Source organism: Lolium perenne, chromosome 6 (assembly GCF_019359855.2).
Source record: "Lolium perenne isolate Kyuss_39 chromosome 6, Kyuss_2.0, whole genome shotgun sequence".
In the NCBI taxonomy this organism is placed as follows: Eukaryota; Viridiplantae; Streptophyta; class Magnoliopsida; order Poales; family Poaceae; genus Lolium; species Lolium perenne.
In genome coordinates, this window is record NC_067249.2 from 126,992,074 (window position 1) to 127,064,162 (window position 72,089).

Genomic DNA, 72,089 nt, shown 5'->3' on the forward strand with positions numbered 1-72,089 from the left:
CATCTAGACCCTCGAAGAGTTTATCCATCTCACTCTTAAGGCGGTGAAGCCCTTAATAAGAGTCCAGGCCCGTATACCAATTGAAAGTACAGAGATGGTAAACCTAGAGGGGGGGTGAATAGGTTTCTACAAATTTTAATTCTTTCTTTGCAATATTAGGCTTTGCGGAATATAAAGATGAGCCTAATGCAAACTAGGTGAAGCAACCTATATGAGGATACAACTAACTCGAGCACGAAGGCTCTCACAGGCAGTTAAATCACAAGTAAGGAGTTCGGTTAGAGATAACCGATAGCACGCGGAGACGAGGATGTATTCCCGTGTTCCCTTGCTTTGCAACAAGGTACGTCACGTTTGGAGGAGTGGAGGTCCCACGAAGGATTCCCCGCGCCACGAAGGCTCACCCTATTCTCCGGAGCCTATCCCACGAAGGAATAGCTCACTCACTTGTGGTAGACTTTGAGGTAGCCTCCAAACCTTCACGGTCTTGCCGGAGCAAATCCACAGCCGGATGCTTCCGGACTCCTCTTGCCTACCTAGGGTTTCCAAGGAACCCTAGGAAGCAAGCTTCTCAATGAATACAAGGGGGAATGAGATTTGGCTTGGTAGAACGGTAGATCGGGTCCTCCTCTAATGATTCCCCGGAGGGATTTGAGTTTGGGTGGAGGAGGAGGGAGATCTGAGGCTTTTGGTATTTCTAGCAATGGAGTAAGAGAGAGAGAGCTCAAGAACAGCTTGTAGTGTAGTGCCTAACTGTCTAGAGGTAGGAGAAGGGCTATTTATAGTGTTCTTCGAAATATGGCCGTTGCCACTTGCCACCTCAGCTTTTCCTCGACAAACCCGGTCTGACCGGGCCACAGACCGGACAGCCCGGTGGTGAGGCCGGTCTGACCGGGCTAGTGACCGGACGCCTTTTGCTGGTCCTGGAGCTCCTCCGGTTGGCGGCCGGTTGGCGCCCGGTTGCCGCCCGGTGGACCGGACGGAGCACCGGACCCGCCGGCCGAGAGCCCGGTTGACCGGGCGCAAACCGGATCTGCTGGCTCCTCCTTTGGAGCCCGGTTGCCGCCCGGTTGACCGGCCACCACGCCGGACAGGCCGGTTGCTGGCCCGGTTGGACCGGGCAGGTGACCGGATTTCTCCTGTAACCCCTTTTTGATTGTTGTTGAAATGGGGGGTCACCTTTAGCCTTCTTGTTCCTTTGATACACCATTTACGCCTCATTGCCTAATACCTGAGATTGTACTTATAAACATATTAGGCCAAATACTTTAGCACGGTGTCATCGTTACCAAAATAATGGATAAGGGTGAAATACCCTTACAAACACAACGAAAAGCGAGGCGGGCTCCCACATGTCGGTGACTATTTGCATAAACCGTTGGTTCGCGCCTCTTTTCTCGTCGCTCCTTCCTTCCCGCGCCTCCCACCCCACCGCCGCCGCTGGATTTCCCGGCCGTTTGGGCCTCTGATCTCTGCTGAGAGTCGGCACCGTTGTCGCGGCTGGGGCTCCCGCCGGTCGTGGCGCCGCCGCCGCGTCGCCAGCGCGTCCCAGAACGCGCCGTCAAATCCGCCCCACCTCCGCGCACAGAAGGTGCTCGACGACTTGCCAGGTAGGCGCGATTGGCCGCTGTTTGTTCCGTCGTCTGCCTCGGCGCAATTTTAACCATTGATTTTGCTTTAGCCATGGACAGCGACGATGAGATGGTTGCCCTACTGCTGGAGGACGAGCAAGCCTTCGACGACGACGTGCGGGAGCATTTGCTGATCACCGCGTCCCTCCAGGACATGCTTGACGCTGAGGCGGAGAAGAGGAAGAGGCCGCGCCGCGGAGGATCAAGGCCGGGAAGAAGGAAGTCGAAGCCCCGGCAGAGGATGGAGGGGCATGCCATGCTGCACAACGACTACTTCGCCGACGACGCAACACAGGCCGACAATTTTCGGAGCCGGTACAGGATGAGCAAGGGGCTGTTCATGAATATACTCCACGGCGTTCGAGAGTTCCACCCCTACTTCAAGCTCAAGCTCGACGCTGTAGGCGTCCTCGGGTTCTCGTCGATTCAGAAGTGCACCGCCGCCATGAGGATGCTTGCATACGGAGCACCTGCCGATACACAGGACGACTACCTTCGCATGAGTGAGTCTACAGCCATTGAGTGCATGTACAAGTTTTGTCGAGCTGTGGTGGGAAAGTTTGGCAAATACTACTTGAGAGGGCCAAGTGAGGAAGAGACTGCAAGGATCATGGCACAAAATGCTGCCAGAGGATTTCCTGGAATGCTTGGAAGCATCGATTGCATGCACTGGGCATGGAAGAACTGCCCGTTTGCTTGGCAAGGTATATACAAAGGCCGTCATGGATATTGCAGTGTGGTGCTTGAAGCTGTGGCAGATTATGACCTGTGGATTTGGCATTCTTTCTTTGGCATGGCGGGATCACACAATGACATCAACGTGTTGCAGCGTTCTCCGGTGTTCAGCAGACTAGTGGAAGGGCATGCTCCACCATGCAACTATGAGATCAATGGCCACCAATATACCAAAGGCTATTATCTAGCCGATGGTATATATCCAAAATGGGCCACTTTTGTCAAAACAATCTCGAATCCTTCAGGTCTGAAGAATTCCCACTTTGCTACACGACAGGAGGCTTGCAGGAAGGATGTCGAGCGTGCATTTAGTGTGCTTCAAGCACAATTTGCCATTGTCCGGTACCCTGCTCTAAGCTGGTCTCACGACCAAATGTGGGAGGTGATGCAGGCTTGTGTGATCATGCACAACATGATCATCGAGGATGACCGCAAGAATCATGTTAGGTCACATGTTGGACCCTATGAGTGTCAAGGCCCTCTTGCGGAGGTTGATCATGAGTTGCCTGCAGATTTTGCTGATTTTCTCGCCATGCACGCAGAGATCCGTGACAGCAATGTGCATGAGCAACTTCAAGCTGATCTCGTTGAGCATTTGTGGAGGATCAAAGAAAATACTGTGCCACCTTGATGTAGCATCTAGCCCTATTTATTATATTTGATTACTTGTTTTATTGTTTGTTGTAATTTAATTTGAAAATAATCCTCGCAAACATTTTTATTCATATGCTACATTTGATAAATGGTTTATGTGTTAAAAAGTAATTTAAATGTTTGGGGGACGCGGCTGGGGAGCGACGTCCCCCAAAGGCGGCACGAACAAAACACGTCCCCCAAACGCTCAATCCGGCGCGGTTTGGAGGACGCTTTGGGGGACGCGACTGAAGATGCTCTAAGTTTCCTCGAACAAATGGGAGGCGGAGAAGACGTTAAAAAGAGCAGCGTGAGCGAGAACTATTGTACAGTAGAAGTTAAAAGAGTAGCTGATGCTGGAGCCGAGGGCTTCTGCAACTACTTCGTTCCCGTTGGGACCCATTCAATCGGATTGGATGTTAGGGCATCTTCTGAACCGAATCTATTTCGAACACCAAAATTGTTTGTTTTGATACATTTTGGTTTAGCCGCGGACAAAAAAATTAATCCTATCGAATGACCCCTTTCTCGAAAAGTGTTTTTGCCACATGAGCATCAGTGCTTGTTCTTTTTAAAAATCATTTTTTTAATTTTTTGAAATTTAATATCCATATACATATAAACATTTGGAAGATATGGTATGAATTTTGGAGAAAAATATGTTGTATTTTTTTTTAGAAACACATTCTTTGAAATTGACGAAGTTACCACAGGCGCCTCGTTATCGACGGGAACGTCGCCTCCCACTGAATGAATATTCCACCTTTATGAGCACAACCTGGGGTTTGAACTCTAGTGGGCTGGGGGTACAACCACCCTCCTAACCACCCAACCTCAGGTTGGTTCTCAAAATATGTTATATAAAAAACATAAATTTCTGACAAATTTCTGCTCCTATATGTAGCCATAAATTTTTTTTCCTGTAGCTTAAAATATAATGCAATTTCTACCAAAACTTTGCACGAGTATTCAAGACATATGTATGCATTAATAAAATAAATGTGACAATTTTTTGAAATGCAGCTATATAATTTTTAAATATTTTTGAAAACCAGAAGCACTGGTTTGCACCAAATCTGCGTCCCCCTTTCTTCGCTTTTTTTTGTATGTGTCCAGGAGCTACATCGCGACCGTTGATGGTTGTTCAGTGTTGTAGCGATCAGAAAGAAGGAAACTCGATCTCCATCGTTTTGATTCGTCGCTGTCGCGTACAGATTGGACGCCATCCGTGCAGAGCCCCCGCTCGTCGGCGTCGGCAACACGATAGCTTCGCAACGTTGCTAGCCTGCAATGCGTGCTGCCGCACACGATGCTCGGTCGGGAGGCTGCGCCTGCACCTACATAGGAGTATTTCGGTGGAGTCACGTCTGAGTGCCACGTACCAGGACTTGCAGTACGGATCACACGATGGGAACAGTGTGTCTGTGCATAGAAGCAGTGCTGTGTCACGGTCCGTGTCTGGTACGTGGCGCGAGGGGCCCTGGCCTACTGGCCTGTGGTAGTGCCAAATCAGTCCATCAGAAACGTACGGTGTGAGTGTGACCACTTTTTTCTTGAGTTCATATGGCGTGGCCACCTCGGTGGCAAAGCTTTATCACGGTTAGGGCATCTCCAGCGGCGCGACTCAAATGGTCGCTGAGCGATCGTTTGAGTCCGCCGTGACCGGAAATGCGTCTGGGCCTCTTCCAGCGACGGAAAGTGACCGGACCGTCCGTGGAGACGCAAACCTGGCCCAAATATGCGTCAGGTTTGCGTCTCCGCGGACGCTTGGCGGTCGCGCCGAGTGTCCGCCGAAAAAGACGTAGGACCCGCGCGTCAGTGGCTGCAGGGCGATATTATTCCCGCCACTGGCCATTCCCCCACGCGAAATTGGAAACTAGACCGGCGCGAGCAGTCTAGAAGCAATGGACGTCCTCGCCGTCGCAGCTACTGCCATGGATGCGGAGCAAACCCTCGCAGCCGCCGCCGCCCCACACTCCCCCGTAGCTACTGCCATGGCTGCTAGGAACGAGAAGAGGCGTCTGGAAAAAGAGGCCGCAGCTGCCATCTACCAGAACCTCGCCAAGGAGGTCCTCGATGTCCAAAGGCTGGACATCGAGGCCAAAAAGGCAGACGCCGAGACCAAATTGCGTGCAGAAGACACAAGGATCATGCTTGCCGACTTGAGCGGCGTCGACGACGACACCAGGGCATGGTTCATGAAGAGGCGCGCCGAAATACGCGCGCGAGACGCCTGATCGCCGGCGCCATGCGCCCAGCACCTTGGCCTCCTTTTGGACTTTGTTTATTGATGTTCAGGCCTTGCTGTGCCCCTTTTGCTCCACTTTCCGCCGTACGAGCTGCAAAGTGTGATGAACTTGTTTCAGCCCTCAATTTGCGGATGTATTTTCGTGCAAAGTCGACACTATTTATCTCTTTTGAATTCTGGCCTACGCCGAAAATGCGTCGCCCCGCTGGAGCCAACCCTAGACGCAAACGGACGCACGACCATTTCCGCGTCCGCCAGGCGATGCAAACGGACGCCCGCGGACATTTCGGACTTCCGAAATGCGTCGCGCCGCTCGAGATGCCCTTAATCCAACGGGGCGCCCCGCGTCGACCGCACGATGGAATAGTACGTCTGCACCTAGGTCCAACAGTCCGACGCCATGATCAGGGCCGGTCCTAACATTTTAGGGGTCCACGGCCGAAATTATAATCCAGGGCCCTTTAAACCTAGAGAAAAAATTATATATGCCCCAACTAAAAATAAAGAAAGGTGGATGATCCTTCACCTCTCAGCCATCTAAAGGTATAATTGATGTCCCCCATAGGAAGTCTCACAAAGTTTAGAGCTTCTGGACCGTTAGATCTTCATATCTGGTAATCTCATCCATTTATTTTGGGCAGAAAATGAGTGGTCGATTGGCCCTCCCGCTAGCTAACCTCATGCAACAACCCGCCAGTGGCTGCACGTGCGTCCCACCCACATGTTGACCACCGCGGGTAGATTTCGTGGGTGGTGGAAAATATCTCCACCCGCAGGGGTAGAATGGGTAATTCCTCGTGTGATGGTCAGATGACCCAAAACTACAGCCCGTGGTCACAACCCTAGCCATTCCCCATCTCCCGCTTCCCGGCATCGTCGGGCTCCTCCCCGTCGCCGCCGCTCGCGCCACCTCCCCTTCCTACTTCTTCCTCTCTCTACCGCCGCCCTTCGCGCCGCCGGCCGACAGGAGACCGAGTTCATTGTGTCGCCATCGCTGGAGGAAGTGCAGGTCGTCGCTGGCCTCCTTCCGCGCGGTAGGAGGACAGGAAGGCGATGACTTCGAGTGAACTGACCAGCCCGGCCGCGATTTCGTCCATCGGTGACTGCCCGTGTGCGGTTGGGACACCAGGACGCGGACGCGGCTATGGCTGGACGCGACAACGGGCGGACGTGACGGCTATACCGGCAGCGGAGATGGCGCATCCCCGGCTCCGATTCGCCCACCACCTGCGAAGCGGGAGCTAAACTAAGCGGCTGGACGCGGCAGAACGACGACAAGGATACGCGGTCAGGCGCAGTACGGGTGTCAACACCCGGATATTTAAGTCCGGATGCCTATTATGTCATACATCACAATCCCAGGAATATTGTTGTTGCGAGGCATAATAGTTAAGTATCACAGTCATCATTCATTACAAACCATATTGTCTTACAATTGGAATCACATCATCCATATTACACAAATAGTTGATCTATGGATCAACGAACAAACACAAGTTCATAGCGGAAGCGTAAGATACAAGGACTCTCTAGTCCACAGGCCAACGCTTGACATCGGAAGACTCCTAGTTGTCGTAGGCGTCCTGCTGATCATCTAAGTACTCGCAAACTAATACTAGTGTAAGTGCTAGACATTTCTAGTAAGGTTTGCTAAGCTCTAGTTTATTTGCATAAAGCCAACTTTAGTTCACAAGTATTTGAGTAAAGTCTTATTCATGTGCTAACTAAATCAAGTGGGAACATTAGTGTCATTCCCACCATTCAAGTGGTGATTTCAATTCAATTCACCACTTCACAATTCATTTCACCATCATTTTCAAGAATTTGATATCGGAAACTGTATGGCCTTTCCAACCGTCCGTAACCGTGGACGCGGCTATTCGAATAGATTATCACTCTGCAGAGGTTGCACACTTGTGCCACAACATTTGATTTCATCCGTCGGGATTACCCCGAATCATCGTAACACAGTACGCGGATCATCAACCATAACCTTTCACTTACAAATCCTAGTATGAGCACCTCTCCCCATGAGCTTGGCCTCCCAGTGAAGACCAACTGTCAACCTGGGAACTGCACAGGGCTTGGCCGTACAATTCACCTCAATTCACATCATTTCTCAACAACGGAGGCAGCCTCGGCATAACCCCTATGACGTGTGTTCAGAGGGAACCCATACTAAGATGCATAAACTTCCAGTTAAGCCCTACCCATAATCAGGTATTGTGGGGGTACTCAATATTGGAAAGGTATCGCATTCAAACCAATATCAGTTTTATCAAAAATCACCATCTTCTCTTTGTCATATTCACCTTCAAAAATCATTCAATGGAATGCTTCATCATTCCAAGGTTTCAAAATTCAGTTCAAGTCACATTGTTCCCATCTAGAATAGTCAAGTTTTAAATAATTAGCACTAGCTCTAATCATGAGGGGTGCTATCTTGCCTTGCTAGTTTGATACTAATTTTACTACTCTAGTAACCATCTTTAACTTAGACCAAAGTTAACTATAAAAGTAACTTCTTGAGAAAACAAGTAAAAACTTGTAAGGTAGAAACTTGGGATAGACTTATGGTAAGAAAGGTAAGACTAATGGTGTCTTGCCCCAAAGGGCTTTGCACTTTGCAAGAATATTAGCTTGCCTTGGTAGTTCTCAAAGTTCTCCTCCTCCTCTTCTTGGTAGCAACCTTCTTCTTCCGGGTATTCTCCGGTGCTAGCGTCTAAATTTAAATACGAGTATAATCACTCAACTAATTCAATGGCTATTCCAAACATCACCATATTCACACAAACTATTCTAAGCACACAATTAATCTAATTAGGGTGCATTGGTGGTGTTGCTTGAGGAGGAATACTTTCCTTTTATTTCATATGTAAATGATAGTTTCCATAGGGTTCTTGAGAAATAATTTCCTCTCATTGAAATCTTCTTAAGATTTAATTTCTCAAACAATCATGCATGAATTTATGTTGACCTAAGTCAAACATTCATTATCATCATTTGAGAAAATGATTTAAATGAGGTAGACCACCTCATATCATTTAATAATTCTACAATGATTTAAATATCCAAGTATTTCATATAAGAGTGTTTGACCAGGGGTTCAAACATCACATGAATTCATTTGGGACAAGATTTAAATGAAGTAAAATACCTCATATGGTTTGCATAATAGTTTTGGACAATATCACTTACATAAACTAGCCCTATTGTCCATTAATTAAACTATGGCATGATCATGCAAAGTGACCACACCATTTTCTTGTAGAAACAATTAGTGTAAGTCAAATGTGAGCTATTGGAGTTGGAATTAACTTAATATCTATTTTGGTTGATTTTTAATAATTATTTGACAATGGAAAAGTCCCTGCCTTCATCTTTTGATCAGATTAATTCTACAACAGATCTTGAGGTGGGACTAGTGGCATATTGTAGAACTTTTTCATAGCTTTCCAACAATATCAAATTTGTTAAATTTGGCCAAGCCAAACAGATTCTATGAATTTTCAAAGTGGGGTTCAGTATTGAATTTGTTTGAATTGAATTAAATCTAATTTGAACTAAACGGGCTGGCGGGAAACAGAGTGGGCCGAAACCAATTCAAATGCAGCAAATCGGCCTAGTAACGCGTCCAGCGCGCGTGGGCTTGCTAACAGCATGGGGGCCACCCGTCAGCGAGTTATAAAACCCGAAACGGTACGTTTGATGGGGGGCGTTGGATTAGATCCAAATCGGACGGGCGAGGTTCATCGTCTTCTCCGACGAGAACCCGCGTGTCTGGCGGCGAGCCTAGGGGGGCGGAGCGCTAGCCGTGGGTCCGGCGAGCGGCAGCGGTGGTCGAGGCGAGGTTGTCGATGAAGGGGAAGCAGCCTGTAGCAGTGGCGTCGCTCGAGGAGGCTCCAGTCGACGGCGATTGCTCCAGGGCTTCCGCGGCTCCGATCGATCGATTGGCCTTGCTCCGGCGACGATTGGGGTATCTAATGGTGCGAGGAGAAGCAGGGATGGGAGGAGAATGGATTGGTGTGCTCAACGGTGTCCAGGGAACGCGCTATTTATAGAGGAGCTCGGGTGCTGCGGGGCAGTGGCAAGGTCGACATGCTCGCGGCGATTCCGGTGAGTGGTTGGGCTAGGCGAGGGTGCAGCAGTGGTCTACGAGTCCATGCGAAGCTAATGGCGGTGACGGCACGGTCGGGTGGCGTCTGTGGCGCTCGCATTGCTTCCGTGTCTGCGGGCAGCGTTCGCGGGATCTTGTCATCGTCTCCGGCGGCGGCGGTCCAGGGTCGTGGTTCCGAGCGTGTCTGGCGGGTCTGAGGTGGCGCTGCGATGCTCGACGAGTTGAGAGAGGGGCCAGAGCGAGAGTGAGGTGGTGGGGTGGCGCGTGGCCAGTGATGCCCACGGCATGCACACTCGCGACGCGAGCGGCATCCTGGCGCGATCTTGGCGCGCGATCTCCGGCGAGTGGTCGCTGCTTCCTCGACCATGGATGGTGTAGGCGTTGCTAGGGAGTGAGGTGGCGTCGTTTGGGCACGGTGGCCAGGGCAGGGGAGGAAGGGGAGAGGAGGTGGTGCGGCAAGGTGGTGACATGGCCGGCATGGCCATGCCCTAGCTTTCCATGCCTCTCTCTTTAGGATTTCTATGCAGCATTGAGTGGGAGAGGGGACAAGGGGACCAAGTAGAGAGGTTTAGGGCAGGTTAGGGTTAAGTAGAGCACTATTTGAAATAGTGTTAAATAGTTCCATATTTGTAATTTGTAATTTTTGTCCAAATTTGAGTGAGTTCAAAAGGTTGCTCAATTTGAAATGTGTGTGTTTAGTTAAGTTGTAAATGACCAGAGAAGATGAGAGGTGGTGGTGGATTTGTCAAATTCAAAGAAATGCAAAAATGGCTAAGTGTGAGAATGTTCCACTTAATAAAAAGTGCCAACTTTGGATGAGCATAGTATTTGATCTAAAAAGAATTTGGCATGGTGATCTTTACAAAAGGTGTTCACCTTGATGTGCTCTTGGATGAGGTGCAAAGAGTTGGCAAAGTTTAGTTTGAAAATTTTGAATGGCCACAGCTCAAAGTAGTGATCAGACTAAAAATGGCAGATTTGACCATTATCATATGTGATCCAAATTTGAGTTTGAAATTCATTTGATTTGTGTTTCTTTGATTCCAAAAGTTGTAATAAGTGTTTAGTAACATTATTCAATTAATGGTGAAGACCAAAATGGTCTAGGGTCAAAATTTATAAAAATGGCATAAGCCATATGTGAGGGTTTTAGGGTTTTTCTTTTATTTGATTTCTTTCTCTTTTTGATTTATTTGGTTGGTGATCTTCGCATGATCACATTTGGGTTTTAGGGTATAGCACATACACATAATAACAATCATCATGGCATATCACTCAAATGCACAAGTCCTATGCATGGCACTATATGCAATTTAAAAGTTTTTGTTGGTTTGAAATTTTGCTCTATGGAATTCTTCTAACTTTCTTTTTATTGAAATTTGGGATGTTACAAACCCTTCCCCCTTACAAAAGATATCGTCCCGAGATCTAAAAGAAAGTTAGGTACTAAAGAGATCTGGGTACTCCTTCTTCATGAAGTCTTCGCGTTCCCAGGTGGCTTCATCTTCGGTATGATTGCTCCACTGTATCTTCAGAAACTTGATGCTTCGGGTGCGGGTGGTTCGGTAAGCTTCCTCTAGGATGCGAATCGGCACTTCGCGGTATGTCAGGTCCTTGTTGAAATCCACCGATTGGTGATCGATGTTCTTGAACACCTCGGTCTTCTCAGGGACTTCAAGGCACTTCCGGAGGAGTGAGATGCGGAATACGTCGTGCACAGCCGACATTTCTTCGGGCAACTCCAGTTGATAAGATACTTCACCTCGGCGACTCAGAACTTTGAAGGGTCCGACATATCGGGGTGCGAGCTTTCCTTTCAGCTGAAACCTCTGCATTCCTTTCAAGGGGGATACCTTGAGATAGATGAAGTCTCCGATCTCGAAGGTCATCTCCCGACGTCTCTTGTCGGCGTAGCTCTTCTGTCTTGATTGCGCTGTCTTGAGGTACTCACGAATCTTGTGTACTTTCTCTTCGGCTTCACGAAGAACATCTGGGCCAAAAACTTGGCTTTCTCTGACTTCTGACCAGTTCAGGGGGGTACGACACTTCCTTCCGTACAAGGCTTCAAAGGGGGCCATCTGTAGGCTAGCTTGATAGCTGTTGTTGTAAGAGAATTCTGCGTAAGGTAGGCAGTCTTCCCACTTGGATCCATATTCCAGTACACATGCTCTCAGCATGTCCTGCAGTATCTGGTTGACTCTCTCAGTCTGTCCGTCGGTCTGAGGGTGATAGGCGGTGCTGAAATTCAGACGGGTTCCTAGTCCTTCGTGCACTTTCTGCCAGAATCTTGAGGTGAACTGTGATCCTCTATCTGACACTATCGACTTCGGGGTTCCGTGCAGGGCGACTATTCTAGAGATGTATAGTTCAACTAACTTTGGGCCTTGGTATGTGGTCTTGACGGCGATGAAATGGGCTACCTTGGTCAGTCTATCGACAACTACCCATATTGAATCATTGCCTTTGCTGGATTTGGGCAGACCGGTGATAAAGTCCATTCCTACGGAGTCCCACTTCCATTCTGGAATCTGCAGTGGTTGTAGCAGTCTGGCGGGTCGTTGATGTTCTGCCTTGACTCTCTGACAGATGTCACACTTGGCAATGTAGCTGCCGATTTCTCTCTTCATTCCATGCCACCAGAACTGCTCCTTCAGGTCTTGATACATCTTGGTACCTCCGGGGTGGATTGAGTAAAGGGTGTCATGGGCTTCTCGTAGGATGACTTGCTTCAAGTCTGAGTCCGATGGTACGTAGAGACGTTCTTTGTACCAAAGAACTCCGGCTTCATCTACAGTGAATCCAGGGGCTTTTCCTGCGGCTATCTGTTTCTTGATTCCGTCAATGCTAGCGTTGTCCTTCTGGGCTTCCTTGATCTGGCTAACCAAGGTGGGTTGCAGTTCTATGCTGGCTAGGAATCCTTCACTAACAAGTTCCAGTCTGAACTGTTCAAACTCTTGGTACAGGCTGGGCTGCTCGGTTGCGATCATGGAGTTCAACTGACACGACAGTCGACTCAAAGCATCCGCTACCACATTGGCCTTGCCGGGGTGGTAGTGAATCTCCATGTCGTAATCCTTGATCAATTCAATCCATCGGCGTTGTCTCATATTCAGCTCCTTCTGGGTGAAGATATATTTCAGGCTCTTGTGGTCGGAGTAGATCTCGCATCTATTACCCATGAGGTAATGACGCCAAACTTTCAAGGCTAGGACCACGGCTGCAAGCTCGAGGTCATGGGTTGGGTAGTTCTGTTCATGTTGCTTCAGTTGTCTTGAAAGGTAGGATACAACTTTGCCTTCTTGCATAAGCACACATCCAAGACCAGTCTTGGAGGCGTCGCAATATACGTCAAAGGGCTTGGTGATGTCTGGCATGATCAGGATTGGGGCTGTTGTCAGTCTACTCTTGAGCTGTTGAAAGCTCTCTTCACATTTGTCGGTCCATTCAAACTTCTTGTCCTTTTTCAACAGTTGGGTCATTGGTCGAGCGATGCTCGAAAAGCCTTCTACAAATCTGCGGTAATATCCGGCTAATCCAAGAAAAGCGCGGACCTCGGTTTGGGTGGTTGGGGCTTGCCATTCCATAACAGTTTTGATCTTGGCGGGATCTACGGCAATTCCTCCTGCAGACAAGATATGTCCCAGGAATCCTACTTCCTCCAACCAAAACTCACACTTGCTGTGTAGGATAACGTTGCATAGAAAACAAAAATTTTCCTACCGCGAACACGCAATCCAAGCCAAGAAGCAATCTAGAAGACGGTAGCAACGAGGGGTTTATCGAGTCTCACCCTTGAAGAGATTCCAAAGCCTACAAGAGGAGGCTCTTGTTGCTGCGGTAGACGTTCACTTGCCGCTTGCAAAAGCGCGTAGAAGATCTTGATCACGATCGGTTCCGGCGCCACGAACGGGCAGCACCTCCGTACTCGGTCACACGTTCGGTTGTTGATGAAGACGACGTCCACCTCCCCGTTCCAGCGGGCAGCGGAAGTAGTAGCTCCTCTTGAATCCGACAGCACGACGGCGTGGTGTCGGTGGTGGTGGAGAAGTCCGGCGGAGCTTCGCTAAGCGTGCGGGAAGTGGAGGAGCGGGGCGGCTAGGGTTTGGGGAAAGGGGGGCGCCGGCCACTATGGGGTGCGGCCACCTTGGTGGTGTTTGAAGTGGCCGGCCCCCTCCCCCTTGGCCCTCATTATATAGGTGGAACCCCAAGAGTTGGTCTCCAAGTCTTCGAATAAGACCCGAACCAAAAACCTTCCATATGGAGGGGAAACCTAGCCAAGCTAGGACTCCCACTAGAGGTGGGAGTTCCACCTCCCAGATGGGGGGGTGGCCGGCCCCCTAAGGGGGAGTCCACTTGGGACTCCTCCCCCACTAGGGTTGGCCGGCCATGGAGGTGGAGTCCCATGTGGACTCCACCTTCCTTGGTGGTTTCTTCCGGACTTTTCTAGAACCTTCTAGAACCTTCCATAGAACCTTCCGCGTCAATTTAATTCACATAAAATGACATCCTATATATGAATCTTATTCTCCGGACCATTCCGGAACTCCTCGTGATGTCCGGGATCTCATCCGGGACTCCGAACAAATATTCGAACTCCATTCCATATTCAAGTACTACCATTTCAACATCCAACTTTAAGTGTGTCACCCTACGGTTCGTGAACTATGCGGACATGGTTGAGTACTCACTCCGACCAATAACCAATAGCGGGATCTGGAGATCCATAATGGCTCCCACATATTCAACGATGACTTTAGTGATCGAATGAACCATTCACATACAATACCAATTCCCTTTGTCACGCGATATTTTACTTGTCCGAGGTTTGATCTTCGGTATCACTCTATACCTTGTTCAACCTCGTCTCCTGACAAGTACTCTTTACTCGTACCGTGGTATGTGGTCTCTTATGAACTCATTCATATGCTTGCAAGACATTAGATGACATTCCACCGAGAGGGCCCAGAGTATATCTATCCGTCACCGGGATGGACAAATCCCACTGTTGATCCATATGCCTCAACTCATACTTTCCGGATACTTAATCCCACCTTTATAGCCACCCATTTACGCAGTGGTGTTTGGTGTAATCAAAGTACCTTTCCGGTATAAGTGATTTACATGATCTCATGGTCATAAGGACTAGGTAACTATGTATCGAAAGCTTATAGCAAATAACTTAATGACGAGATCTTATGCTACGCTTAATTGGGTGTGTCCATTACATCATTCATACAATGACATAACCTTGTTATTAATAACATTCAATGTTCATGATTATGAAACTAATCATCCATTAATCAACAAGCTAGTTTAAGAGGCATACTAGGGACTTCTTGTTGTCTACATATCATACATGTACTAATGTTTCGGTTAATACAATTATAGCATGATATATAAACATTTATCATAAACATAAAGATATAAATAATAACCACTTTATTATTGCCTCTAGGGCATATCTCCTTCAGTCTCCCACTTGCACTAGAGTAAATAATCTAGATTACATTGTAATATACCTAACACCCATGGCATTCAGTGTTGGTCATGCTTTGCCCTAGGGAGAGCTTTAGTCAACGGATCTGCTACATTCAGATCAGTGTGTACTTTGCAAATCTTTACTTCTCCATCTTCGATGTACTCGCGAATCGAGTGGTAACGCAGCTTGATATGCTTCAGCCTCTTGTGTGACCTTGGCTCTTGTGCATTGGCGATGGCACCCATGTTATCACAGTAAATGATTAATGGGTCCAATGCACTAGGAACCACACCGAGCTCTACAATGAACCTCTTCATCCATACCGCTTCTGATGAAGCCTCTGAAGCCGCTATGTACTCTGATTCTGTTGAAGACTTCGCCACCGTGCACCGCTTCGAGCTTGCCCAGCCACTGCAGCACCATTCAATATAAACACGTACCTGCATTGTGACTTAGAGTCATCAGGATCAGTGTTCCAACTTGCATCGGTGTAGCCACTTACAACGAGCTCTTGGTCACCTCCATAACAAAGAAACATATCCTTAGTTCTTTTCAAGTACTTCAGGATATTCTTGACCGCTGTCCAGTGTTCCATTCCTGGATCACTTTGATATCTGCTAGTCAAACTAACAGCATGTGCTATATCCGGTCTAGTACATAGCATGGCATACATGATAGATCCCATCGCCGAGGCATAGGGGATTTTACTCATCCTTTCTCTTTCTTCTGCCGTAGCCGGTCCTTGAGTCTTACTCAAGACTTTGCCTGGTAACATAGGTAAGAATCCTTTCTTACTTTCGTCCATTCTAAACTTCTTTAGAATCTTGTCCAGATATGTACTCTGTAATAGCCCTATTAGGCGTCTTGATCTATCTCTATAAATCTTGATGCCTAATATATACGATGCTTCACCAAGGTCTTTCATTGAAAAACTATTATTCAAATAACCTTTAACACTGCTTAATAGTTCTATATCATTCCCGATCAACAATATGTCATCTACATATAATATCAGGAATGCTACAGAGCTCCCACTCACTTTCTTGTAAATACAGGCCTTTCCATGACACTGTATAAACCCGAAGTCTTTGATCACCTTATCAAAGCGTCGGTTCCAACTTCTTGATGCTTGCTCCAGTCCATAGATTGAACGCTGAAGTTTGCATACTTTGTCAACATTTTTAGGATCGACAAAACCTTTGGGTTGTACCATATACAACTCTTCCTCAATGTCTCCATTAAGGAATGCCGTTTTGACATCCATCTGCCAAATCTCATAATCGAAAAATGCAGCTATTGCTAACAAAATCCTCACAGATTTTAGCTTCGCTACAGGTGAGAAAGTCTCATCGTAGTCAACTTCTTGAATTTGTCGGAAACCCTTTGCGACAAGTCGAGCTTTATAGACAGTAATATTACCATCTGCATCTGTTTTTCTCTTGAAGATCCATTTATTCTCGACAGCCTTTCGGCTATCAGGTAAGTCTACCAAAGTCCATACTTTGTTATCATACATGGATCCCATTTCGGATTTCATGGCTTCTTGCCATTTGTTGGAATCTGGGCTCATCATCGCTTCTTCATACGTCGCAGGGTCCTCATCATTGTTATCCACAATCATGACATTTAGACAAGGATCATACCAATCAGGAGTGGTACGTTCCCTTGTCGATCTGCGAGGTTCAGTAGTTTCCTCGTTCGAAGTTTCATGATCATTATCATTAGCTTCCTCTGTTGCCGGTGTAGGCGGTACAGGTACAACTACCGGTACTGCGCTACTCTGATCAACGAGTATAGATTCATTAATCTCATTGAGTTCTACTTTTCTTCCAGTCACTTCTTTAGTGAGAAATTCTTTCTCAAGAAAGGTTCCGTTCTTAGCAACAAAGATTTTGCCTTCGGATTTGTGATAGAAAGTATACCCTATAGTTTCCTTAGGGTATCCTATGAAGACGCATTTCTCCGCTTTGGGTTCTAGCTTGTACGGTTGTAACTTCTTTACATAGGCTTCGCAACCCCTAACTTTCAGGAACGACAGCTTAACTTTCTTATTAAACCATAATTCATACGGTGTCGTTTCTACGGATTTTGATGGTGCTCTATTTAAAGTGAATGCGGCTATCTCTAATGCATAACTCCAAAATGATAACGGCAAATCAGTAAGAGACATCATAGAACGAACCATATCTAAGAGAGTTCGATTACGACGTTCGGACACACCGTTACGTTGAGGTGTTCCCGGCGATGTCAATTGTGAAAGTATTCCGCATTTCTTTAAATGCATGCCAAACTCATAACTCAGATATTCACCTCCACGATCAGATTGTAGAAATTTGATCTTCTTGTTACGTTGATTTTCTACTTCACATTGGAATTCCTTAAACTTCTCGAAAGTTTCGGATTTATGTTTCATGAAATAGATATACCCATATCTACTCAGATCATCTGTGAAGGTTAGAACATAACGATAACCACCGCGCGATGCTACGCTCATTGGTCCACATACATCGGTATGTATGATTTCTAATAAGTCAGTAGCTCGCTCCATCATACCAGAAAATGGAGTCTTTGTCATTTTTCCCATTAGACATGCTTCGCATCTATCAAGTGACTCAAAGTCAAGTGATTCAAGTAATCCATCAGTATGGAGTTTCTTTATGCGTTTCACTCCAATATGACCAAGACGACAGTGCCACATATAAGTAGAATTATCATTCAATTTAATTCGCTTAGCATCTATGTTATGTATATGCGTATCACTACTATCAAGATCTAACAGAAATAAGCCATTCTTTTGTGGTGCTCGACCATAAAAGATATTATTCATAAAAATAGAACAACCATTATTCTCAGACTTGAATGAATAACCGTCTTGCATTAAACAAGATCCAGATATAATGTTCATGCTCAACGCGGGTACAAAATAACAATTATTTAGGCTTAAAACTAATCCCGAAGGTAGATGTAGAGGAAGTGTGCCGACAGCGATCACATCGACTTTGGATCCATTTCCAACGCGCATCGTCACTTCATCTTTCAGTAGTCTTCGTTTATTCTTTAGTTCCTGTTTCGAGTTACAAATATGAGCAACCGAACCAGTATCAAATACCCAGGTACTAGAACGAGAACCAGTGAGATAAACATCTATAACATGTATATCAGATATACCTTCTTTCTTCTTCTTGACAAGGCCGCTCTTCAGATCAGCCAGATACTTGGAGCAATTACGCTTCCAGTGTCCCTTCTCCTTGCAGTAATAGCATTCAGCATCAGGCTTAGGGCCGTTCTTAGGTTTCACAGGAGGCGTGGCAGCTTTCTTGCCACCCTTCTTGAATTTTCCCTTAGACTTGCCCTGTTTCTTGAAACTGGTGGTCTTGTTGACCATCAACACTTGGTGCTCTTTCTTGAACTCAATCTCAGCAGCTTTTAGCATGCCAAAGAGTTCAGGTAACTCCTTTGTTCATGTTCTGCATATTGTAGTTCATCACAAAGTTCTTGTAACTTGGTGGCGGTGATTGAAGGACACGATTAATCCCCAGTCTGTTAGGAATCACTATTCCCAAGTCACTGAGTTTCTTCGCATGCCCGGTCATGGCGAGCATGTGCTCACTAACGGAGTTGCCTTCTTCCATCATGCAGCTGAAGAATTGTTTCGATGCTTCATAGCATTCCACGGCCGCATGAGTCTCAAAAATAGCTTTCAGCTCTTTCATCAACTCATGAGGATCGTGGTGCTCAAAACGTTTTTGAAGATCTGATTCCTGCATCGCACAGGATGGCACACCGAACTTGAGAGTACCGAATTTTCCGAGTCTCGTACACAGCATTTACTACATCGGTATCAGTAACTGCAGGAGGGTCTCCTAGCGGTTCACCAAGCACATATGGCAGATTTCCGCCAGAGAGGAAGATCCTCACATGACGGAACCAGTCGGTGAAGTTGCTACCGTTGCTCTTAAGTTTCTCTTTCTCTAGGAACTGATTAAAATTGATTGGGGACGCCATCTCTACAACATATATTTGCAAAAGTTTAGACTAAGTTTATGACAAATTGAGTTCAAATTTTAATTCAATATAATTAAAAATCTAGGTGAACTCCCACTCAAAACAATATCCCTCGCATTGTCTTAGTGATCACACGAACCAAATCCACCGCACCTATGTCCGATCATCACGAGACAAGGTGTGATTTCAATGGCGAACACTCAAAGTGTTCATCATATCAACCATATGATTCATGCTCTACCTTTCGGTATCACGTGTTCCGAGACCATGTCTGTACATGCTAGGCTCTTCAAGGCCACCTTAGTATCCGCATGTGCAAAACTGTCTTGCACCCGTTGTATGCACTTGTTGATTCTATCACACCCGATCATCACGAGATGCTTCGAAACGACAAGTCTTGGCAACGGTGCTACTAAGGATGAACACTTTATTATCTTGAGATTTTAGTGAGGGATCATCTTATAATGCTACCGTCGCGATCTAAGCAAAATAAGATGCATAAAAGGATTAACATCACATGCAGTTCATATGTGATATGATATGGCCCTTTTGTCTTTGCGCCTTTGATCTTCATCTCCAAAGCACGGACATGATCTCCATCATCTTCGGGCATGATCTCCATCATCGTCGGCGTAGCGTCAAGGTCAATGGCGCCGTCCTTCATGATTGTCCTCCATGTAGCAACTATTACAACTACTTTGAAATACTACTAAACATGAAATTTAAAGACAACCATAAGGCTCCTGCCGGTTGCCACAATACAATAATGATCATCTCATACATATTCATCATCACATTATGGCCATATCACATCACCAAACCCTGCAAAAACAAGTTAGACGTCTCTAATTTGGTTTGCATATTTTACGTGGTTTAGGGTTTTCGAGAGAGATCTAATCTACCTACGAACATGAACCACAACGTTGATACTAATGTTTTCAATAGAAGAGTAAATTGAATCTTCACTATAGTAGGAGAGACAGACACCCGCAAAGCCTCTTATGCAATACAAGTTGCATGTCGAACGAGGAACAAGTCTCATGAACGCGGTCATGTAAAGTTAGTCCGAGCCGCTTCATCCCACTATGCCACAAAGATGCAAAGTACTCAAACTAAAGATAACAAGAGCATCAACGCCCACAAAACCATTGTGTTCTACTCGTGCAACCATCTATGCATAGACACGGCTCTGATACCACTGTAGGATAATGTTGCATAGAAAACAAAAAATTTCCTACCGCGAACACGCAATCCAAGCCAAGAAGCAATCTAGAAGACGGTAGCAACGAGGGGTTTATCGAGTCTCACCCTTGAAGAGATTCCAAAGCCTACAAGAGGAGGCTCTTGTTGCTGCGGTAGATGTTCACTTGCCGCTTGCAAAAGCGCGTAGAAGATCTTGATCACGATCGGTTCCGGCGCCACGAACAGGCAGCACCTCCGTACTCGGTCACACGTTCGGTTGTTGATGAAGATGACGTCCACCTCCCCGTTCCAGCGGGCAGCGGAAGTAGTAGCTCCTCTTGAATCCGACAGCACGACGGCGTGGTGTCGGTGGTGGTGGAGAAGTCCGGCGGAGCTTCGCTAAGCGTGCGGGAAGTGGAGGAGCGGGGCGGCTAGGGTTTGGGGAAAGGGGGGCGCCGGCCACTATGGGGTGTGGCCACCTTGGTGGTGTTTGAAGTGGCCGGCTCCCTCCCCCTTGGCCCTCATTATATAGGTGGAACCCCAAGAGTTGGTCTCCAAGTCTTCGAATAAGACCCGAACCAAAAACCTTCCATATGGAGGGGAAACCTAGCCAAGCTAGGACTCCCACTAGAGGTGGGAGTTCCACCTCCCATATGGGGGGGTGGCCGGCCCCCTAAGGGGGAGTCCACTTGGGACTCCTCCCCCACTAGGGTTGGCCGGCCATGGAGGTGGAGTCCCATGTGGACTCCACCTTCCTTGGTGGTTTCTTCCGGACTTTTCTAGAACCTTCTAGAACCTTCCATAGAACCTTCCGCGTCAATTTAATTCACATAAAATGACATCCTATATATGAATCTTATTCTCCGGACCATTCCGGAACTCCTCGTGATGTCCGGGATCTCATCCGAGACTCCGAACAAATATTCAAACTCCATTCCATATTCAAGTACTACCATTTCAACATCCAACTTTAAGTGTGTCACCCTACGGTTCGTGAACTATGCGGACATGGTTGAGTACTCACTCCGACCAATAACCAATAGCGGGATCTGGAGATCCATAATGGCTCCCACATATTCAACGATGACTTTAGTGATCGAATGAACCATTCACATACAATACCAATTCCCTTTGTCACGCGATATTTTACTTGTCCGAGGTTTGATCTTCGGTATCACTCTATACCTTGTTCAACCTCGTCTCCTGACAAGTACTCTTTACTCGTACCGTGGTATGTGGTCTCTTATGAACTCATTCATATGCTTGCAAGACATTAGACGACATTCCACCGAGAGGGCCCAGAGTATATCTATCTGTCATCGGGATGGACAAATCCCACTGTTGATCCATATGCCTCAACTCATACTTTCCGGATACTTAATCCCACCTTTATAGCCACCCATTTACGCAGTGGTGTTTGGTGTAATCAAAGTACCTTTCCGGTATAAGTGATTTACATGATCTCATGGTCATAAGGACTAGGTAACTATGTATCGAAAGCTTATAGCAAATAACTTAATGACGAGATCTTATGCTACGCTTAATTGGGTGTGTCCATTACATCATTCATACAATGACATAACCTTGTTATTAATAACATCCAATGTTCATGATTATGAAACTAATCATCCATTAATCAACAAGCTAGTTTAAGAGGCATACTAGGGACTTCTTGTTGTCTACATATCACACATGTACTAATGTTTCGGTTAATACAATTATAGCATGATATATAAACATTTATCATAAACATAAAGATATAAATAATAACCACTTTATTATTGCCTCTAGGGCATATCTCCTTCATGCTGAACTTGGCATACAACTGGTGGTGCCTAAGGGTTTCTAGGACAGTCTCCAAATGCTGTTCATGTTCCTCTTCGGACTTGGAGTATACCAGAATGTCATCGATGAAGACAACGACAAACTTGTCCAAAAAGTCCATGAAGATCTTATTCATGAGATTCATGAAATAAGCGGGGGCATTGGTTAATCCAAACGACATGACGTTGTACTCATACAACCCGTATCTGGTGGTGAAGGCAGTCTTTGGAATGTCGGTGGCTCGGATCTTCAGCTGATGATATCCAGTTCTAAGGTCTATCTTGGAGAAAACTTTGGCTCCGGTTAGTTGATCAAACAAGTCTTCTATCTTGGGTAGGGGGTATTTGTTTTTGATGGTGACATCGTTAAGCTTACGATAGTCCGTACATAAACGATTGGCACCATCCTTCTTGTCCACAAACAAAACTGGGGATCTCCAGGGGGATGCACTAGGTCTAATGAGACCTTTGGCTAACATATCATCTATCTGTTTCTTCAGCTCCACAAGCTCTGCTGGGTTCATGCTGTAGGCTCTCTGGGCTATAGGTCCAGTTCCGGGGATTAACTCGATGATAAACTCGATATCCCGATCCGGGGGCATACCGGGTAGATCATCCAGAAACACATCAGGGTAGCGACAAACGACCCTGATTTGATCCAGAGTTGGCTTGGATACACTTTGGTTGCAGGTGAATTTTCTGGGTAGTCTTTCAGAGACATGTTCTACTAGGATATCGGTGCTGCTAGTCATGGTTATGGCTTTCTTTGCACAGTCAATCAAACCATGGTGTTTTGACATCCAGTCCATTCCTAGTACGACTTCCAAACCTTTGGTTCCCAGAATGATTAGATTGGCATAGAAATCTACATCATGAATTTTGATGGGTACATTTTTGCAAAATTTTCTGGCTTTGGTGGTTGATCCGGGGATTTGAACTATCATAACATGCTTCAAACTGATAGGTTGAATTTTACTTGTTGATGCAAAGTCTTCAGTGACAAAAGAATGAGATGCTCCGGAATCAAACAACACTCTGGCAGGGATGTGGTTGACAGAAAACATACCCAGTACAACATCTGGTGCTTCCTGGGCTTCTTCGGCGTTCATGTGGTAGAGACGGTCGTTGCGGTTATTGGGGTTGTTGGGGGCGAACTTCTTGCCGGTGGAGACACGGCGTTGCTTCTGAGCAGGTGCAGCGGTGTTGCCTGCGAGCTTGGCGAGCCTCTTAGGACACTCGCTGGAGTAGTGCCCCACTACACCACACTCATAAAAAGTGATGGTGGCCTTGTCCTTGGTCGCAACGGGGATGGCGTTGCTTCCGGTTCTGGGAGCGGTGTTGGTGTTGTTGTTGTTGTTGTTGTTGTTGTTGTTGTTGTTGTTGTTGTTGTTGTTGGGGGCTCTGGGCGGAGCGCGGTTGTAGTAGTAGTTGTTGTTGTAGTTGTTGTTGTAGCCTCCTGGCTTGGAGTTTCCTCCACTCCGGTTCTGATAACCGGGGCGCGAGTTCTGCATCGGGGGCTTGTTGTTGTTGTTTCTCGGAGTGAAACCTCCTCTTGAGCTGGGGCGATACTTCTGGGCATTGCTAGACCCACTCTGGTGCATCATACGACGCTTGCGGTTCTCATTGGCTTGGTTCATCTTGCCCTCCATCTGGATGGAGGAGTCAACAAGGGCTTCAAGGTCGGCGAAGGGGATGTTGACGAGGACAGTCTGCATCTCATCATGCAGTCCGTTCAGGAATCTCTCCTGCCTCTTCTCGGTGGTGTCGGTCTCATCGGGGGCGTACCTTGATAGGGTAAGGAACCTATCACGGTATTCTACCACCGTCAAGCGACCTTGCTTCAGTTCACGGAACTCATCCCTCATCTTTTTGATAAGACCCGGGGGTACATGGTACTTGCTGAACTTGAGCTTGAAATCCTCCCAAGTCATGAACTGACCTCCGTTCATGGCACGGGTGCTTGTCCACCAAGCGCGGGCTGGTCCGGCAAGATAATGGGTTGCAAACAAAACCTTCTCATTGGCTTCCACTCCGGCTACTTCCAAGTTGTTCTCCATAGTCTGGAGCCAGTCGTCGGCGTCGAGGGGTTCTTTAGTCTTGCTAAACACCGGAGGATTGGTGTTCTGAAAGTTCTTGAGCTTGGATCCGGGGTGGTCATGATTTCCATGGCCTTGATTGGCAAGGTTCTGCAAGGCGGCGATGTTGGCTTGGCGTTCAGCTCTTTCAGTCTCCCTGTCGGCAAGTAGGGTTTGCAGCAGTTGCATCATCGCATCGTTGGTGCGATTGGGAGGGGCCATCTGAAGATAGAGAAGATCATGAGATAAGAGGGAAATTTCTATGGTTTATTTTGAGTAAGTTTGAAAACATTTGAAACTTGTAATCTTTTCATGACAAACATAACATTCATTCATTCATTCATTCATTCATTCATTCATCACATAGTACAAACTAACACACACATACTACCATGGTTTTAAGAACCATTCTCATGCTACGATACAAAGGACGGGATACAACTCACACCTACATAAGTGAAACTAGTGCAACTACTCCTCATCCTCGACGTTGATCGGGACGTAGTCATCAGGTCCTACCTCCAGGAACTCGTAGTCCTCCTCCTCGGTGAACTCGTCCTCCTCAAAGTCGTCGTCGTCGTTCAGGAAGGCTCCTCCTCCCTGAAGGTCGATACCTCCGTCGTCGTCGTCCAGCTCTCTAATCTGATCCTCCTGGGCCTTGACAGTGGCCTCAAGAGACGCGATCTTGGCGCGAAGGCGCACAATCATAGCGTCCTTCTTGGCACGCTGCTGGCGAAGGCTCTTGCGGTCGTTGTTGAGTAGCTTGATCGCCTCACCCTGCTCGATGATGTGAGCATGGGTTTGGTTCGCGTAAGCGCGAGTGGCGTCGAGGTCCTTCTGAGTCTGGTAGAGCATGAAGTCCAGGTGCTCAGCATGGTGCCTCAACTGCGGGTGCGGCTGCAGCTCCATGGGCACTCCCATGGCATCATGCCTCACGAGATGCGCGAAGCGCGAAGCGAGGATGCGCACCACGTTCTGTCCACAAAGGCGCGCAAGTGCCTGATAAGCGTACAGCACGCGTCCGTTGGGAACCCCAAGAGGAAGGTGTGATGCGTACATCGGCAAGTTTTCCCTCAGTAAGAAACCAAGGTTTATCGAACAAGTAGGAGCCAAGAAGCACGTTGAAGGTTGATGGCGGCGGAGTGTAGTGCGGCGCAACACCAGGGATTCCGGCGCCAACGTGGAACCTGCACAACACAACCAAAGTACTTTGTCCCAACGTAACAGTGAGGTTGTCAATCTCACCGGTTTGCTGTAACAAAGGATTAGATGTATAGTGTGGATGATGATTGTTTGCAGAGAATAGTAGAATGAGTATTGCAGTAGATTGTATTCGATGTAAAGAATGGACCGGGGTCCACAGTTCACTAGTGGTGTCTCTCTGATAAGAATAAGCATGTTGGGTAAACAAATTACAGTTGGGCAATTGACAAATAAAGAGGGCATGACCATGCACATACATGTTATGATGAGTATTGTGAGATTTAATTTGGCATTACGACAAAGTACATAGACCGCTATCCAGCATGCATCTATGCCTAAAAAGTCCACCTTCAGGTTATCATCCGAACCCCCTCCAGTATTAAGTTGCAAACAATAGACGATTGCATTAAGTATGGTGCGTAATGTAATCAACAAATATATCCTTAGACATAGCATTGATGTTTTATCCCTAGTGGCAACAGCACATCCACAACCTTAGAGGTTTCTGTCACTCCCCCAGATTTAATGGAGACATGAACCCACTATCGAGCATAAATACTCCCTCTTGGAGTTACAAGCAAAAACTTGGCCAGAGCCTCTACTAGCAACGGAGAGCATGCAAGATCATAAACAACACATAGATGATATTGATAATCAACATAACATAGCATTAACTTGTTCATCGGATCCCAACAAACGCAACATGTAGCATTACAGATAGATGATCTTGATCATGTTAGGCAGCTCACAAGATCCAACAATGATAGCACAATTAGGAGAAGACGACCATCTAGCTACTGCTATGGACCCATAGTCCAGGGGTGAACTACTTACTCATCACTCCGGAGGCGACCATGGCGGTGAAGAGTCCTCCGGGAGATGATTCCCCTCTCCGGCAGGGTGCCGGAGGCGATCTCCTGAATCCCCCGAGATGGGATTGGCAGCGGCGGCGTCTCTAGAAGGTTTTCCGTATCGTGGCTCTCGGTACTGGAGTTATTCTCGACGAAGGCTTAAGTAGGCGGAAGGGTAGGTCAGGAGGCGCCACGAGGGGCCCACACCACAGGGCCGCGCGGCCAGGGGCTGGGCCGCGCCGCCCTAGTGTGGCGTCGCCTCGTCGCCCCACTTCGTATCTCCCCCGGTGTTCTGGAAGCTTCGTGGAAAAATAAGATCCTGGGCGTTGATTTCGTCCAATTCCGAGAATATTTTCTTACTAGGATTTCTGAAACCAAAAACAGCAGAAAACAACAACTGGCTCTTCGGCATCTCGTTAATAGGTTAGTGCCGGAAAATGCATAAATATGACATAAAGTATGCATAAAACATGTAGGTATCACCAATAAAGTAGCATGGAACATAAGAAATTATCGATACGTTGGAGACGTATCAGCATCCCCAAGCTTAGTTCCTGCTCGTCCCGAGTAGGTAAACGATAACAAAGATAATTTCTGAAGTGACATGCCATCATAATCTTGATCATACTATTGTAAGCACATGTAATGAATGCAGCGATTCGAAGCAATGTTAATGCAATGAGTAAACAATTGAATCATATAGCAAAGACTTTTCATGAATAGTACTTTCAAGACAAACATCAATAAGTCTTGCATAAGAGTTAACTCATAAAGCAATAATCTCAAAGTAAAGGCATTGAAGCAACACAAAGGAAGATTAAGTTTCAGCGGTTGCTTTCAACTTATGACATGTATATCTCATGGATATTGTCAATGTAAAGTAATATAACAAGTGCAATATGCAAGTATGTAGGAATCAATGCACAGTTCACACAAGTGTTTGCTTCTTGAGATGGAGAGAAATAGGTGAACTGACTCAACATAAAAGTAAAAGAATGGCCCTTCGCAGAGGGAAGCATTGATTGCTATGTTTGTGCTAGAGCTTTGATTTTGAAAACAAGAAACAATTTTGTCAACGGTAGTAATAAAGCATATGTATCATGTAAATTATATCCTACAAGTTGCAAGCCTCATGCATAGTATACTAATAGTGCCTGCACCTTGTCCTAATTAGCTCGGATTACCTGGATTATCACCGCAATACATATGTTTTAACCAAGTGTCACAAAGGGGTACCTCTATGCCGCCTGTACAAAGGTCTAAGGAGAAAGCTCGCATTGGATTTCTCGCTTTTGATTATTCTCAACTTAGACATCCATACCGGGACAACATAGACAACAGATAATGGACTCCTCTTTAATGCATAAGCATTCAACAACAATTAATATTCTCATATGAGATTGAGGATATTTGTCCAAAACTGAAACTTCCACCATGGATCATGGCTTTAGTTAGCGGCCCAATGTTCTTCTCTAACAGTATGCATGCTCAAACCATTCAACTCATGGTAAATCGCCCTTACTTCAGACAAGACGAACATGCATAGCAACTCTCATGATATTCAACAAAGTGTAGTTGATGGCGTCCCCAGGAACATGGTTATCGCACAACAAGCAACTTATAAGAAATAAAATGCATAAGTACATATTCAATACCACAATAGTTTTTAGGCTATTTGTCCCATGAGCTATATATTGCAAAGATGAAGAATATAAATTTTAAAGGTAGCACTCAAGCAATTTACTTTGGAATGACGGAGAAATACCATGTAGTAGGTAGGTATGGTGGACACAAGTGGCATAGTGTTTGGCTCAAGGATTTTGGATGCATGAGAAGTATTCCCTCTCGATACAAGGTTTGGGCTAGCAAGGTTATTTGAAACAAACACAAGTATGAAGCGGTACAGCAAAACTCACATAAAAGACATATTGTAAGTATTATAAGACTCTACACCGTCTTCCTTGTTGTTCGACCCTTACTCAAAATTATCTAGACCTTAGAGAGACCAATCATGCAAACCAAATTTTAGCAAGCTCTATGTATTTATTCATTAATAGGTGCAAAGTATATGATGCAAGAGCTTAAACATGAGCACAACAATTACCAAGTATCACATTATTCAAGACATTTTACCAATTACCACATGTAGCATTTCCCGTTTCCAACCATATAACAATTTAACGAAGCAGTTTCAACCTTCGCCATGAACACTATGAGTGAAGCCTAAGGACATATTTGTCCATATGCAACAGCGGAGCGTGTCTCTCTCCCACACAATGAATGCTAGGATCCAACTTTATTCAAACAAAATAAAAACAAAAACAAATATACGCTCCAAGCAAAGTACATAAGATGTGATGGAATAAAAATATAGTTTCACTAGAGGAACCTGATAATGTTGTCGATGAAGAAGGGGATGCCTTGGGCATCCCCAAGCTTAGACGCTTGAGTCTTCTTAAAATATGCAGGGGTGAACCACCGGGGCATCCCCAAGCTTAGAGCTTTCATTCTCCTTGATCATTTTGTATCATCCTCCTCTCTTGATCCTTGAAAACTTCCTCCACACCAAACTCAAAACAACTCATTAGAGGGTTAGTGCACAATCAAAATTCACATGTTCAGAGGTGACATAATCATTCTTAACACTTCTGTACATTGCACAAAGCTACTGAAAGTTAATGGAATAGAAAAATCCATCAGGCATATCAAAACAGGCAATGCGAAATAAAAGACAGAATCTGTCAAAACAGAACAGTCCGTAAAGACGAATTTCTAAGAGGCACCAGACTTGCTCAAATGAAAATGCTCAAATTGAATGAAAGTTGCGTACATATCTGAGTATCACTCACGTAAATTGGCAGAATTTTCTGAGTTACCTACAGAGAATTAGGCCCAGATTCGTGACAGCAAGAAATCTGTTTCTACGCAGTAATCCAAATCTAGTATGAACCTTACTATCAAAGACTTTACTTGGCACAACAATGCAACAAAACTAAGATAAGGAGAGGTTGCTACAGTAGTAACAACTTACAAGACTCAAATATAAAACAAAAGTGCAGTAGTAAAATCATGGGTTGTCTCCCATAAGCGCTTTTGTTTAACGCCTTTCAGCTAGGCGCAGAAAGTGTGTATCAAGTATTATCAAGAGATGAAGCGTCAACATCATAATTTGTTCTAATGATAGAATCAAAAGGTAACTTCATTCTCTTTCTAGGGAAGTGTTCCATACCTTTCTTGAGAGGAAATTGATATTTAATATTACCTTCCTTCATATCAATAATAGCACCAACAGTTCGAAGAAAAGGTCTTCCCAATATAATGGGACAAGATGCATTGCATTCAATATCCAAGACAACAAAATCAACGGGGACAAGGTTATTGTTAACGGTAATGCGAACATTATCAACTCTCCCCAAAGGTTTCTTTGTAGAGTTATCAGCAAGATTAACATCCAAATAACAATTTTTCAATGGTGGCAAGTCAAGCATGTTATAGATTTTTCTAGGCATAACGGAAATACTTGCACCAAGATCACATAAAGCATTACAATCAAAGTCATTGACCTTCATCTTAATGATGGGCTCCCAACCATCCTCTAACTTCCTAGGAATAGAAGCTTCGCGTTCTAATTTCTCTTCTCTAGCTTTTATGAGAGCATTTGTAATATGTTTTGTGAAAGCCAAATTTATAGCACTAGCATTAGGACTCTTAGCAAGTTTTTGTAAGAACTTTATAACTTCAGAGATGTGAAAATCATAAAAATCTAAACCATTATGATCTAAAGCAATGGGATCATTGTCCCCAATGTTGGAAAAAATTTCAGCAGTTTTATCACAGGCAGTTTCAGCAGTTTTAGCAGTTCCAGGCAGTTTTTCACGCTTTGCATTAGAAGTAGAAACATTGCCAACACCAATTATTTTACCATTGATAGTAGGAGGTGCAGCAACATGTGGAACATTAGCATTACTAGTGGTGGTAATAGTCCAAACTTTAGCTATATTATCTTCTTTAGCATTTTCTTCTTTCTCCCACCTAGCACGTAATTCGACCACCAATCTTATATTCTCATTAATTCTATCTTGGATGGCGTTTGCTGTAGCAAATGACTTAATATCAATATTTTCATTAGGCATAACTTTCGTTTTCAAAAGATCAACATCAGCAGCAAGACTATCAACTTTAGAAGCAAGTATATCAATTTTCCCAAGCTTTTCTTCAACAGATTTGTTAAAAGCAGTTTGTGTACTAATAAGCATGGCTTCAAGTCCAGGGGGTGTGTTCCTATTATTGTTGTAAGAATTCTCATAAGAATTACCATAACCGTTACCATTATTATAAGGATATGGCCTATAGTTGTTACTAGAATTGTTCCGGTAAGCATTGTTGTTGAAATTGTTATTTTTAATGAAGTTTACATCAACATGTTCTTCTTGAGCAACCAATGAAGCTAACGGAACATTATTAGGATCAACATTTGTCCTACCATTCACAAGCATAGACATAATAGCATCAATCTTATCACTCAAGGAAGAGGTTTCTTCGACAGAATTTACCTTCTTACCTTGTGGAGCTCTTTCCGTGTGCCATTCCGAGTAATTAATCATCATATTATCAAGAAGCTTTGTTGCGTCGCCTAGAGTGATGGACATAAAGGTACCTCCAGCAGCTGAATCCAATAGGTTCCGCGAAGAAAAATTCAGTCCTGCATAAAAGGTTTGGATGATCATCCAAGTAGTCAGTCCATGGGTTGGGCAATTTTTAACCAAAGATTTCATTCTTTCCCATGCTTGGGTAACATGCTCATTATCCAATTGTTTAAAATTCATTATGCTACTTCTCAAAGATATAATTTTAGCAGGAGGATAATATCTACCAATAAAAGCATCCTTACATTTAGTCCATGAATCAATACTATTCTTAGGCAGAGATAGCAACCAATCTTTAGCTCTTCCTCTTAATGAGAAAGGAAACAATTTTAATTTTATAATTTCACCATCTACATCCTTATACTTTTGCATTTCACGTAGTTCAACAAAATTATTGAGATGGGCAGCAGCATCATCAGAACTAACAACAGAAAATTGCTCTCTCATAACAAGATTCAGTAAAGAAGGTTTAATTTCAAAGAATTCTGCTGTAGTAGCTAATGGCGGTGACGGCACGGTCGGGCGGCGTCTGTGGCGCTCGCATTGCTTCCGTGTCTGCGGGCGGCGTTCGCGGGATCTTGTCATCGTCTCCGGCGGCGGCGGTCCAGGGTCGTGATTCCGAGCGTGTCTGGCGGGTCTGAGGTGGCGCTGCGATGCTCGACGAGTTGAGAGAGGGGCCAGAGCGAGAGTGAGGTGGTGGGGTGGCGCGTGGCCAGTGATGCCCACGGCATGCACACTCGCGACGCGAGCGGCATCCTGGCGCGATCTTGGCGCGCGATCTCCAGCGAATGGTCGCTGCTTCCTCGATCATGGCTGGTGTAGGCGTTGCTATGGAGTGAGGTGGCGTCGTTTGGGCACGGTGGCTAGGGCAGGGGAGGAAGGGGAGAGGAGGTGGTGCGGCAAGGTGGTGACATGGCCGGCATGGCCATGCCCTAGCTTTCCATGCCTCTCTCCTTAGGGTTCCTATGCAGCATTGAGTGGGAGAGGGGACAAGGGGACCAAGTAGAGAGGTTTAGGGCAGGTTAGGGTTAAGTAGAGCACTATTTGAAATAGTGTTAAATAGTTCCATATTTGTAATTTGTAATTTTTGTCCAAATTTGAGTGAGTTCAAAAGGTTACTCAATTTGAAATGTGTGTGTTTAGTTAAGTTGTAAATGACCAGAGAAGATGAGAGGCGGTGGTGGATTTGTCAAATTCAAAGAAATGCAAAAATGGCCAAGTGTGAGAATGTTCCACTTAATAAAAAGTGCCAACTTTGGATGAGCATAGTATTTGATCTAAAAAGAATTTGGCATGGTGATCTTTACAAAAGGTGTTCACCTTGATGTGCTCTTGGATGAGGTGCAAAGATTTGGCAAAGTTTAGTTTGAAAATTTTGAATGGCCAGGGCTCAAAGTAGTGATCAGACTAAAAATGGCAGATTTGACCATTATCATATGTGATCCAAATTTGAGTTTGAAATTCATTTGATTTGTGTTTCTTTGATTCCAAAAGTTGTAATAAGTGTTTAGTAGCATTATTCAATTAATGGTGAAGACCAAAATGGTCTAGGGTCAAAATTTATAAAAATGGCATAAGCCATATGTGAGGGTTTTAGGGTTTTTCTTTTATTTGATTTCTTTCTCTTTTTGATTTATTTGGTTGGTGATCTTCACATGATCACATTTGGGTTTTAGGGTATAGCACATACACATAATAACAATCATCATGGCATATCACTCAAATGCACAAGTCCTATGCATGGCACTATATGCAATTTAAAAGTTTTTGTTGGTTTGAAATTTTGCTCTCTGGAATTCTTCTAACTTTCTTTTTATTGAAATTTGGGATGTTACAACGGGCTTCTCCCTTGCCCCTCTCTCTTCCTTTTTACCTATCTCTCTCAGATCTCACTCTTGTTTCTCACTTTTCAGCTGTAGGGAACGGTGGAGTGGGTGTGAGTCAAGGACGCCCGGGATCCGGGGCAGGGCTGGCCAAATCGTGGCTGTCGGCGGATTTCGAGCGCAAGCGATGACGACCTTGCGTGTGGGTCATCGTCTTCTTCCCCAGCCATTGACGAGATCCAAGGGAGCAGAGTGTCATCTCCTAGCCTCACCATGTAAGCTCCTTCTCTTCTAGCTTGTGGCAAGCTTTGTTGGTGTTGGTTGATTGCAATTGTATGGAGCTGGCTCTGGTGGTGGCGCTGTGTGGAGGAGGGGCTTGGGGCAGTGCTAGCCAAGAGGAGGATCTGCAGCCATGGGACATTCATGGTTCAGATTGGGTTAGTTTGATAATTCCAGTAGCATGTATCATATTGGGCTATGTTCGTTCTAATACAGTTTGGTTTTCAGATATTTTGCGTATTAGCTAAGAGCTCCTAATAGTTTGTTTTTTTCTCTTTGCAGCTACTATTTTAGTAAAATATTTGATGTGTTCAAACAATAATGTGAAGAAAAGTTATTTCTCCAATGAAAAATAATAGGTACAACTAGTTTTTTGTTTTCAGTACCATTTCAGGCTTCAGTTAGCTGAAAGGGAATACATCGAGCAATGTTGGACCATGTGGTTGTGCCAAATTAGTAGTACATTAGCTAGATGAGTGGCGTATACTAGATTGTTGCAGTAGGTACATAATTGATATATTTGCTTCCCTCATTTGCAAGTGGCCCTCATTTGAGATGATTTTCACTAGAAACCTGATATCGTGTTGTGTATACTAGACTGTTCAGTAGGTATAATTGATATGTTTTCTTCCCATATTTACTTGTGGCCCTAACTTAAGACGATGTTTCCAGTTTATGATGTATCTTTGTTCATGGAGTGCTTACTAGAGAGGGTGTACATAATTGAAATTTCATTTAAGTTGTATATTTTACTTTATAAGGCACTATATTGTTTTTTCTGAAACCTACCGTATGTTATGCAGCTCAAGAAGGTGATTTCAGATCTTCCTTGTGAGGTACTTCAAAAAGTATGTGTTCTCATACGAGATGCTGCCCTATGCCCATACCTTTGTTTATGAGATTTGATTTTGTGACATGTTTGTCCTTTTTAGGTATTGGCCGAGGTGCGTGGAATTTTATGGAATGCATTTCTAGGCATCAACAAAAGGACTTGTGCAATGGTGTAAGTTCCTACTAGATTTGAATCTTGAATGCTTACATTATGGCACTATCAAATCTCAGGTTTTTGTACCAGTGAGTTTTTGTAGGTAACAATTTTGGAGTTGAAAACAACGTTGATTTCTGTGATGTTTCATTCATGAAGGATGCCAATTATGCACAATGAGGAGATGGTTGGGCCTTGTGGTGTGCTTACAGCGGCAGCTCTCCTAGTTGTGCGGTGTTCTCGGCTGGAGTAGGGCGACCTTGCCAGCAAACTCGCCATCACTTTCCCTAGGTATACCAGCTCTCACCCCTCTCCTCTCTTCTTTGATTTTGCAATGCTTTTACAATGCTTTATTATCTACTATGTATGAGCTACTATTTACAATGATTTTATTGCCGAACAGGTCCAGCAATGTACGCCAAATGTATACCACTCGGCATGCCACCTTATTTGTTGCTTTTAGGATGTAACATGTGCTCTAGGTGGATTAGTACAGATACAAATAATATAGTATTTTTACTCACGAACGAGAAGTACTCATTTTTTTTAGTTTGGCTGCAACCCTGTGATTGCTTGTCTTCCTCCTTTTAGTCACACCTTCTTAGTGCATTCATCTGCTTTTTAATTTATCACAGTTGGTGCTACTCGATTTTACAGTTAAATTCCTTTTTAGCTCTAATTGTCTGTTTCTACTTGGTTTAGCATTCCCAAGTGAACTCCTACCGGCTGGTTTCTTGCTTAGCCTATGAAGAATCCTATGTATTTCCTTACTTTTTCTTCAAAACTCAACATTGTTGATTTCCTTCTATCTATCATTTGTGCATCCATCACATGTTCAGTTAAAGTGTATTCTTCTCCTTTTATCCTGACATGTTTTAGTCTGCCACAAGCAATTGGGTACAAACATATTTAGAGAGGACATTTAAACAAACTCTGCTTATTCCGAAGGCAGGTTATACAATTTCTTATGCAATGCTATTAATTTGTTTGTCTCTCTTATTTTATTTACTTCACGATGCAGATAACTCAAAATTTAATTTGTTATTTTAATATCCAGGAGCTAATGTCGATATACATTTCATTCCAAAACCTTAGAGGGCTGATTCAGTTCCAAACATGCAGTCAGTTATTGCTGCTTCAGATGGGGATAAGGCCCTGAACATTGCATATACTATTAGTTCTCCTTCCCACATGTAAATTTCCTTAGATCACTTGTATCATGAAAATTGCATTCAAGAAATGGTTCTCAGTGGAGAAATGTTTATAGGCGATGGTGGCTCATGAAGATCTGAGTGATGAACTTACAGTTGAGGAAGTACCTCATCAAAGTACTTCCAGCCATTTTTTTTTTACTTTTTCTCCTAAACTGAAAAGCAACAAAGTTGAATACTGTGGTCAGCTTCGAAAATTATCGAAGATTTGGCAGATTTTCTCTTAAAGTAAGTTAGCAGGGCGCTGTTTAATGGTTCCTTATTTCACAAGTTTGATATTGTGCATGACTAATTTTGGTAAAGTGGAATGGAATGAATATCAGTCCATCTGTGACAGTTTTATGAACAACAATTTATCATTCTATCTGGGCTATCTGCTTGTAAGTTATCATCTCTTACAATTTTATCACCTCTTACAACATGTAATATTTTTTTGTTGAGAATGGTTACAAAAAACATGAAATTTTCTGGTGAGATTATAGAAATCTTAAAGATTAACTTTCTTATCCACACAAGTCTATTTCTGAACCAATACATTCAAGAACAAATGAAGGCAAACAAATAACATCGGTACTAAGTGCAGACGGAGAAGATGTTCAGGTAAGTTTGGGACTTTCAATCTGGCCTAGGATAACAATTTTCCTCGAAAAAAATTAATTGGTACCTGCTAATAAATGATAGTGATTTAATTAGCATAACTACGAAAATGCAGGTTTAAGGAGGGCATGTGGGAGTACCACAGGACACAACGCAGACGCATGCATACTTATGCTCCAGACCAGGGTTCTTGCACATCACTAAGCACTAAGAAGTATTCAGCTTGTTCTCTTTAAAGAAAAAAATACCTACTTATTTCGTGTACCTGTGTATTTCCTACTTATTTCTTTAAAAGAAAAAGTTCCTGAATATATAATATTTAAATCAATGAATTTATAGGTATTGCAACTTCAAGTGCATCTGCTACTTTGGTTTGGTCATATAAACACAACCTGCTACGAACTGGTTAATCTGAACAAGGTACAATAGTTTGTGTCATCCTTTTTGCTCTAATATTTAATGTTTGGGAATACGTCGAGATTTTCTTCATTTTTGGTTCTGTTACTCGTAATGTTAAAAGTAACTTACAACATCATCTAGGGATATCATATTTGTGAGAATAAGTGAGATTTCAAATGAAGTTACCCTCAAACAGATACATGCATATAATTTTTTTTGGATATCAGTAAAACCCATAAATATATGGACATTGTGTTGCTCTTTTCCAAGTTTGAGTATTCTCTTATATTTATTTGAATATTTGTTCCATTGACTTGTTCATTCAGATGCGTGTTTTTTAGATTATGCATAAAATCTGAAGTCTAAAAAGATTACACATTATAATACTATACGGACATATGCATTGTTCTTGACTGACATGTTTCTCTTAAAAGCTCTCCCATGTCCTGCTGGACATCATCTATGCAATCTTTTGATGCATTCTCTGTACTTGACACTAACCACACAATCATCACTTAGTAGCATTTTATTTTTCCCTGACTTCATTCAGAATAGCCTGCAACTGTCTTTTACTATTGTACAAAACCACGACGCTTCAATAGAAGCAAATCTAAAACAAGAGAAGATGTGAGGCACCGATTTTTATGGCATCATCATGGTGCGCTGGAAATAAATACATAATTGATCCTTTCTGTCTTCCGGTGTCTAATTTGCATTTGTTATTTTCATTCTCAGAGTATTCTGCAGTAGAAGAATTCTAGCTTGGATAGGCAGCTGGAAGATTCTAAGACTAATATGCAAGAGGAGATCATTCTGTTACAAGGATAGAAGGATCACACCCTTTATTGTTTACAAAAGTCAAATGCTTCAGTCAAGAGTCTTGAATGTGAGTTAGAGCAGCAAAGAGAAAACAACTATATTCTACAGCCTGCCAATGAAGATCTGCAGAAGAGTAACTCTGACCTGATGGAAGGGTCCGAAGATGCCATGGTTAGTTTCCATGATGAAATTGTAGCAATTCAAGACAAGAAGAATAAAACCCTCTCGGAGTTGCAGCAGTCTGTGGTTTCTGTTGAGAATCTTAGAATTGAGGAGCAGATTTCTGATGAAGACATGAAGAATAGCAATACTAGCTTAACTAAGCGATGGGAGGAATTAAGAGAAGCTTTCTGAGGAAACTGTAACACTACGTGAAGAGAAGGAAATAGCTCTTGCAGAATTACAACAGTCTCACGCTTCCACCAGAAACCTTGAGACAAAGGTAGAAAAGCAAATTGTGAGTGCAGCTCTACAACAATCTAATGATGACTTACTGAAGAGCATTTGTGGTCTGGCCCAACAGTTTGGAAAATCCAAGGTTGAGAGGAGATTAAAGTGACACAAGAAGAGAGATAATGTATTAACCCAACAAAAACAATCAGAGCTTTCCTCCGAAGCAGCCTCCGGAGACCATTTGTAGATAATGTGTTTGTTGTTACTTTCTTATTTGTGTTGCTCTTGACATAGCCATTGAGTATTTGCTACTATAATATATTTCCTGATTTTATATAAACGGTTTCCTACTACGTTCGTTATATAGAGTTTACATAGGCACGAGTTTCATGGGACTGTGCGCCAAGACGCACATTTAAATCTAGTATATTATTGACTACTCAACAATTTAAAGCAAAACCGGTCTATGTCAAACAAATCGCTAACAAAAAATTAAGATTTCTTGTGGCAGCGCGACGAAGATGGATGGTGTAAACATGAGTTTTGCTGGTGGTGAGTTCAGAGCCTGCACACCGAATCAAAGGAAGGAGAGGGGCGACGAGGCTTGCTAGAGTAGGAGACGAGGAGAGGGGACAAGATATACGTCAGCCGACTCAGCCATACTTGAACTACATTAGATGGAGAAGACTATACGTAACCATGGGCTTGAAGTGCTAGCAACAATAATGAAAACGACTCTTGAAGTGCTAGCAACAACAATGAAAACGACTCGATTGTGTGCTGCATTTTGCCTTTACAAGAAATTATCTGCTACATGTTTGTAACGTTGTTGTGCCAATGCTAGCAGCCATGTCCCATATTTTAATCAACAAGCCCATGCGTCTTTTTTTTTTAACGGAACAAGCCCATGCGTCTTAATTATACCTGGTCATGGGAGGCCCAGCCCGGTCGGCCTGGCCCGGCCTGAAACTCCTGGGCTTGGGCCAGCCCGAGCATGCCTGTGGGCTAGGCCCGAGCCGAAGATTTAGGCCCAATGGTTGCGCTAGGCCGGGCCTAGGCTTGATAAATGTGCCAAATGAGGAAGAGGTCCGGCCCGAGGCCCGAAACTCGATGGGTCTTTCTTGTGATGGGCCGGGTTTGGGTTGAAATTCTAGGCCCGACGGTCGGGCCGGGCCTGGTCCTGGGTTTTTTGAGTTGGGCTTTGTTAGGCCCGGCCCGAAGCCCGGCTCGACCCGAACTATGCCTAGGTATAGTCATAATCCCTTCAGAACAGCCAATACGACGGTATCGGCTAAAAACGGTCAAGTCGGGCCGACGTCGGAAAACATCCAACGGCACGGAGAACTATAGTCGGGTGGGCGCGCGGCGGTCGAGATACGGTGAAAACCCTGGCCGAATAGCCAATACGACGGTATCGGCTAAAAACGGCTGACAAGGTATTAACTTGTCAATGCCTACGGGTTGTAGACTAGGGTTTAGTTGGAAGTAGAGGGCAAGTAGATCTCGAAGGTTTCAGCCGAAAAGTACTCGACGATTATGAAAACTAGGGTTTGAGAACAATGATTTGATGATTTCTGTGTCCCTCGACTCCCCCTTATATAGGAGGCGGAGCCGAGGGATTCGTGTAGTACAAGTTACAGAGTCCGGGAAGGTTTCTAACTCATCCCGCAAGATTACAAATAACACTTCCTATTACAACTCTAGCTTTCCTTAAATATATCTTGGGCTTCCGAATCTTCTTATTCTTCGGGTAGTGGGCCTTCAGTAAACCCCGGGTACTATCTTCGGCAGGCCCATTTGGGATGCCTATGTCAGTAGCCCCCGAGATTTTGCTTGAATCGTAGAGTCAAGGAAAATCTCCACTGTTTATTTTTATTCGACAACCTTAACTTTTCTATATTTCTTCTCATAAACTTCTATATTGTACAGGGATAATGGTAGTTGGGGCTAGTTCATCTGACGGATCAGGTACTAGTTAACTGCTCTAGTGGCAATCCGCAAAAACCTACTTCAAGATCACGTCCCTGGACATGATCTCGGGATACTGGTGCAAACTTCGACAGGTGCCGCTTAAGGTCTTACCATTCTGTCGAGTCCCAGTAAAATTTATCGGGTACCTAACGCGTCCGTTAGGATTTTTCTTCGTATCTGTTGATACGGATAAAAGTAGCAGAGCGCAGTCTTCGGCGATGCCACGCCTCACAGAACGGATCTGGGGTCTTACCTTCGCAAATTTGCGGCATTCAGAAATTGATCGCAACTTTGGCGTTCTGAGAATATATTGTCGAGTGCTTTTTCGGCTGTTGGAATGGCACATTTTATCGAGTCAAAGATGAATTATATTGCTCTCCCGATGGGAGTATATGCAGAGTTATTTATAACTCGAAATATACTCTTTTTCTCTGCTATCTCTCTTTTTCTTTTTTCTTTCTTTCTCTTCTCTTCTCCTCTTTTTTTTTTTTTATTATTTCATCGGGCACGCGAGCAGCGTTCCCGATGGGAGTAGCCCCCGAGGCTACAACCAAGGACTTGTACTTGGGTGTAGGCTCCACGCCTTATGCCGCTATATTTTCTTTTATCTCCCGAAGTTTTATAATTTCTCGGGTGCGCGAACAGCGCTCCCGATGGGAGTAGCCCCCGAGGCTATGAACAAATATTTGTATTTGATCATAGGCTCACGCCATTTCTATTTTGTCTTTCTGGATCTTTTTCTTTTTTCCAAAGTAGCCCCCGAGCATTTGATCAAAAACTTGTATTTGATCAAAGGCTCAACATTATTTTTCCATGTCGCCTTTTATGAGGCTGTTGAGTCGAATTTTTTCTTCTGCCAAGGTGACGTTATTGCTGACGATAGCCACGATTGTGAGTCAAAAATCGCGAGAAGTCTTCTCCCGCTGCCTTGCGGGCCCAATTGATCCATTATCTTGACACGTCGTGCAAGTGGGGGACACACGTCCTCCGCTTTTTTTGGCGCACGCACCGTAACTTATTCAATGTTAAAATACTTTTTTACCCTTGTTTCCACGTGGCTATCATCTGCCGCACACCCTTCCCATCCAATGGTCCGCCGCTTCGCCGCACCTCTATATAAGATCTTCTTCTTCTTCCTCGAGCACTTCCGCTCGCGCCATTCTCCTGCTCTCATCTGCGAATTTTCCTCCTGCGCGCCACAGCCTCCTAAGCTCCTCGTCTCCAAGCTGCAAAACCCTGCGCCATTGTTGATGCCACCGCGTCAGTTGACAAGGCACAGTACGCCAGAATCCTCCATGGCCGCCGTGGATCTGGGGACGGTGGAGTGGGAAAGGTCGAAGATTTCCACCCAAGACATCAATATGTTGAAGAAGCTGGGGATCAGCAAGAAGCCCAAAGCGCTGTGCTTCCCCAATGAGGAGAGCTACCCAACCCCTCCAATGGGGTACCGGGTAAGTTTTGTCGACCACCTCATCCGCGGTCTTTCCGCCCCCATTCATCCTTTTCTCCGCGGACTGCTCTTTATTTATGGTCTGCAACTCCACCACCTCACGCCAAATTCAATCCTCCATATCTCCATTTTCATCACCCTTTGCGAGGCCTTCCTTGGCGTCTAGCCTAACTGGGCGCTATGGAAGCGCATTTTCTTTTGTCGCCGCAATGGCTCACCCAATGTCGCCTATAATATAGGCGGCGTTGTAATTTCTGTTCGGCCCACTGATACGTCTCCGACGTATCGATAATTTCTTATGTTCCATGCCACATTATTGATGTTATCTACATGTTTTATGCACACTTTATGTCATATTCGTGCATTTTCTGGAACTAACCTATTAACAAGATGCCGAAGTGCCAGTTGCTGTTTTCTGCTGTTTTTGGTTTCAGAAATCCTAGTAAGGAAATATTCTCGGAATTGGATGAAATCAAAGCCCAGGGGCCTATTTTCTCACGAAGCTTCCAGAAGTCCGAAGGAGAGACAAAGAGGGGCCACGGAGGGGCCACACCATAGGGCGGCGCGGCCCCCCCCCTTGGCCGCGCCGGCCTGTAGTGTGGGGCCCCCGTGCCGCCTCTTGACCTGCCCTTCCGCCTATAAAAAGTCTCCGTGACGAAACCCCCAGTACCGAGAGCCACGATACGGAAAACCTTCCAGAGACGCCGCCGCCGCCGATCCCATCTCGGGGGATCCAGGAGATCGCCTCCGGCACCCTGCCGGAGAGGGGAATCATCTCCCGGAGGACTCTACGCCGCCATGGTCGCCTCCGGTGTGATGTGTGAGTAGTCTACCCCTGGACTATGGGTCCATAGCAGTAGCTAGATGGTTGTCTTCTCCCCATTGTGCTATCATTGTCGGATCTTGTGAGCTGCCTAACATGATCAAGATCATCTATCTGTAATTCTATATGTTGCGTTTGTTGGGATCCGATGAATAGAGAATACTTGTTATGTTGATTATCAAAGTTATGCTATGTGTTGTTTATGATCTTGCATGCTCTCCGTTACTAGTAGATGCTCTGGCCAAGTAGATGCTTGTAACTCCAAGAGGGAGTACTTATGCTCGATAGTGGGTTCATGCCTGCATTGACACCTGGGGACGATGTGTAAAAGTTCTAAGGTTGTGTTGTGCTGTTGCCAGTAGGGATAAAACATTAGTGCTATGTTCAAGGATGTAGTCACTAGTTACATTACGCACAATACTAAATGCAAATGTCTTTTGTTTGAAACTTAATACTGGAGGGGTTCGGATGATAACTTTAAGGTGGACTTTTTAGGCATAGATGCAGTTGGATGACGGTCTATGTACTTTGTCGTAATGCCCAATTAAATCTCACTATACTCATCATGATATGTATGTGCATGGTCATGCTCTCTTTATTTGTCAATTGCCCAACTGTAATTTGTTCACCCAACATGCTGTTCGTCTTATGGGAGAGACACCTCTTGTGAACTGTGGACCCCGGTCCAATTCTCTTTACTGAAATACAATCTACTGCAATCCTTGTGCTACTTTTGTTTCTGCAAACAATCATCTTCCACACAATACGGTTAACTCTTTGTTACAGCAAGCCGGTGAGATTGACAACCTCACTGTTTCGTTGGGGCAAAGTACTTTGGTTGTGTTGTGCAGGTTCCACGTTGGCGCCGGAATCCCTGGTGTTGCGCCGCACTACATCCCGCCGCCATCAACCTTCAACGTGCTTCTTGGCTCCTCCTGGTTCGATAAACCTTGGTTTCTTTCTGAGGGAAAACTTGCTACTGTGCGCATCATACCTTCCTCTTGGGGTTGCCCAACGAACGTGTGAAATACACGCCATCACGCTCTTTTTCTGGCGCCGTTGCAGTGAGATCAAGACACGCTGCAAGGGGAGTCTCCACTTCTCAATCTCTTTACTTTGTTTTTGTCTTGCTTAGTTTTATTTACTACTTTGTTTGCTGCACTAAATCAAAATACAAAAAAATTAGTTGCTAGTTTTACTTTATTTGCTATCTTGTTTGCTATATCTAAAACACAAAAAAATTAGTTTACTTGCATTTACTTTATCTAGTTTGTTTTATTTACTGTTGCTAAAATGGCCAACGCTGAAAACACTAAGTTGTGTGACTTCACAACCACAAATAATAATGATTTCTTATGCACACCTATTGCTCCACCTGCTACTACAGCAGAATTCTTTGAAATTAAACCTGCTTTCTTGAATCTTGTTATGCGAGAGCAATTTTTAAGTGTTAGTTAGATGATCTTGCTGCCCATCTTAATAATTTTGTTGAATTATGTGAAATGCAAAAATATAAAGATGTAGATGGTGATATTATTAAACTAAAATTGTTCCCTTTCTCATTAAGAGGAAGAGCTAAAGATTGGTTGCTATCTCTGCCTAAGAATAGTATTGATTCATGGACTAAATGCAAGGATGCTTTTATTGGTAGATATTATCCCCTGCTAAAATTATATCTTTGAGGAGTAGCATAATGAATTTTAAACAATTAGATACTGAACATGTTGCTCAAGCTTGGGAAAGAATGAAATCTTTGGTTAAAAATTGCCCAACCCATGGACTGACTACTTGGATGATCATCCAAACCTTCTATGCAGGACTAAATTTTTCTTCGCGGAATTTATTGGATTCAGCTGCTGGAGGTACCTTTATGTCCATCACTCTTGGTGAAGCAACAAAGCTTCTTGATAATATGATGATCAACTACTCTGAATGGCACACGGAAAGAGCTCCACAAGGTAAGAAGGTAAATTCTGTCGAAGAAACCTCTTCCTTGAGTGATAAGATTGATGCTATTATGTCTATGCTTGTGAATGGTAGGCCTAATGTTAATTCTAATAATATTCCGCTAGCGTCATTAGTTGCTCAAAAAGAATATGTTGATGTGAATTTCATTAAAAATAACAATCACAATGATTCTAGGCCATACCCTGCTAATGGTAATTTTTATGGTAGATATGATTCATCTAATGAAGAAAAGATGCTAGAAATTGAAAGATCCACCAAGAGCTTTATGCAATCACAATATGAGCAAAATAAATTGTTTACTAAAACTATGAATGAGCAATCTACCTTGTTGAAGAATATAGGGAATCAACTTGAAAATCTGAATAGGGAGATCTCGGGGTTGCAAACTAAACTTGCTAGTGCTGAAACCCGAATCTCATATATGTCTGCATCACAATCTTCTTTAATTAATAAAATGGCTGCTAAACCTGAGGATTTAGATGATAAAATTACTACTACAGCAAATGCCATTCAAGTTAGAATTAATGAGAATATAAGATTAATGGCTGAACTGCGTGCTAGGTGGGATAGAGAAGAAAATGAAAAACTAGCTAAAGAAAAGAATATAGCTAAAGTTTGGACTATTACCACCACTAGTAATGCTAATGCTACACATGTTGCTGCACCTCCCACTAATACTAATAAAAGAATTGGTGTTAGCAATGTTTCCACTTCTAATGCAAAGCGCGAAAAACTGCCTGAAACTGCTAAAACTGCTGAAACTGCCTGTGATAAAGCTGCTGAAATTTTTTCCAACATTGGGGATGATGATCCCATTGCTTTAGATTATAATGGTTTGAATTTTGATGATTGCCACATCTCTGAAGTTATAAAGTTCTTGCAAAAACTTGCTAAAAGTCCTAATGCTAGTGCTATAAATTTGGCCTTTACACATCATATTACAAATGCTCTCATAAAAGCTAGAGAAGAGAAACTAGAGCGCGAAGCCACTATTCCTAAAAAGCTAGAGGATGGTTGGGAGCCCATCATTAAGATGAAGGTTAAAGATTTTGATTGTGATGCTTTATGTGATCTTGGTGCAAGTATTTCTGTTATGCCTAAGAAAATTTATAATATGCTTGACTTGCCACCGCTGAAAAATTGTTATTTGGATGTTAATCTTGCTGATCATTCTACAAAGAAACCTTTGGGGAAAGTTGATAATGTTCGCATTACCGTTAACAATAACCTTGTTCCCATTGATTTTGTTGTCTTGGATATTGAATGCAATGCATCTTGTCCCATTATATTGGGAAGACCTTTTCTTCGAACTGTTGGTGCTATTATTGATATGAAGGAAGGTAATATAAAATATCAATTTCCTCTCAAGAAAGGTATGGAACACTTCCCTAGAAAGAGAATGAAGGTACCTTTTGATTCTATTATGAGAACAAATTATGATGTTGACACTTCGTCTCTTGATAATACTTGATACACACTTTCTGCGCCTAGCTGAAAGGCGTTAAAGAAAAGCGCTTATGGGAGACAACCCATGTTTTACCTACAGTACTTTGTTTTTATTTTGTGTCTTGGAAGTTGTTTACTACTGTAGCAACCTCTCCTTATCTTAGTTTTGTGTTTTGTTGTGCCAAGTTAAGCCGTTGATAGAAAAGTAAGTACTAGATTTGGATTACTGCACAGTTCCAGATTTCTTTGCTGTCACGAATCTGGGTCCACCTCCCTGTAGGTAACTCAGAAAATTAAGCCAATTTACGTGCATGATCCTCAGATATGTACGCAACTTTCATTCAATTTGAGCATTTTCATTTGAGCAAGTCTGGTGCCATTTTAAAATTCGTCAATACGAACTGTTCTGTTTTGACAGATTCTGCCTTTTATTTCGCATTGCCTCTTTCGCTATGTTGGATGAATTTCTTTGATCCACTAATGTCCAGTAGCATTATGCAATGTCCAGAAGTGTTAAGAATGATTGTGTCACCTCTGAATATGTCAATTTATATTGTGCACTAACCCTCTAATGAGTTGTTTCGAGTTTGGTGTGGAGGAAGTTTTCAAGGATCAAGAGAGGAGTATGATGCAACATGATCAAGGAGAGTGAAAGCTCTAAGCTTGGGGATGCACCCGGTGGTTCACCCCTGCATATATCAAGAAGACTCAAGCGTCTAAGCTTGGGGATGCCCAAGGCATCCCCTTCTTCATCGACAACATTATCAGGTTCCTCCCCTGAAACTATATTTTTATTCCATCACATCTTATGTGCTTTTTCTTGGAGCGTCGGTTTGTTTTTGTTTTTTGTTTTGTTTGAATAAAATGGATCCTAGCATTCACTTTATGGGAGAGAGACACGCTCCGCTGTAGCATATGGACAAGTATGTCCTTGGTTTCTACTCATAGTATTCATGGCGAAGTTTCTCCTTCGTTAAATTGTTATATGGTTGGAATTGGAAAATGATACATGTAGTAATTGCTATAAATGTCTTGGGTAATGTGATACTTGGCAATTGTTGTGCTCATGATTAAGCTCTTGCATCATATGCTTTGCACCCATTAATGAAGAAATACATAGAGCATGCTAAAATTTGGTTTGCATATTTGGTTTCTCTAAGGTCTAGATAATTTCTAGTTTTGAGTTTGAACAACAAGGAAGACGGTGTAGAGTCTTATAATGTTTTCAATATGTCTTTTATGTGAGTTTTGCTGCACCGGTTCATCCTTGTGTTTGTTTCAAATAAGCCTTGCTAGCCTAAACCTTGTATCGAGAGGGAATACTTCTCATGCATCCAAAATACTTGAGCCAACCACTATGCCATTTGTGTCCACCATACCTACCTATACTACATGGTATTTTCCCGCCATTCCAAAGTAAATTGCTTGAGTGCTACCTTTAAAATTCCATCATTCACCTTTGCAATATATAGCTCATGGGACAAATAGCTTAAAAACTATTGTGGTATTGAATATGTAATTATGCACTTTATCTCTTATTAAGTTGCTTGTTGTGCGATAACCATGTTCACTGGGGACGCCATCAACTTTTCATTGTTGAATTTCATGTGAGTTGCTATGCATGTCCGTCTTGTCTGAAGTAAGAGAGATCTACCACCTTATGGTTAAGCATGCATATGTTAGAGAAGAACATTGGGCCGCTAACTAAAGCCATGATCCATGGTGGAAGTTTCAGTTTTGGACAACAATCCTCAAATCTCAAATGAGAAAATTATTAATTGTTGTTATATGCTTATGCATAAAAGAGGAGTCCATCATCTGTTGTCTATGTTGTCCCGGTATGGATGTCTAAGTTGAAGAATAATCAATAGCGAGAAATCCTATGCGAGCTTTCTCCTTAGACCTTTGTACAGGCGGCATAGAGGTACCCCTTTGTGACACTTGGTAAAAACAATGCATTGTGATGACCCGGTAGTCCAAGCTAATTAGGACAAGGTGCGGGCACTATTAGTACGCTATGCATGAGGCTTGCAACTTATAAGATATAATTTACATGACGCATATGCTTTATTACTACCGTTGACAAAATTGTTTCATGTTTTCAAAATCAAAGCTCTAGCACAAATATAGCAATCGATGCTTTTCCTCTATGGAGGACTATTCTTTTACTTTCAATGTTGAGTCAGTTCACCTATCTCTCTCCACCTCAAGAAGCAAACACTTGTGTGAACTGTGCATTGATTCCTACATATTTGCTTATTGCATTTATTATATTACTCTATGTTGACAATATCCATGAGATATACATGTTACAAGTTGAAAGCAACCGCTGAAACTTAATCTTCTTTTGTGTTGCTTCAATGCCTTTACTTTGAATTATTGCTTTATGAGTTAACTCTTATGCAAGACTTATTGATGCTTGTCTTGAAGTGCTATTCATGAAAAGTCTTTGCTTTATGATTCACTTGTTTACTCATATCATATACATTGTTTCGATCGCTGCATTCACTACATATGCTTTACAAATAGTATGATCAAGATTATGATGGCATGGCACTCCAGAAATTATCTGTGTTATCGTTTTACCTGCTCGGGACGAGCAGAACTAAGCTTGGGGATGCTGATACGTCTCCGACGTATCGATAATTTTTCTTATGTTCCATGCCACATTATTGATGTTATCTACATGTTTTATGCACACTTTATGTCATATTCGTGCATTTTCTGGAACTAACCTATTAACAAGATGCCGAAGTGCCAGTTGCTGTTTTCTGCTGTTTTTGGTTTCAGAAATCCTAGTAAGGAAATATTCTCGGAATTGGACGAAATCAAAGCCCAGGGGCCTATTTTCTCACGAAGCTTCCGGAAGTCCGAAGGAGAGACGAAGAGGGGCCACGGAGGGGCCACACCATAGGCGGCGCGGCCCCCCCTTGGCCGCGCCGGCCTGTAGTGTGGGGCCCCCGTGCCGCCTCTTGACCTGCCCGTCCGCCTATAAAAAGTCTCCGTGACGAAACCCCCAGTACCGAGAGCCACGATACGGAAAACCTTCCAGAGACGCCGCCGCCGCCGATCCCATCTCGGGGGATCCAGGAGATCGCCTCCGGCACCCTGCCGGAGAGGGGGATCATCTCCCGGAGGACTCTACGCCGCCATGGTCGCCTCCGGTGTGATGTGTGAGTAGTCTACCCCTGGACTATGGGTCCATAGCAGTAGCTAGATGGTTGTCTTCTCCCCATTGTGCTATCATTGTCGGATCTTGTGAGCTGCCTAACATGATCAAGATCATCTATCTGTAATTCTATATGTTGCGTTTGTTGGGATTCGATGAATAGAGAATACTTGTTATGTTGATTATCAAAGTTATGCTATGTGTTGTTTATGATCTTGCATGCTCTCCGTTACTAGTAGATGCTCTGGCCAAGTAGATGCTTGTAACTCCAAGAGGGAGTACTTATGCTCGATAGTGGGTTCATGCCTGCATTGACACAGGACGATGTGAGAAAGTTCTAAGGTTGTGTTGTGATGTTGCCACTAGGGATAAAACATTAGTGCTATGTTCAAGGATGTAGTCACTAGTTACATTACGCACCATACTTAATGCAATTGTCTGTTGTTTGCAACTTAATACTGGAGGGGGTTCGGATGATAACCTGAAGGTGGACTTTTTAGGCATAGATGCAGTTGGATGACGGTCTATGTACTTTGTCGTAATGCCCAATTAAATCTCACTATACTCATCATGATATGTATGTGCATGGTCATGCTCTCTTTATTTGTCAATTGCCCAACTGTAATTTGTTCACCCAACATGCTGTTCGTCTTATGGGAGAGACACCTCTAGTGAACTATGGACCCCGGTCCAATTCTCTTTACTAAAATACAATCTACTGCAATACTTGTTCTACTGTTTTCTGCAAACAATCATCTTCCACACAATACGGTTAACTCTTTGTTACAGCAAGCCGGTGAGATTGACAACCTCACTGTTTCGTTGGGGCAAAGTACTTTGGTTGTGTTGTGCAGGTTCCACGTTGGCGCCGGAATCCCTGGTGTTGCGCCGCACTACATCCCGCCGCCATCAACCTTCAACGTGCTTCTTGGCTCCTCCTGGTTCGATAAACCTTGGTTTCTTTCTGAGGGAAAACTTGCTGCTGTGCGCATCATACCTTCCTCTTGGGGTTGCCCAACGAACGTGTGAAATACACGCCATCACCCACCGTCGACTACTTCGACGTCAAACTCCCTGACTCAGTTCAAGGGTGGCGCAAGAAGACAACATCCCTCCTTTTGATAGCGCTGAAAAAATCCTTCGCCGCCGCTGTTGGGACGCAGAGGCTACCGAAGAAGAGAAAACGTCGACAGAAGCCTTGATGACTCGCATCCATGAGTTGCAAAATACTCGCGGCAAAGAGTTGTCGGGTATTCAAATCACGGCATATTTTCTTAGGACTAGAGTGCAGCCACTTCAGGCGCGCAAATACCCTCTCTGGAAATATGCTGGCGACAAGGACGCAGATCAGCTGTCGGTGGATTTAGAGGTCAAGGACTTAGAAAAACTTGTCCGAAAAATCTCGTCTCTCAGCAAAAAAGATCCCGTCCCTTCTTCTTGCCGTGTAAAACCATTCAGCGCCGCCAATCCACTTCCCAAGGTAACTTTTGTCGATTGTTTTGTTATTGCTTTGCTATCTTTTTTGTAACTCCTTTTCTGATATCTTCCCTTGTTTTATTTTTGTTTTGTACAGAACCATCCAAACCTTGTCTCGCTTCCTCCTCTTCCTGAAGGTGGAGAAGTCGAGGAAAGGGCCGTTGTCACTGATGACAACCAAGAGGCCCCCTCTTTTGTGAATGAACCCGTGGATTCTCTAAAATCTGCGGGATCTTCTGAAAAAGATGCTGCCTCCGAAGGCACTGCGTTGGCACTGTCTCCTCCTACTGCGGTTTCTCCAAGGAACAAAAGGAAGAGGAATGATGTCGAAGATTCCGGCACCTCCAAAGCCGAAGAAGTTGATCCTTCACGTCAGAAGGCAACTTATGATCCCTATCTTGAATCCCTCATCAGCTCGTAAGTCACTTTGATTTCCCCTTATTTTTGTACTCGAAGATTTTTATCTTATCTTGCTTTTTATGCTGTCGATCTTTAATCACAGTGATGATGAGGAAGAAGTACCAACTCTTGACGTGGCTCCTGGAATGAGCACGTCACATACTGTAATTGTTTCGGAGACGCCAGTTGAGGGAGAAGAATCCTCGCCTCCTCAACAAAACGTTGGCACCACCACTCCTCCTTCAAGCCCTCTTGTCCCTTCACCAAAAAGGACAAGGTTGGAAACGATCGTGGAGCCTACCCCTCAGTTGGGTAGCTCCTCTAATCCTCTCTTGGATGACATAAGTTTTTAATTTTCTCGCCAATAGCTATATTTCCTCTGTTTGCTTTTTTATGCCTTCATATTTTTCCCGTACCGATGTTTTCTTTCTTTGTTCTTCTTTGACAGCCTATGATCAAAGAGCTTGTTCGCATCGGAGCCTAATTCATTGGGTACCGTGAGTATGCCAGCAAGACTGAAGGTAGTAACTTTTTTGCTACCCCTTGTTTATAACTTCTTGCTCCTGTTTTTGTCGCAATTTTGACGATTCTTTTCTATTTTGGCAGAGAAACTTGCAGAGGCCAACAAGCTTGTCGACACTCTTGCTCAGAAACTGGAGCAAAGTGAAACGGCTCGCAAGAAAACTGAACTTGACGCTAGCCAAGCCAAAGCAGAGGCTGATGAAGCCAAGGCAAAAGCTGCTGGTGTCGAAAATCTACAAAAGAGACTTGAGGATGCCGAAACTGCTTTAAACGAGCACAAGGCCGCGCAGGCTACTCGTGAAAAGGGGATCCTCAAGCGTTTGAACACGCAAAATCGGCGCTTCCTCGGTAACTTTGTCGATCCCTTCTATTTTTCTTAGGACTTGCTTTTTTTTTACTTGCTGTCGACCAACATATATTTTCCGTGGCAGGTCAAACAAACCAAGAGTTTGATCTTGAGAATCCCACCAATGATCCTCTCCTTGACGCACTCTCTTATCTGGAATTTCATGGCCAAGAAATTCGCGAAGGCGTGGTGAATGCTGACGCAGGATTATCGAAGCTGTTCCCCTACTTCTTCCCGAGGAAAGAGGAGCCCAAGACTTTCCTTGCCCTTGCCAAGGACTTCAATCCACCGGAGGATCTTGGATTGAAGATGCGCCAAGAGAACATGAAGATTGCTGTCGAGAGCACTGTTGCCTTGGTTGCTGACAGCCAACAGAATGTCGACTGGATGAAGGTTGGCGACACCGAACAGATAGAGCAAACAAAATGGCGGTCATTGATCAAGGCAGCCAAGCCCAACACGAAGAAAATCTTGGCCTATCTCGGGATCAAGCCATCTGCAACTCCTAGCTCATCAAGGCCGGAGGTCTAGTTGCATGCCTCTTTTCTTTCTTGGCTTCTTCTTTTTCTTTTATTATTGTCGCCATAATAGCTTTGGCGACAATTATCCTAGTAGCCTTTTTGGAGAACTTCTTTTGTAACATCCATGTAAATTTTCTGAAGATCAAATGAAATTCTTCTTAGCGCTATCATTGATCCTAGGCTTCAAACTCCAGCTTCTCTATTCTATAATTCTCTCGGGTTCCAAACTGAACGTCGAGATTAATCTTCCCCAGTGGATAACTTGGTTTCTCCGGTGTGATACCATGGAACCTCGTGTCTGTTGGCTTCAGATTTGCTAGGGATATGTTCATCTTCCTCAATGTATCTGCATACATAAGGTTTAAGCTGCTGCCGCCATCTATGAACACTCGAGAGACATCAAATCCCGCAATGACTGCTGGTAGAATAAGTGCTGACTGCCCTGGTCGAGGAACTTGCTGCGGGTGATCTGCTATGGTGAAGCCGATGTCTTGCCCTGACCAATTAAGATACTCGACTGTTGGTGGAGGCATTTTTTCTGCCATGAACACCTGTCGCGAGATTACTTTCTGAGCCCTATTGGATGGCCTTCCCTTCTGAATCATCGAGACCGCTCCGTTAGAGTTAGGATCAACGTAAGGCGGTGGTGGAGGTGCTACCGCTATTCTGAGCTGGTGTCGATTGTCGTTCGTAATCGCGGGAGGGGGTGGTAAGTGAATCTCACTCCTAGGTTCTCGAGGATTTCTCTGTGCTGCCCGAGCATTAGCATGCTCTGCCCACCTTAACATTGCCTGAAAATTGCGACAATCTTTCTGCAGATGTCCTGACTGTCTTTTTCCGTTGCTGTCGAGGAAAAAGTGCATCTGACACGGCCCATTCATCATCTCTTCAGGAGACACGAAAGGCCTCGGGAACCTCGGCCCACTATTTTGCCTATTATTTCGAGAATCATCTCTATTGTCGCCTCGCTGCTCATTGCTTCTTTGATAATCATCTATGTTGTTTCCTCTGGTGTTTGCTCGGAAGCCTGCCGAAATTTGTCCTGGAGCATCATAGCTCGGGTACTGCCGAGGAAATCGTCGCCTTGGTTGATAGTTTCGACTGTGATCTTCCTCTGGCGACCTATGCCGTTTGTTGTGAACAGCATCTTCTCCATCTGCCCATCTGTTTGCTATTTCCATTAAAGCAGATACTGTCTTTGGATTGGTCCTCCCCAAATCCTCTACAAAATCTCCACGCCTGATCCCTGCGACAAACGCATCTATCGCTCTCTCGTCAGATATATTTTCTGCCGAGTTTTTGATGATGTTCCACCTTTGGATATATTTTGTCATTGGCTCGTCTGGCTTTTGTCGGCATGCTCTCAACTCCTCTAATGATGCCGGTTTCTTGCACGTGGACCGGAAGTTCTTGACGAACACGTCCTCGAAGCTTTCCCAGCTGTCGATAGATCCTGGAGGAAGTTTCTTTATCCAAGATCGTGTGGCTCCACTCAAATGCACCTGGATACTTTGCATAGCTGTTGCTCTGGTTCCTCCTGTAAGCTTCACTGTCTCGAGATAATCCACTAGCCAATCCTCTGGATCTTGAAGGCCGTCGAATTTCTTGAAGTTATCAGGTAACTTGAATCCTGAAGGGACTCGAGTTTTTTGAACTCTCCTCGTGAAGCACGGCAAGCCACACATATCCTCATCGTTTAACTCTGGGGATTGCCGATGTTCCCTTCTGCTCTGTCGCGCTCTGTCGACCCTTGCTTGTGCTGCCGTGTCCCTTGCTCCACTTGGTCCTTCGGGAGCTGCTGCTGCTGCTGCCGCAGGTCGTGGACTATTTTGCCTTGCCGTTCCTTCGGGAGGTGTTGATACAAACGCCGTCCCCATGGCTCCAACTCCTACTATCGCCATGTTGTATAGTGTTTCCCCTGGATCTCCTGGAGGTGGTTTAGATGCGAGGATAAAAGCTTGTGTCGCCATATACCCAGCCTCTGGTGTCTTAGGGATGATGTTCCCTCTCGTGTCTATTGACATAAAAGACATGTCGAGGTTTTTGACCAAGTGCTCTCTTTCTCCTTCGGGTACGTGTTGTAACCTCGATCTTGCTCTATTCCGAGCCTCCCTGTGACTATCGCCCGAAGTTCTAGATTGTCGACTCAGCTCTGCTCTTCGCCTGCTAGATGCAGAGGCTGCCTCCTTTCTTCTGTTTAGCTCAGCTGTCTGTTTTTCCAATTCTCTTGCAACTCGTGCGAGCCTATATTGATATGCTTGTAATTCTTCTGGTGTGGCTGTGGTAGCCATTGGTTCTGAGCCATCCATAGCTCTCGCGGCTCTATCCCATGCTGCTTGCGGGAGTCGAACTCTGTCTCGTGGCTGTGGCCCGATATATTTATTGCCTAGACCTCGTCGCAAATCAGAGGGATCAACGTATGAATTTCCCAAATCGTCGAAAGCCTCAGATGTTTCTTCTTGGTCATGGCTTGGCTCTCCGATGACATAAATCTGATGATACTTTGTATTCAGATCTATGTTGGGTTTGGTGACACCATCGTTAAGATTGGCGAAGACCTTGCCCACTGTAGTAGATTTGTCGATGAAGTTGTAGCTGTCGACACTGCTTGAGCCATCGCTTATATATGAGTCCGCAGATGACTCAAACGACATGTCGCTGAAGATCTTGGCGAGTTTTTCTCTCGCCCTGGTGCTGATGAAGCGTGACGACGAAGTTTCTTCCTCTGCTGATTCGGTTGACGATGTATAGCTTGAAAAATCGGAATCTACCGCCGACGATCCCGACGAAATCGGAATTTCGACATGATACGATCCCTCTTTCTCAACACGAAAGTGAAACCTTCCAAACGTCATCTCCATAGGCTCCTCCAGATACGCATATGCATCCAAACGGGAGGGCGGGTGAGGAACAAAATCAACAGGACCAGTAGCGATCTGTTTACCTCGATCCATTGCGTTGCTTGCGGTTGATAAAGTTGATGATTTTGCGGTCGGTGAAGTCGACGATCTTGAACGTGCCATCGAGACCAGATCCTTGACGCCTCTAATCCCCACGGTCGGCGCCAATTGACAAGGTATTAACTTGTCAATGCCTACGGGTTGTAGACTAGGGTTTAGTTGGAAGTAGATGGCAAGTAGATCTCGAAGGTTTCAGCCGAAAAGTACTCGACGATTATGAAAACTAGGGTTTGAGAACAATGATTTGATGATTTCTGTGTCCCTCGACTCCCCCTTATATAGGAGGCGGAGCCGAGGGATTCGTGTAGTACAAGTTACAGAGTCCGGGAAGGTTTCTAACTCATCCTGCAAGATTACAAATAACACTTCCTATTACAACTCTAGCTTTCCTTAAATATATCTTGGGCTTCCGAATCTTCTTATTCTTCGGGTAGTGGGCCTTCAGTAAACCCCGGGTACTATCTTCGGCAGGCCCATTTGGGATGCCTATGTCAACGGCTAAGTTGGACCGACGTCGGAAAACGTCCAACGACACGAAGAACTATAGTCGGGTGGGCGCGCGACGGTCGAGATACAGTGAAAACCATGGCCGAACAGCCAATATGATGGTATCGGCTAAAAACGGCCAAGGTCGGGCCGACGTCGGAAAACATCCAACGACACGGAGAACTATAGTCGGGTGGGATCCCGACGGTCGAGATACGGTGAAATCCATGGCCGAACAGCCAATACTGGCAGGGCGCACTACCGGCGTCAGCAACAACGTGAAACCTGCACACAACACAACCAAAACTACTTTGACCCAACTTACAGTGAGGTTGTCAATCTCACCGGTTTTGCTGAAAACAAAGGATTAACTGTGTAGTGTGGAAAGAGATGTTTGTTTGCAGTGGAATTAAAGAGAACAATGGTTGCAGTAAGTAAACAGAACAGGTGTCTGCTGTAGATTATTTTATAAGTGTAAAAGAAAGGACCGGGGTCCAAAGTTCACAGAGGTGTTTCTCCATAGAGATAAATAACATGTTGGGTGAATAAATTACAGCTGGGCAATTAACATAATAAACACCATACATGACAAGATGATAATATGAGATTCATTTGGGCATTACAACATAATACATAGACTGTAATCCAACTGCGTCTATGACTGATAATCCACCTTCCGGTTAGCGTCCGCACCACTTGTCGTTGCCTCTTCGACGGTGCCTCGGAGGAGGGATCCTCACGAGGGGGAGAAGAAGTAGGGGCCATAGGGCGGAGTGCACACGGGACGGTGGTACGCGATTTACCCAGTTTCGGAACACCTGCACGATGACAGGGCCTACTGCTGCTTGTCTGGAATTATCTGGGCGCTTTCGCGTTGTTACAATGAGTTGTGGTTGTGCCTCTAGGGCTCCCGGGATCCGGCTTATAAAGGCGCACGGATCTAGGGTTTACATGGAGAGTCCTAGCCGGATTACAGGTTGCCTAACTACGGTACAATGTCTTGCCGTGTACGTCAAGGATCCGCCTTCCTATCTACGTCGTACTGGATCCGGGTTCCATATGGGCCTCCACGGATCCGGCTTCCTCCGAAGGTCGGTTGGGATTTGGCTTCCCTATCCTGGGCTGGACTTCATCCTTCAGGATCAATAGCAACTGGGCCGCCGGATGGGCCACATGCCACACCACCATCTATGGACCACCCGGGCTTGCCGGATCTAGACACTGTCGATGGTACACCCATTAAGTATACCCACAACACCACTTTAAGTATTAAGCTGCAAACAACGTATTATTGCATTAAGCAAAGTGTGTAAAGTAATCCTTAGACAAAGCATTGTTGTTTTCTCCCTAGTAGCAACAGCACATCTACAACCTTGGAAGTTATTGTCACTCTTCCAGATTACAAGAGGCATGAACCCACTATCGAGCAGAAATACTCCCTCTTGGAGTCACAAGCAGATACTTGGCCAGAGCATCTACTAGCAACTGAGAGCATGCAAGATCACAAATAACATATGACAAGTATATATAATCAATTTGAACCATAGTATTCAATATTCATCGGATCCCAGCAAACACAACATGTAGCATTACATAAAGATTATCTTGATCACGATAAGCAGCTCACAAGATCTAAACATGAAGCATAAATTGGAGAAGACAACCATCTAGCTACTGATATGGACCCGTAGTCTAGAGATGAACTATTCACGCATCACTCGGAGGCGGGCATGGCGATGTAGAGGCCTCCGGTGATGATCTCCCTCTCCGGCAGGGTGCCGGGAAGAGCTTCAGAACCCTCCTGAGGTAGGGTCGGCGATGGCGGCCGCGATGGAACGTTTTGTGGATGGAGGCTTGGGTATTTAGGTTTTTCCCGAACAGGTGAATAAATAGGCGGAAGGGCGAGGTCGGTGGATGCCCGAGGGGCCCACACCACCCCTAGGCATGGCCAAGGGGTGGGCCGCGCCTAGGCCAGGTGTGGCCGCCTCGTGGCACTTCTTCGTCTCTCCTTCGGACTTCGTCTTCGTTACAGTAAAATAGGAACTTCAGATTTTGTTTCGTCTAATTCTGAGAATATTTCCCGTACAACTTTTATGAAATACAAAACAACAAAAAACAAGGAACTGACACTGTGGCATCTTGTCAATAGGTTAGTTCTGGAAAATGCATAAAAGTGCATAGAAGTGTAAACAAAACATATAGAAATTGGTCTAAAAAAAGCATAAAGCATCAAAAATTATAGATACGTTTGCAACGTATCAATGCGCCAACATCAACTTGGAGGAGATTCTGGCGAACTTCCTGGCGACTACGACCCCCTTCCCCATTAAGTACATGGGGTTACCCCTCTCCCTCGGAAGACTTAGGTGTGTGGACCTTTAACCCTACATCGACAAGGCGGTGGCTCGTCATAGCCCGTTGATATGTCTCCAACGTATCGATAATTTCTTATGTTCCATGCTACTTTATTGATGATACCTACATGTTTTATACACACTTTATGTCATATTTATGCATTTTCCAGCACTAACCTATTAACGAGATGCCGAAGAGCCAGTTGTTGTTTTCTGCTGTTTTTGGTTTTAGAAATCCTAGTAAGGAAATATTCTCGGAATTGGACGAAATCAACGCCCAGGATCTTATTTTTCCACGAAGCTTCCAGAACACCGGGGGAGATACGAAGTGGAGCGACGAGGCGACGCCACACTAGGGCGGCGCGGCCCAGCCCCTGGCCGCGCGGCCCTGTGGTGTGGGCCCCTCGTGGCACCCCCTGACCTACCCTTCCGCCTACTTAAGCCTTCGTCGAGAATACCGAGAGCCACGATACGGAAAACCTTCCAGAGACGCTGCCGCCGCCAATCCCATCTCGGGGGATTCAGGAGATCGCCTTCGGCACCCTGCCGGAGAGGGGAATCATCTCCCGGAGGACTCTTCACCGCCATGGTCGCCTCTGGAGTGATGAGTGAGTAGTTCACCCCTGGACTATGGGTCCATAGCAGTAGCTAGATGGTCGTCTTCTCCTAATTGTGCTTCATTGTTGGATCTTGTGAGCTGCCTAACATGATCAAGATCATCTATCTGTAATGCTACATGTTGTGTTTGTTGGGATCCGATGAATAGAGAATACTATGCTATGTTGATTATCAATCTATTATCTATGTGTTGTTTATGATCTTGCATGCTCTCCGTTACTAGTAGAGGCTCTGGCCAAGTTTTTGTTTGTAACTCCAAGAGGGAGTATTTATGCTCGATAGTGGGTTCATGCCTCCATTAAATCTGGGACAGTGACAGAAAGTTCTAAGGTTGTGGATGTGCTGTTGCCACTAGGGATAAAACATCGATGCTATGTCTAAGGATGTAGTTGTTGATTACATTACGCACCATACTTAATGCAATTGTCTGTTGTTTGCAACTTAATACCGGAAGGGGTTCGGATGATAACCTGAAGGTGGACTTTTTAGGCATAGATGCATGCTGGATAGCGGTCTATGTAATTTGTCGTAATGCCCAATTAAATCTCACAATACTCATCATATCATGTATGTGCATGGTCATGCCCTCTTTACTTGTCATTGCCCAACTGTAATTTGTTCACCCAACATGCTTATTCTTATGGGAGAGACACCACTAGTGAACTGTGGACCCCGGTCCATTCTTTTAATCGAATACAATCTACTGCAATACTTGTTCTACCGTTTTCTGCAAACAATCATCATCCACACTATACATCTAATCCTTTGTTACAGCAAGCCGGTGAGATTGACAACCTCACTGTCACGTTGGGGCAAAGTAATTTGGTTGTGTTGTGCAGGTTCCACGTTGGCGCCGGAATCCCTGGTGTTGCACCGCACTACACTTCGCCGCCATCAACCTTCAACGTGCTTCGTGGCTCCTACTGGTTCGATAAACCTTGGTTTCTTACTGAGGGAAAACTTGCCGCTGTACGCATCACACCTTCCTCTTGGGGTTCCCAACGGACGCGTGCTGTACGCATATCACCCGTGGAAAGGAAAGTTCCTAAATCGTGTCGGATGCACTGCTCTAGTTAAGTCCGTGCTCTCCTCCATGCCAATCTTCTTGCTGGCGGCTTTAAACGCTGACAAAGGCATCCTCAAGGACTTTGCAAAGATCAGTCGTGGCATGTTCTGGGCCTGTAAGGAGGCGGTTAGTGGAGGAAAATGCATAGTCAACTGGCAAAAGGTCTGCCGCCCCAAGGAGCTCGGTGGTTTGGGGGTCTTGGACCTGGAGAAGTTCTCCCGGGGCCTGAGGCTTCGATGGCTATGGTATGAGTGGAAGGCTCCCGAGAAACCATGGGTGGGCTCTGAAAGCCCCAACGACGCCTCCGACCTTGACCTCTTCAATGCGGCTACTCGTGTCACCATCGGAAACGGCGCCAAGGCCTCCTTCTGGTCGTCTTCATGGCTCCATGGCGCCCCGCCAAAAGACTCATCTCCCCTTATTTTCAAGGCTTCCAAGAGGAAGAATCGGATGGTCCAGGACGCTCTCGCTGATAACAACTGGATCTCGGACATTACAGTGGATGCGTTCTGTTATCACCAGAATTTGACCGAGTCAGAGGTGGGCCGCGATCAAGATGGATTTGAAGAATATACATGGAAGAAATACGTGAATCGGCCTGTTATGCAAAGTTTGGGCTTGTTTGCCCGTTTATCTGTAACATAGTAGGATACGTGTCGGTTAGTTAGAGTTTGTCTCGTGCACGGTTGGGATTATTCCCACGTTAGAAAGTCTACGGACTATAAATATGTATCTAGGGTTTATGAAATAAACAACAATCATGTTCACCACAAATCAATCTAGGCGCATCGCCAACTCCCTTGTCTCGAGGGTTTCTTCCGGGTAAGCATCATGCTGCCTAGATCGCATCTTGCCATCTAGGCAGTACAAGTTTATTCGTCGTTCATGCGTTGCTCGTACTGAAGCCTTTTTGATGGCGAGCAACGTAGTTATCTTAGATGTGTTAGGGTTAGCATTGTTCTTCGTATCATATGCTGTCGTAGTGCAACCCTTAGACATCTAGCCGCCCTTACACCTATCTTAGGTGTAGGGGCGGCACCCCGCTTGATCATTATTTAGTAGATCCGATCCGTTATGGTTGCTCCTTGTTCTTCAAGGATTAGTTTAATATCTGCATAGTTAGGCCTTACAAAGGGTTGGAGGATCTAGCGGCGCATAGGGTGTAGTTTGCTAGCCCTAGACAGGATGTTCCGGGGATCAACCTCGTGTTGGTTTTTAGGCCCTATCTAGGATCGGCTTACGATCACCGTGCGTGACCGCGAGGCCCAATCACGAGTAGGATGATCCGATTATGCGGTGAAAACCCCAAATCGTCGTAGATCGTTTTAGCTTTATCTTGATCAAGCAGGACCACCATATATTCGTACACCTCGTGCGAATCATGGGTGGATCGGCTCCTTGAGCCGATTCACAGGACAACCTGAGAGCCGATCGAGGCTCGTATTTAATGTTTACGTGTATGCCATGCAGGAAACTAAGCGAGGCATCTCCATCACCTTCCTGACCAGGTATAGGTCAGGTGGCACGCCCTTGCATCAGCATCGAACGTGCGTGCCGGAGTTCTGTGCGGGCCGTCACTCGGAGGGACCAGGGCCAGCCGCAGCCCTAAGTTGCTCCTGGCTCTCCTGTGTTGCCCGTCGCTGCTCGCCGGTGGGTTTCTGACCGCAACACATTCTGGCACGCCCGGTGGGACAATCTTCGACATCAACCACATCGCCATCTACATCTGAGATGGCGGACGGCACTCCAGTCACATACGAGGATCTGACCGAGGAGCTCAAGAAGAAGTATGACGAGGTCAAAGCGATCCTCGAAGCCGACCTCATCGGCTCCTTTCACAGAACCCGCTCACATGGCATCAGGTGGAAAGGGTTCTCGCCTGAAGGTGCGCTCGATGGAATAGACCTATCCGCCCCATCAGAAGAACGCACCAGGTCCCTGCGTCAGGAGGTTAACTTCATGGTAGCTCATTCGCTACACCGCCACTCTGAGAACCTGGTGAACACTTTGGAGCGTGTTGCTCTTCGAGTGATCCAGGAGATCATGAGGCACCAGTACTCTCCGTCAGGACCAGCTCTCGGGACATACCAAGGGGAGATGCCACTCCAGTCCCGTCCACCGCTGCCATTCGCGTTGGCAGCACCAGAAGTGCCGAATTCACCGGCATTCATCGTCTACAAGATCGGTGGTGACCCTAGTGACTACCAGTTCTTGTACGAGGCGCCTAAGGAGATCCCTCACAGATACACGTGTACATACGTGCCAGACTGCAGTAACTGGGCACTCACAAACCAGACTGCAACAGCGGGGACTTCTGGAAAAGCAGGAGGAACTTCAGCGACAGATCTTGAGAAGCAGACGTGGCTAGCCAAGTACGCCACTCCAACAAACCTCCAGAGCGCAGCTCCTGCAGTTGGCTCAGAGCTGGAAAAGCAAGCATGGCTGGCTAAGTATGCCACTCCGGCGAATCGTCAGAGTTCGACTCCTGCAGCCAGCACCGCGGATCAAATCAGTACCATACTGAGAGACCAGTTCGGCATGGTGCCGAAAAGGAGGACAATCGGCTATTCCAAGCCGTACCCCGACGAGTACGAGTTGATCCCGCTACCACCCAAATATCGGCTCCCTGATTTCTCCAAGTTCAATGGATCAGATGGTTCCAGCTCCATCGAGCATGTGAGCCGATATTTGGCACAGCTGGGCACGATCTCAGCAGCAGATGAGCTACGTGTGCGGTTCTTCGCACAGTCCCTCACAGGATCGGCTTTCGGGTGGTACACTTCGTTGCCACCAGACTCGATCCGGACTTGGAAGCAGTTGGAAGAACAGTTCCACATGCAGTATCACTCAGAAGCTTCCGAGTCTGGCCTTGCCGATCTAGCTCAAATACGTCAGAAGCGTGGAGAAACTGTGGCAGAATACATCCAGCGCTTCAGAAATCTTAGGAACCGATGTTATTCGGCTCGCGTGACTGAAAAGGAAGCAGTTGAGTTGGCAGTGGTGGGCCTTGCATCACCAATCAAGGACATGGCCTCCCAAGCAGACTACCCTTCACTGGAGCACATGGTTCAAAAACTGTCAGCATATGAACAGCGCCACCCGGACTTGTACCAGGACAAATTCAAGCGTGCGGTAGTCCTGGTTGAGGCAGATGAAGACGAAGGTTCTGCGGGAGATCAAGAGGTAGCAGTGGCTGAATGGACTCGGGGGGCAACCCCCGTGTCCTGCAAATGGGTTAAGCCACCAGGTCCACCCAGAGGGTTCGATTTTGACGTGACTAAAACTGAGCAAATCTTCGACCTCCTACTCAAGGAGAAGCAGTTGAAGTTACCCGAAGGCCTCAAAATCCCCACGGTACAGGAGCTGAACGGAAAGCCATACTGCAAATGGCATAACTCGTTCTCCCATGCCACCAACGACTGCAGGGTGTGGCATCAGCAGATCCAAATGGCGATAGAACAAGGACGTCTGATTTTCAACCAGTACGCCATGAAGGTCGACACCCACCCCTTCCCCGCCGTTAACATGGTGGAGTGCACTTACCCTGAAGGTTGCCAGCCAGGATTCTCGTTCAGCATCAACATGGTAGGACCTGGGCACCACTCTGGCAAAGATGGAGACGAGGGCAGCTGCTCTCGTAGCAAGGACACAGAGGAGGCCGCTCCACACGATCGGCTCCGTCACGATGGCAAGCGCTACATCACAGAGGGAGAGGTGAAAAATGTAAGATATCAGCGACCTCTCTCCGATCACCTCCTCAACAAGTACGTGAGTCAATATAGCCAACGCCGACGATCCAGCGACGATGATGATAGAGACCGTCTGGCTAGGGACGCCAGGAGACATCGTCGGCATGATCGCGATGAGGAGGAGTACGAGCGCCGTGCCAAGGAAAAATCGAGGGAGCAAGACGACGAGGATAGGCACTGGGACTGCCCCTTCTTCAGACACTGCTAGGATTCAGGAATGAGCCGATTGCCTACAATCGGCAACTGCCCAGAATGTAAGCAAAAAAGGAAAGATGCAGCTAACGTGTCCGTGTTCAAACGTCTAGGGCCTCTCCCACTTCGGAACAAGCACGCTGAGTCCCCTCGGGTGGAAGACCTCGAGGATTTGGAAGACGATGATGAAGAAGAAGAAGACAGGTACCACCGGCCAAGGTGGTGCCCTGATGGACTCAGCCGTTCCCAAAAGCGTAGGGTTCAGCGACTGCGCGGCTTGGAGGAAGCCGAAAGGTTATACCTGCACACGCTAAGGAAAGCGCGGCCTGATCTGGCCGCGAAGGTCCAGCGAACCCTGGATGAAGAGGGCCGACCACAAAAAATGGAGTGGCGCCCCAAGCAAAGGAAAGCCGATGATGAAACATCGGCTGGCACAAACATGGTGTTCATCCTTCCTACGGAGTTCAGTGCTCCAGGATTAGACGAGGCACCTGTGGCACAACTTGACTGCGGCCCACGGCCGGTTATCTTTGAGAAGCCACGAGAAAGAAGCTACAGACATCTGAAGGCCCTGTACTTGCGAGGTTATATCGATGGGAGGCCTGTCAACAAGATGCTGGTGGACACCGGAGCGGCAGTCAACATTATGCCATACTCCATGCTACGTCGGTTGGGACGCTCTAGCTCGGATCTGATCAAAACCAACGTGACACTGAGCGATTTCAACGGCCAAGCGTCTGACGCACAAGGTGTTCTGAACGTGGATCTGACCGTAGGAAGGAAAACCATCCCTACGATGTTCTTTATCGTCGACAGCAAGAGCACCTACGCTGTTCTGCTAGGAAGAGATTGGATCCACGCCAACTGTTGCATCCCATCCACGATGCACCAATGCGTAATACAGTGGGATGGAGATGAAGTAGAGGTCGTCCAGGCCGATGACTCAGCCGAGGTTTCAACGGCTGGCATGAACGCTTGGGAAACAGCAGGCCAAGAGCCACTCCCAGGTATCAATTTGGACGACTGCGAGCGCATCGACGTGACGAAGGGCAGGGTTAGGCTGGTCTTATCCACCGGCCTGACCATGTAGCAAGAACAAACTGATGAGCAAACGTGGCGAGGCCGATCCTTGGGATCGGCCCCAAAGATCTATGAAGGAACATGACAAAACCTTCATTGAGCAATTCAATATGGAGGCCGATTCCAGCAATCGGCCAAAATTATCCTCGTCACATGTTCTGCTTGTGTTCAACATCGATCTACTGGGCAGCGGGTTTACGTCGGCTGATGAGTTAGGAAAAATCAACATTGGTCCTACCGGAGCCGATGTGCAAATACAGTGCCTTGACTAAGCTACAGAGCCGATATCTGCAGTTACCTGCCAGATTCGGCTCGGGGGGCACCTAATCAGATGAACATGTGCAGATGAACATGTGTGCAGTGAAATGTTGGGGGCCGATAGAAAAAATCGGCCAGTAAAAAAAAGTTTCATGATATACAGCCGATGCAAGGACATCGACTTTAGAACTAAGAAACAAAGCCGATGCACAGCCATCGACTCTAGTACACCTACACAAGATCTACCGGCTGCGTGTTCAAGACACGGATTTCGACCAGGTCGGTTTTCAGTTCAGTTGTGATGCCTTCTGCTTCCTCGAGGGAGTAAACAATGAGCCGATTTTGGTACCTGGACCTTCTCTGCATGGTGGCTGTCTCAATTTGCCTGAGTTCAGGGCCCTTGGATTGAACTGTGTATCCTCGCCACTGTTCTCACTTTGACTGACGCTCGGGGGGCAGCTGATTTGATGAACACTCTGTTTTTGGAGCCGATTGGAGTTGCATCGGCTGACCCTGCACCATAACCTTCTCCGAAAAGCAGTGAGTCGTTGCAGAAGCAGACTGCTAGAGCTACGGAGAGGAGCCTGAAAGGGAAGCCGTCGTCATTTACAGGGTTTGGACCGTCCTGTTACTGCAAGAAAATGAAGGAGACTGGATTCTCAAAACAGCCGATGAACAGCCATCGGCTGTAGGATTGCGGAATATTATGGTCAGATATCAAATCACAGTCTGAATTTGAGAAGGCTTGACTGACGGTCTAATCGGTATCTGAGTCCGGCTTCATGGGCGTCTAAAAAGTCCGATACGTTGCTATCGGTCTTGGTGTGGCGAGAAAAAGACTTGACATTGGATTAATTGAAAGAACAATTCTTAATTAATTCAAAGGAGCGGCTTTACAAGAAAGAGCCGATGGCTCTCAAAAGGGGGATCTGATGACTAGTGCACTGCTGCTACTAGTCCTACACTCATTTGCCCATCTTCTAGGGGTCGTCGCTGTCCTCATCGTCGCCGTTGTAGCTGCCGTCGGCGCTGCTTCCAGGGAGCTCCTCGTCGCTACTGCCCCAGCCCGCGGCCGGAGCTTCGTCTTCCTCGTCATCATCATCATCCTCGCTATCCGCCCAAGAGCGGAAGCGCTTTGCTGGCGGATATCCGGCGGAGGAGGATGATTCATCCTCCTCATTCTCCTCTTCCTCCTCGTCATCATCATCGTCCTCGCTGTCCGCCCAAGCGCGGAATCGCTTTGCCGGCGGTTCCTTAGCGGGGGAGGAGGAATCATCCTCCTCCTTTTCCTCTCCTTCCTCTACTTCTTCTTCTTCCCCCTTCCCGTCGGAGGAGGTGGGTTTCACCCAGGGATGGAGGTCGTCTTCGCTTTCGCTTATTAGCTCCCCTTCGATGAGGAACTTGAGGTCGTCTTCCCCATCGGTCAGAGGCAGGTTGCCATCTGACCCGACGAGTGCTTCGGGTGGGCCGTCTGGCACATGATCAAAGTTCCACTCCGGCTCGCTCGAGGAGGAAGACTGGAGGGAGAGGCCGGAGGAGACGGAGGAAGAGGAAGACATTGCTACAGGGAAGGAGGGTTTTTTCGGTGCCGATAGCTAGAACAGAGGAAGGGGATGAAGAGAGCTAATCAATCGGCACCGTTAAATAAGAAGGAGCCTAGTGGAGATTCAATGCCACAGCAGTTTCCGAGGAAGTGGTGCCTAAAAAAAAAACTGCTAGGTCACGCGGAGAAGTTGAGAAGGCAGGGCATCATGATGAAGGATACTGCGACGGTTCTGCCACGACATGACCCGACGAAGAAAAAGCAGAGTGATTTTGGAATTATCAATTCCAAAACCAGGGGGGCATGTGTTATCACCAGAATTTGACCGAGTCAGAGGTGGGCCGCGATCAAGATGGATTTGAAGAATATACATGGAAGAAATACGTGAATCGGCCTGTTATGCAAAGTTTGGGCTTGTTTGCCCGTTTATCTGTAACATAGTAGGATACGTGTCGGTTAGTTAGAGTTTGTCTCGTGCACGGTTGGGATTATTCCCACGTTAGAAAGTCTACGGACTATAAATATGTATCTAGGGTTTATGAAATAAACAACAATCACGTTCACCACAAATCAATCTAGGCGCATCGCCAACTCCCTTGTCTCGAGGGTTTCTTCCGGGTAAGCATCATGCTGCCTAGATCGCATCTTGCCATCTAGGCAGTACAAGTTTATTCGTCGTTCATGCGTTGCTTGTACTGAAGCCTTTTTGATGGCGAGCAACGTAGTTATCTTAGATGTGTTAGGGTTAGCATTGTTCTTCGTATCATATGCTGTCGTAGTGCAACCCTTAGACATCTAGCCACCCTTACACCTATCTTAGGTGTAGGGGCGGCACCCCGCTTGATCATTATTTAGTAGATCCGATCCGTTATGGTTGCTCCTTGTTCTTCAAGGATTAGTTTAATATCTGCATAGTTAGGCCTTACAAAGGGTTGGAGGATCCAGCGGCGCGTAGGGTGTAGTTTGCTAGCCCTAGACAGGATGTTCCGGGGATCAACCTCATGTTGGTTTTTAGGCCCTATCTAGGATTGGCTTACGATCACCGTGCGTGACCGCGAGGCCCAATCACGAGTAGGATGATCCGATTATGCGGTGAAAACCCCAAATCGTCGTAGATCGTTTTAGCTTTATCTTGATCAAGCAGTACCACCATATATTCGTACACCTCGTGCGAATCATGGGTGGATCGGCTCCTTGAGCCGATTCACAGGACAACCTGAGAACCGATCGAGGCTCGTATTTAACGTTTACGTGTATGCCATGCAGGAAACTAAGCGAGGCATCTCCATCACCTTCCTGACCAGGTATAGGTCAGGTGGCACGCCCTTGCATCAGCATCGGACGTGCGTGCCGGAGTTCTGTGCGGGCCGTCGCTCGGAGGGACCAGGGCCAGCCGCAGCCCTAAGTTGCTCCCGGCTCTCCTGTGTTGCCCGTCGCTGCTCGCCGGTGGGTTTCTGACCGCAACATGTTCACTGTCGAACACATGGAACATTATGTCCGCCTCTGGGAGCTCATATCGGGTATCCAGCTACATCCTAACACTGAGGACTCCATTACTTGGTCCTTGACCCCTAATGTGCACTACTCAGCTCGCTCCGCCTACAAGGTTCAGTTCCTTGCCTCTTTGCCCTGCCAGTTCGGGAACATCGTGTGTAAGACCTGGGCCCCTCCAAAGTGTCATTTCTTCGCCTGGCTCGCGGTCCAAAACCGCTTATGGACTGCCGATCGCTTGGCCAAACGAGGATGGCCGCACCAACCTACTTGCCAGCTCTGCCGTACCTCCCCTGCGACGGCACAGCACATTCTCTTCGAGTGCCGTTTCTTGGATGGCCGCGTCCTCTTGGCTGTCTTGTCTAGACCTCATCAGTAGCCTTTGCTCAGGTAGGCCTAAAGTCATGGACTATTGGCTGGCCATTTTGAAGACCACCACTTCCTCCCCAAAAGGCTTGCGTTCAGCTATCACGCTCATCACTTGGGAGATCTGGAAAGAGAGGAACAAACGAGTTTTCAACAATAAGTCCTCCCTGCCATCGGTTGTCATGCATAAGATTAGAGAAGAGGGGAAGGACTGGATCCTCGCCGGTGCTAAAAATCTGGCGGAGCTTGTAGGCTGATTGTCTTTTCCCTTGGTCGGGGGCGGTGTTTGCCCCTTCCTCTCTTTTGTTATGTTTTCATGGCTCTTGCCATGTCCCTGTTTGCTTCTTCTATATCAATATAAGGAAAAACCTTTTTGCCCATTTCAAAAAAAGAAAGTTTTACGATCGCTTGATGCGTGTAGTTGACACGTCCGTTGGGAACCCCAAGAGGAAGGTGTGATGCGCACAGCGGCAAGTTTCCCTCAGTAAGAAACCAAGGTTTAATCGAACCAGTAGGAGTCAAGAAGCATGTTGAAGGTTGATGGCGGCGGGATGTAGTGCGGCGCAACACCAGAGATTCCGGCGCCAACGTGGAACCTGCACAACACAACCAAAGTACTTTGCCCCAACGAAATAGTGAGGTTGTCAATCTCACCGGCTTGCTGTAACAAAGGATTAACCGTATTGTGTGGAAGATGATTGTTTGCGTAAAACAAGAGAACAAAGTATTGCAGTAGATTGTATTTCAGTATAGAGAATTGGACCGGGGTCCACAGTTCACTAGAGGTGTCTCTCCCATAAGATAAACAGCATGTTGGGTGAACAAATTACAGTTGGGCAATTGACAAATAAAGAGGGCATGACCATGCACATACATATTATGATGAGTATAGTGAGATTTAATTGGGCATTACGACAAAGTACATAGACCGCTATCCAGCATGCATCTATGCCTAAAAAGTCCACCTTCAGGTTATCATCCGAACCCCCTCCAGTATTAAGTTGCTAACAACAGACAATTGCATTAAGTATTGCGCGTAATGTAATCAGTAACTACATCCTCGAACATAGCACCAATGTTTTATCCCTAGTGGCAACAGCACATCCATAATCTTAGAGATTTGTCACTTCCCGCATTCACGGAGACATGAACCCACTATCGAGCATAAATACTCCTCTTGGAGTTACAAGCATCTACTTGGCCAGAGCATCTACTAGTAACGGAGAGCATGCAAGATCATAAACAACACATAGATATAAATTGATAATCAACATAACAAGTATTCTCCATTCATCGGATCCCAACAAACGCAACATATAGAATTACAGATTGATGATCTTGATCATGTTCGGCAGCTCACAAGACCCGACAATTAAGCACAATGGGGAGAAGACAACCATCTAGCTACTGCTATGGACCCATAGTCCAGGGGTAGACTACTCACTCATCACTCCGGAGGCGACCATGGCGGCGTAGAGTCCTCCGGGAGATGATTCCCCTCTCCGGCAGGGTGCCGGAGGCGATCTCCTGAATCCCCCGAGATGGGATTGGCGGCGGCGTCTCTGGAAGGTTTTCCGTATCGTGGCTCTCGGTACTGGGGGTTTCGCGACGGAGGCTTTAAGTAGGCGGAAGGGCAGGTCAGGGGGCCACACGAGGGCCCCACACTACAGGTCGGCGCGGCCAGGGCTTGGGCCGCGCCGCCCTAGGGTGTGGCCACCTCGTGGCCCCACTTCGTCTCCTCTTCGGTCTTCTGGAAGCTTCGTGGCAAAATAGGACCCTGGGCGTTGATTTCGTCCAATTCCGAGAATATTTCTTTACTAGGATTTCTGAAACCAAAAACAGCAGAAACAAAGAATCGGCTCTTCGGCATCTTGTTAATAGGTTAGTTCCAGAAAATGCACGAATATGACATAAAGTGTGCATAAAACATGTAGATATCATCAATAATGTGGCATGGAACACAAGAAATTATCGATACATCGGAGACGTATCAGCATCCCCAAGCTTAGTTCTGCTCGTCCCGAGCAGGTAAAACGATAACAAAGATAATTTCTGGAGTGACATGCCATCATAACCTTGATCATACTATTTGTAAAGCATATGTAGTGAATGCAGCGATCAAAACAATGTATATGACATGAGTAAACAAGTGAATCATATAGCAAAGACTTTTCATGAATAGTACTTCAAGACAAGCATCAATAAGTCTTGCATAAGAGTTAACTCATAAAGCAATAATTCATAGTAAAAGCATTGAAGCAACACAAAGGAAGATTAAGTTTCAGCGGATGCTTTCAACTTGTAACATGTATATCTCATGGATATTGTCAACATAGAGTAATATAATAAGTGCAATATGCGAGTATGTAGGAATCAATGCACAGTTCACACAAGTGTTTGCTTCTTGAGGTGGAGAGAAATAGGTGAACTGACTCAACATAAAAGTAAAAAGAATGGTCCTCCATAGAGGAAAAGCATCGATTGCTATATTTGTGCTAGAGCTTTGATTTTGAAAACAAGAAACAATTTTGTCAACGGTAGTAATAAAGCATATGTATCATGTAAATTATATCTTACAAGTTGCAAGTCTCATGCATAGTATACTAATAGTGCCCGCACCTTGTCATAATTAGCTTGGACTACCGGATCATCGCAATGCACATGTTTTAACCAAGTGTCACAAAGGGGTACCTCTATGCCGCCTGTACAAAGGTCTAAGGAGAAAGCTCGCATCGGATTTCTCGCTATTGATTATTCTCAACTTAGACATCCATACCGGGACAACATAGACAACAGATAATGGACTCCTCTTTTATGCATAAGCATGTGGCAACAATTATTATTCTCATATGAGATTGAGGATATATGTCCAAAACTGAAACTTCCACCATGAATCATGGCTTTAGTTAGCGGCCCAATGTTCTTCTCTAACAATATGTATGCTCCAACCATTAAGGTGGTAGATCTCTCTTACTTCAGACAAGACGGACATGCATAGCAACTCACATGATATTCAACAAAGAATAGTTGATGGCGTCCCCAGTGAACATGGTTATCGCACAACTAGCAACTTAATAAGAGATAAAGTGCATAAGTACATATTCAATACCACAATAGTTTTTAAGCTATTTGTCCCATGAGCTATATATTGCAAAGGTGAATGATGGAATTTTAAAGGTAGCACTCAAGCAATTTACTTTGGAATGGCGGAGAAATACCATGTAGTAGGTAGGTATGGTGGACACAAATGGCATAGTGGTTGGCTCAAGGATTTTGGATGCATGAGAAGTATTCCCTCTCGATACAAGGTTTAGGCTAGCAAGGTTATTTGAAACAAACACAAGGATGAACGGCGCAGCAAAACTCACATAAAAGACATATTGAAAACATTATAAGACTCTACACCGTCTTCCTTGTTGTTCAAACTCAATACTAGAAATTATCTAGACCTTAGAGAGACCAAATATGCAAACCAAATTTTAGCATGCTCTTTGTATTTCTTCATTAATGGGTGCAAAGCATATGATGCAAGAGCTTAAACATGAGCACAACAATTGCCAAGTATCACATTATCCAAGACATTATAGCAATTTACTACATGTATCATTTTCCAATTCCAACCATATAACAATTTAACGAAGAAGAAACTTCGCCATGAATATTATGAGTAAAGCCTAAGGACATACTTGTCCATATGCAACAGCGGAGCGTGTCTCTCTCCCACAAAGTGAATGCTAGGATCCATTTTATTCAAACAAAAACAAACCGACGCTCCAAGAAAAGCACATAAGATGTGATGGAATAAAAATATAGTTTCAGGGGAGGAACCTGATAATGTTGTCGATGAAGAAGGGGATGCCTTGGGCATCCCCAAGCTTAGACGCTTGAGTCTTCTTAGAATATGCAGGGGTAAACCACCGGGGCATCCCCAAGCTTAGAGCTTTCACTCTCCTTGATCATGTTGTATCATCTCCCTCTCTTGATCCTTGAAAACTTCCTCCACACCAAACTTAGAACAACTCATTAGAGGGTTAGTGCACAATCAAAATATACATGTTCAGAGGTGACATAATCATTCTTAACACTTCTGGACATTGCACAAAGCTACTGAAAGTCAATGGAATCGAAATATCCATCGAACATGACAAAACTGGCAATGCGAAATAAAAGGCAGAATCTGTCAAAAACAGAACAGTTCGTATTGACGAATTTTATTGAGGCACCAGACTTGCTCAAATGAAAATGCTCAAATTGAATGAAAGTTGCGTACATATCTGAGGATTACTCACGTAAATTGGCATAATTTTCTGAGTTACCTACAGAGAAAACAGCCCAGATTCGTGACAGCAAAGAAATCTGTTTCTGCGCAGTAATCCAAATCTAGTATGAACTTTACTATCAACGACTTTACTTGGCACAACAAAACACTAAACTAAGATAAGGAGAGGTTGCTACAGTAGTAAACAACTTCCAAGACACAAAATAAAAACAAAGTACTGTAGTAAAAAAAACATGTGTTGTCTCCCATAAGCGCTTTTCTTTAACGCCTTTCAGCTAGGCGCAGAAAGTGTGTATCAAGTATTATCAAGAGATGAAGTATCAACATCATAATTTGTTCTAATAATAGAATCAAAAGGTAACTTCATTCTCTTTCTAGGGAAGTGTTCCATACCTTTCTTGAGATGAAATTGATATTTTATA